At 50.7% G+C, this 71170-nt stretch overlaps 1 protein-coding gene across 2 annotated transcripts; it reads right to left on the bottom strand.

Moving 5' to 3' along the window:
- Positions 1-16285: 16285 nt before the first annotated feature.
- On the bottom strand, positions 16286-64591 carry ACOX3 (acyl-CoA oxidase 3, pristanoyl). 2 transcript variants are annotated; one of them, XM_063108157.1, is made up of 18 exons: positions 64467-64591; positions 59153-59310; positions 58528-58761; positions 57641-57715; positions 57062-57151; positions 54974-55117; positions 51542-51630; positions 47922-48018; positions 45738-45920; positions 43889-44011; positions 42275-42395; positions 39732-39854; positions 39332-39445; positions 32264-32379; positions 27757-27931; positions 26245-26312; positions 24026-24112; positions 16286-20990 (listed from the first exon to the last, which is right to left on the bottom strand). In XM_063108157.1, the coding sequence occupies exons 2-18, from the start codon at positions 59297-59299 to the stop codon at positions 20871-20873; spliced, it is 2106 nt and encodes a 701-aa protein (XP_062964227.1). In that variant the 5' UTR covers positions 59300-59310; positions 64467-64591; the 3' UTR covers positions 16286-20870. The 2 variants fall into 2 exon arrangements, with proteins under 2 accessions (XP_062964227.1, XP_062964228.1); XM_063108158.1 differs by having other exon boundaries at positions 20902-20990; positions 24031-24112.
- Between the last annotated feature and the right edge of the window lie 6579 nt (positions 64592-71170).

Below are 71170 nucleotides of genomic sequence, written 5' to 3'. Positions count from 1 at the left end.
GAAAGGGATTGGACAGAGAGCAGATGTGGGGTGTGGGCGGCCTGAGGGGTGCACTGATGGAGGCCAGCGTGGAGGAGGGGTGCTGACTTAGCGGGCTCAGGAGGACTCCCTGGAGGAGGCAAGACAGCCGTAGCTGTCACGTTCACAGACCACGGGGTCCGATGATGCGAACTAGCAGGGCCTCGGTCAGGACGGCCCCCTGCTGACGGGGCCTCGCAGAGGCAGGGTCTGCCGATGCCCTGCTGCAATAGACACGTGTGCTGGCCGGTTATCAGCTGGTTAGAACACGGTGCTAATAACACCAAAGTCCAGAGTTCAATCCCTGTACCAGCCAGTCTCTTCCTCCACCCCCAAAAAAGGAAGAAATAGCAAGTGCTGGGCTTGAATACTATATTCAAATCCTGTTTCTACTACTACAAAAAAAATGGACACTTGTCATATACGTGGCTCTAGAGACCCAGAGGAGAACTCCAGAACCATGGCCTGGCCTACATCTGCAAGAGAGCACTTCCATGGTGCAGACGCTGTCCAACCAGGGGCAGAGATGGGTGGGAGGCAGGGACTGGGGGAGTGGGGGAGTGGGGAGCTGGGAATGAGGGCTGGCCTGGGAATACCTCTAGGGGACCATGAGAGGAACAGTATTGGAGGTAGAGGGAACAGTTTGTGCAAAGGCTCTGAGCAGGAGCCCCCCACCCCTGTCCTCCGAGGGCCCGTGGGTTCTGGAAGGACACTGCTCAGCCCTTTGCACAGTGAATTCAAGCCACGGAGGGCCAGGGCTCTTTAAAGCTGAAATGTTCCAGAGCAGCTGTTCATGTTGGTCACGTATCCAACAGTGGCCTGGCAAGTGTGCCGCTGAGGACCGGGGATGACTGGGCGTGTCTGGGTCCTGCTCCTGTTGTTTTGTTTTGGTTTTGGTTTGTGTGTGGGTGTGTGCTTGTGTGTGTGTTTAAAGGCAAAAAAAAAATAGCTGCAAGGCCCAGAAAGAATGCATGTTTTGGAAAAACTTCTGATGTCACAGCCTGCCTTATACACTCAGCACTCCCGCAGGGCTGGCCGCAGCAGTCCCACGCACAGGCTGTGCTAGGGGCAGAGCCTGGACCACGGTGACGACAGCCCTGCTTCTTCCAGCCTCACACTCAGGCCAGCACGTGGTCTTTCCTCCTTCCCCCTTGGTGACAAGCTCTCCCCCTCTAGGTAGAGGAACCCCAGACCAGCTCACTCCATGTCCCCCCATGCTGAGGGGGCCCAGCTCCCCTGGCCAGGCGTCTGCCTGCACAGAGCTGCAGCTGTCCCGCCTGGGATTCCTGCCTCCCTGAGCTGCCGCCGGGAGTGGGCCTGGGCTGTGTGCCCTCAGGACCACTGGACCGCCCCATCCTGCCTTGCCATGACCCCTGCACAGCAGCAGCTGCTGCCATCTACTGACCATCTAACACGAGCCTGCCTGGTTGTCTCGTCCAGTCCTCGCAGGAACCCTGCCTTGGTGATGATGCTGTCCCCATTTTACAGATGAGGAAACTGAGTCTCCACAAGTTTGCATCACCTGCCTGGGCTCTGGAGTGGTGGCCAGGAGCTCTGACACCAATATGTGTGTCCTTTTACCTCCTGGATATCTGGGTTGGGCCTCAAAAAGGGACAGAGGCAGAGGGGTTCAGGAGAAAGGTCTGGACGGGGAGCCCAGGGCAGGATTCCAGGCTGGGTTCGGATGTCCAGGCAGCGATTCAGGGTTGCTGAGCTCCTCCTGTGTGCAGAGCCACAGGGGTGGGCTTGGTGTGAAGGCCCTTCTCCCCCTGCCAGCCCCCACGTGGCCCTAACTGAGGTGAGGCAAAGCAAGGAGGAGTGCACAGCAGGGGCCTGGGGGTGGAGGCAGGGGAAGGTCCCAGAGAGTGTCCAGACTGGAGCAGCTAAAATGAGGGGAGGGCCAGGGTGGCTGGACTGCAGAGGCTGCCGTGTCTGGTGCCAGGCAGGGGGACCCAAGCGAGGTCAGGGAGACCGACTGAGAAGGGCCCTGAATACCAGTCCTCAGAGTTTGCCCCACAAGTGACAGAAGCAGAGTGGGGGTGGGGGCAGCACCATGTCCTGGGCGCTCCCTCTGGCTACAGGCTGAAGTACGCCCCGCCCCACCAGGTGCGCAGGACGCTGGCTTGGAGGGCACCTGTGGGAGGGAGCACCCGGAGCCCCAACAGAACCAGGTGCTTTGGGCTGAGGGTGACCCTGGGCGTGTGGCCAGGCATCCCAGGGATGTGCCCTTCCCTGGATGGCACCAGCTATGGGGAGAAGGGAGAGGGACGTGCTACGGTCCTTTGGGCTCTGATTGCCATTACCTGGTTGGGTGAGACCAGAACCCAGGGCTCTCGGCACCTGCCCAGTGCCCTCTGTCTGTGCTCTGCATCCACACGTGGGACAGGATCTAAGAACCTGCAGGACAAATGGAGAGCGGTCCCAGCTGCCAGGAAACGCAGATGCAGTTGAACCATGGGGTCCTCTTTCCCACCTATTAAATTAAAATGTCCTGAGTGGCAATGCCCAGCACTGGGGGCAGGCTGGCAGAGGTGCCCCTGTGCCTTGCTGTCGACTTAGTAAACTGAGGTATCGAGTTCAAAAAGCAAACGTGTACCAGCCACACACAAAGTTCATGGACCTCAATCCAGGAGTTCTGCTCTTGGGCGTGTGTCCTAAGAAAATAATCCCAAATGTGGAGAAAGGCATGAGACAGGTCCCCTTTCCACCTGCTATGCCGTTTGTCACAGTGAGGGTTAGAAGGTCACGTTGTGCCCAGCAGCAGGGAGGTGGCCGAGGGAGCCCTGCGCTTACTGTCTCAGGGAACATTGTGTGTCGGTTTAGGAAGGTGGGTATGAGCACCTCCTGGCACCAGAGAAAACACTTAACATCGAAGGTTGATGGACAAAACAAAACGGAAATTCACATGAGTGACAGGAGTACAATTATGTTCAGAAAACTCCCCCCAGGAAAAGGTCTGGAATAAAACACCCCAAAACGACAGCATTTCTGGCTTGGGGGTAAGCGGGTAGGGCAGTAGGTGATTCCTTTCCTTGATTTTGGCATTTGATATGAGATACTTATTTTCAAACTCTTTCATTTAGTAGATGGGGAAACTGAGGCAGGGGGGGTTGGTTGCCCAAGGCCCCATGGCAGAGGAGCGTTCAGGTCTCCTGCTGCATGGTGGCGCTGCTCCCTCCACGGGGGCCTCCTTTGTGCTCCCAGCTGGGCCAGGGGCTGCGGGGTTTTCCTGGGAGGGCACAGCTCCCCCACTCCCGGGGAGCCTGACCAGGGCAGGGACGGGGGGGTAGGACACGGGCTTCCCAGCACTGCCCACCCCTCAACACCCTGCCCCGGCCTTCAGGATGTGGGCTGTCCAGGTTGAAACCCATAAGTGAAAGAAGCCAAAGGCCATGATCCGTGTGTTTCCATTTGTGTAAAGGTGGAAACAGGCAACATCGCCTCTGCTGTGAGTGGTCCCGCTGGGGTGGAGCCACAGTGCAGGGCGCAGAGGGGCCGGCATTCTGTTTACATGGCGTGTACACTTCGTGAACACCGGCCGAGCCGAACAGTCAGGCGCACCTTTCTGCACGCATCGTACATGTAAGAGAGTGAGGTGGAGTGAGGGTCCTCGGAGCCGTGCACTGTGGGTCCAGGAGCAAGGAAAGGCTTTTCCTTCGTCCCCTGGGGTCCTTGTCCCCGAGAGAAGCAAGAGCCTTGCTCTCGAGGCAGACACCTGCCGAAAAGGAGAGGCCTCTGTCCTCGGGCCGGGGTCTGCTCAGGTGGACCTGCTGCACTGCCCTGGTCCCTTGGAGCAGCAGAGGTTGGAGGGACTTTGGTGGGTGGTGGGTGGCCGGGAGCAGCCCGTGTTCGAATACCTTGACATTCTTATGTGTCACAGGGTCACAACAGAATTAGCTGGCTTGCACTGTCTGCTAGTGCCCACCCAGCACTGAGGACCGGGGAGAGACCCCAGCAGAGAAGCTGTAGGGCATGGCCCAGGGCAGGAGCATAGGTGGGGGGCGGGAGAGGTCAGCCACAGGCAGAACCCCCTAGGTCAGGGCTGCACAGTGGCGAGTCCTTGCAGGGCGCCCACCCCTCGAAGACACCCCCCACCCCCCGACACACATCCTTTAGAGACATTGCGTTCTGATGCTCGCTGCAGAGAGGGCTCGGAGGGTAACAGTGGAGCTGACCGCAGAAGCAGGGGCAGCCTGCGGGGAGAGGGGCCAGAGCCGCTGGTAAAGCAAGATGTCTCCCCTTCCCTCCACTCCGCTGCACGCAGCCAGCCCTGATGAGGCCCGTGCTGGCTGATCACATCCCCCCATCCACTCCTGGCAGCCAGTCCCAGCTCAAGCTGGCCTGAGCACAGGAGAGGGGGTTTTGCTGGAAAATACATTCATATACTTCTGCCATGGTGGAAAGTTTACGCAAAGCTAATGGGTTCTGAAATTCCAGTTGGCTCTGCGGGAGGCCTAAGGCAGCCAGAGCTTCTGAGACTATGCTGGCGTTGACTGAGCTCCTACCGTGTGCCGTGCACAGTGGCCGAGGCCGGCAGCAGAGGGAACAGCATATGCAAAGGCCAGGGTGGGAAGGCCTGGCACGGTCAGCAGAGGGGCTGCAGAGGGAGCCCCAGGAAGACTCTGTGAGGGACAGAGGAGCTCAGGTCTGTGTTTGGCAAGAGCTAGAGGACGAAGAGGAGGAGAGGGGGAGGAGGTGTGGAGCTGGACAGAGGGACAGTCTGCAGTGAGAAGGGAGAGGGAGGATGACGCCTGGACATCTGCCTTTGGTGAATAGTCACCATTGCTTAATTACCTTCTAAAAGTTTGTTTCAGAAGACCCTGAGTGCCCACCTCAATGAGAAATGGTGCTCCCCACACTTCTGCCTCTCAGGGCTCCCTGGGGGTGACCTGACCACACCTGCCTGCTCGCCACTTTGTCCCCTGCTCGTGCAAGACCTGCCCAGACCTGTGTCCTTCCTCTGCCCTGGTTCCTTCCTGGCTGAGTTCTGACCTGGGCCATGTGGCAGGCTTGGGGAGAAGGGATCCAGGCTCAGGTCTGTGTCCTGTGCCAATGGGCTCTGCACTGTGACCTGCAGTGAGCTGCATAACTTCGAGAACCTCTCACTGCAATCTGAGGGGTGGGGTTCAACAGGAGACAAAGACGAGGGGCCTGGAGCAGACTCAGCATACAGCTGGTGCTCAAAAGGACTCTCCTCATGCAGCCCAGCTCTGGATGCAGAGCATGGGCATCTCCGTGGGAGGCAGTGGAACTGGCCACAGGATTGTGTCATCAGAGTCCTGAACACTCACCTGGGCTCCTGCAGACACTGAGCCCTGCCAGCACCTGCACACACCGCCCTGTGGTAAGGCCTGCCTTGCTGGACGGCCCAGACTTCAGGGGCACCTCAGCACCCCACCCATCTTGGTGATGAGGGATGGAGAGAGTCCGCTCATCTGTGGTGGGCCACACCATGGAGGGGCTGCAGGCCATGCGCACTAAGGCTGAAGGCTGGACAGCTAGCCTGCCAATGGGGACGGCTGTGAGGCCCACGTCGTTGGGGCCCCAGGGACCACTGCAAGGAGTTTAGGAATTGAGCCTGATGAGCTCTGGCACAAGAACCACTTCCCATGCCCCACGAGGTAGTGTTTGGAGGGGTCCTAGACCCTCGGCAGCAGGCAGACCTGACTCCCCCAAGGTCAGCCATGTACTTGTCCTTCTTGCAGGCTATTACAGAGAGCACTTGGCTGGATGGTGGGAGTTGCCGAGTACAGCTGTGCAGGATGGGCACTGCGCAAGCTAAGGGAGCATGCATTTGAGTGACCTCCCGAGCCGTCTTGGCTCACATGCAGCGGCTGTGCAGGATGTGGAAATTGCCACGCCACCGCGGTGGTGACAAGCACGTGGCACAACCTCCATTTGCACTGCCCTGGGTGCCCTTCTGTCCCCCAGAGCTGGTCAGCAGGTGAGGGGTTGCAGCCTCTGCTGGGTAGTTCAAACACATGCACCACGTGGCACCCTTTCTACTCACTGTTCAGACCCGAGCACAGAGCAAACGCTTAGTAGGTACATGCTGGATAAATGAATGGTTATGAAAGGAGCTGGACAGATGTGGGGAAGAGGCCAGGAAGAATGGGGCCCTGGACCAACGTGAGGGTGTTGGGGGGAGGTGGGGGAGGGGCTGGGGAAGGTGGGAGGCTGGAAGCATGGTGTAGTGGATTGAATTGTGTCCCTCCAAAACTCCCTGAAGCTTGAATTGTGTCCCCCAAGTTTTATGTGTTAGAAACTTACCCCCACTGTGACTGTTAAGAGAGTGGGAAATCCTATTATGGTTATTGAAAGGTGGAGCCTTGAAGAGGTGATTGGATTGTAGGACTGTGCAGTAGTGAATGGATTAAAAATGGTGGTCAGGGGAGTGGTTCTGAGGGCTTTAAAAGAGGAGAGTCTGTCTCTCTCTCTGCTCTCTCTGCTTCCACCATCTTGCAACGCGAGACCCCTGGGTCACTGTCGCCACCAACAGATGGACTTTGGACTTCCCACAGAAACTGTAAGCAATAAATTTCATTCTCTTTATAAATCACCCAGTTCCAAGTATTTTGTTATAAGCAACATAAACAGACTAATACAGAAAATTGGTACCGAGGAGTCGAGTGTTACTTATTACAAATACATGAAATGCGGAAACGGCTTTGGAACTGGGTGTTGGGCAAACGTTGGAGAAGTTTGGAGGACTCAGAAGAAAACCAGGGAAAGTTTCAGAGATTGGTTAAATGGTGGTGACCAGAATGCTGATAGAAATACGGACTGTAAAGACCATTCTAAGGAGGTCTCAGTTAGAAATAAGAAGGAATTTTTTGGAAACTGTGGCAAAGATCACCCTTGCTGTGAACTGGCAGTGAACTTGGCTGTGTTCTGTCCATGCCCTAGGAGTTTGTGGAAGCTGGAACTTAGGAGTTGTGAACCAGAACATTTGGTGGAAGAAACTTCTAAGCAGCAAAGCATTAAGGACGATGCATGGCTACTTGCAACAGCCTATGCTGAGTTATGGTGACAAAGGCATGACATAAAGCCAGAATTTAAAAGGGAAGCAGAGTGTAAAAATTTAGAAAATTTGCATCCTGGCCATGTGGTAGAGAAACAGAAAGCATGCAATGGTGCAGCCCAGCAATCATTAGCTAAGACGACTGGTACAGAGGAAAGGGATTATCAAGAGAAGGAGAAAAGGGCCCTGAAGGCACTGCAGAAACCTCTGGGGCCAACCCTTCCATTTCAGGCCCAGAGGTCAAGGGAGACAGAATGGTGTTGGGGAAGAGGCCTGAGGTGCCCTCCATGGGCTCACTGCTCAGGGCCACCTTGGAAAGCTGCTTCCAGGACCAGTACCCCAGCTGCTTTGGCTGTTCCAGCTGTGAGTAAATTGGCCCCAGGTGTGGCTGGACCCACAGCTTTGGAAAATGCAAGCCGGAAGCCTGGCAGCATCCACATGGTGTTAGGTCTGCAGGCTGACAGAATGCTGGAGCTGGGAAGGCCTGGGAGCCTCCACCGTGATTTCAGAGGATGTATTGAAAAGTCTGGGGGCCCAGGAAGAGATCTGTCGCAAGAGTGGATTCACTGCATAGGGCATTCACTAGAGCAATGCTGAGTGGAAGTGTGGGGTCAGAGTTGGAGTAGAGAAACCCCATTAGCACCATGCCTAGTGGAGCTGTAGAAGTGGGATGGCCATGGAGACCCCAGACCTGTGGAGCTACCAGAGTGGAACACCAGCCTGGGAGAGCTGAAGTGTGGCCTGAGACCAGGAAAGCCATAGGAGTGGAGCTGCCAGAGGACTTGGGGACCCAACTCCTACACCAGTGAGCAGAGGATGTCGAACATGGAGTCAAGGTACATGATTCACCAGCTTTGAGATTTAATGCCTGCCCTGCTGGGTTTCAGACTTATTTGGGACCTGTTACATCTTTCTTTTGGCTTATTTCTCCCTTTTGGAATGGGAATATGCAGCCTACGCTTGTCCCACCATTGTATCTTGGAAGCAGGTAACTTGTATTGATTTTGCAGATGGGACTTTGAACTTTGGACTCTTGAGTTGAAACAAGTTAAGGCTTTGGGGGATGAAATGAACATATTTGCATGTGAAAGGACATGAGTTTTGGGGGGCCAGGGGTGGAATGTAGAGGATTGAATTATGTCCCCACAAACTCCCTGAAGCTTGAATTGTGTCCCCCAAGCTTTATGTATTAGAAACTTAGCCCCTCTGTGACTATTAAGAGGGTGGGAAATCCTATTATGGTAACTGAAAGGTGGAGCCTCGAAGAGGTGATTAGATTGTAGGACCCTGCAGTAGTGAATGGATTAAAAATGGTCGTCAGGGATGTGGTTCTGAGGGCTTTAAAAGAAGAGGAGAGACTGTCTTTCTCTCTCTGCTCTCTCTGCTTCCACCATCTTGCAATGTGAGACTCCTGGGTCACTGTCGCCACCACCAGATGGACTTTGGACTTCTCAGCCTCAGAAACTGTAAGCAATAAATGTCGTTTTTCTTTATAAATCACCCGGTTCCGGGGATTTGTTATAAGCAACACAAATGGACTAATATAGAACGGGTGCTGAAGGGTGTGGGTTTCCACAACTCCTCACCCGGAGTTCCAAGGCCGCTTCGGGAAAGCATGGTGCCCAGGTGGGGCGGGGTTTGTTGAAACTGCCCTGGTCTTGGAGCACAGCAGGGAAGGAAATACCTTCCCAGTGCTGGCCTGCAGGGAGCCCGGCCCGTCTGGCCTGGCCTCAGGGGTACAGCGAGCAAACATGGCCAGACGCCACTTGTCCCCTGCTGAGCCGGCATCACCACTTTCTGAGTGGTGCTGTCTGAGCTGCCAACCCTAGGAGGCCAGCCAGGCAGGCCTGGGGTGGGCGCCCTGGCAGGGGGGTGGGGGCTTCACCCACAGAGCTGTCATTATCCTTGTCAGCAGCCTGGCTGCAGGTGGGGAAACCGAGGAAGGGCCTTGAGGTGAGCACCTGCCAAGATGGGATCAGAACCCCTGGCCTCCACCTCCCCACGCAGAAAGTGCCCCTCTGTGGAGCCCGGGTCAGGGTCACCTAACGGCAGAACCAGAGAGGGAGGTCTGAGCACAGGCTGGATGCCGGCATCTCTCCATGGTCCTGGCGAGGCTGAGACCCCCACATTTGTCTTGCGTTCTACCCCATGACGTGGTCCTCAGCTTGAGTCTCCTTTTTTTTTTTTTAAATTCTCTATAAATGATGACCGGTAAGGAGATCTTAACCATTGACTTGTTGTTGTCAGCACCACACTCTCCCAAGTGAGCTAACCGGCCATCCCTACATAGGGATCCGAACCTGTGGCCTTGGTGTTCTCAGCACCACATTCTCCTGAGTGAGCCACGGGCCAGCCCATTCAGCTTGAGTCTTAATACCCTGCCTGCCCCAGATACTCCGGAAAGAATCACCGGGAGGTTCCAGATAGTCCCTGGGTATCCGCATATACGTCAGCCCAGGCTCAGAATCAAGGCTAGAAGTGCCTGAAAAGAGGGTAGAGAGAACATTCTAGAAGGGATAGTTTGGTGCAGAACATCCAGACAGTACACAAGACATGGAGTCTCCTTCTGACCTGTAGAGCACGAGCACTGGGACGGCCCCCCCACCCCCACCCCTATCCAACACCCACCCCCATCCCCAGCCCATGGAAGGTGCTCCCCCAGGGGACCAGCCAAGGCAGCCAGGGCTCCTCTCCTTATGCACTGGGGCTGCAGGCTGGTCGCTTGAGTTCGGCCAGCATCAGCATCCTCACGTGGGATAAGGGGAGTGTTCCTACCTTGTGAAGCACATTAGGTGATCACGTTAGATGCTATGGATGTAGAAGCCCTGTAAGCCACGTCGTGTGCACTTCTTCTGCAGCTGCAGCACAGCGCACTTTGGAGCCAGCTGAGCTGGAGTTTGCATCCTGGTCCCCGACTGTGGGCTGCTCACCCACCACCTCTCAGAGCTGCATCCCTGCTGCAGGTGCAAGAGAAATGGGATGTTGGAACACAGACTGTGCGTGTCTGGCCCCGATGGACCCTGGCTCTCAGGCAGCCTTGTACACGCCTCCCCTCGACTTCCCCTGAGCATTCAAACCGCCTGGCGTTCCCACAGCTTGGGGTTTCCCCAGATACACACACAGCCTTTTTCCTCTGGGCAGTGGCAGCCTGGACAGACTTGACCTCTGGCCTCGGGGTGTGTTGTGCCCCGTGTCAGAGGGAACTTGGACGAGCCATGAAGCCACCCTCTGCCTCAGTTTCCTTATCTGAGATGGGTGGAATTGTCTGGTCCCTGGGTAGGCTCACAAAAATCCCACAAGTGAATTGTTGCATACCAGTCTGCTCGGGCTGTGTGAAGCTTAATTCTAGGTGTCAACTTGGTTAGATGAAGGAATGCTAAGTAACCTGGTAAAGCAATCTTTTCAGGTGTGTCCATAAAGGTGTTTCCAGCAGAGATTAGTATGAGGGTCTGAGTGGCCTGGGTGTGAAAGACCCGCCCTCAGTGTGGGTGGGAACCATCCAATCCACTGGGGGTCCGGAGAGAACAAAAGACAGAGGAAAGAGGTGAATTTCGATCTCTCTCGATCCGCTGGAGATGGGATACACTCTTCTCTCCTGTCTGTGGACATCAGAGCTCGAGACTCTTCAGCTTTTAGATTCCAGAACTTATTACACCAAGGACACCATCAGCTTCCCTGGTTTTGAGGCCTTTGGACTTGGGCTGAGCCACGTTACCGGCATCCAGTTTATAGATGGCTTATTGTTGGACTTTTCTTCATAGCCACGTGAGCTAATTCCCCTAATAAATTCCTCTCATATAATTATAACATATCCCATTGATTCTGTCTCTCTGGAGAACCCTGACTAATACAGGCTGCCACAGCAGTTCCCACAGTCTGGGCAGCTTGAGCCACAGACATTTATTTTCTCACAGTCCTAGTGGCTAGAAGTCCAAGATCAAGGTGTGGGCAGGCTGGTTTCTCCTGAGGCCTCTCTCTTTGGCTTGTAGATGCCATCTTCTCCCTGTGTCCTCACATGGTTGTCCCTCATGCATGTGTTTGTGTCCTGATCTTCTTATAAGGACACCAGTCAGATTGGACTAGGGCCCACCCTAATGACTTTACATGACCTTAATGATCTCCATAAAGGCCCTGTCTCCAAATACAGTCACATTCAAGGTCCTGGGGATTAGGGCTTCAACATGTAAATTTGGGGAGGACATAATTCAGTCCATAATACCTTTTGTGGCTATTACTCCAGGAGAGACATGAAAATGCTGCTGTTTCAGCAGCATTTTGTTCACAGAGGAAGGCCTGGGACCCCCAAGGTCTTTGTTGCCAAACTTCTCTCCTTCCAGAGGGGCCGGGGCCCTGGAGCTGCCTCTTCCACACCGACCTTGCTCAGAGGGGCTGGGAGCAATGGCCTGTGCTGCCTCTGGTTTCCTCGCCTCCAGCTGTCCGCCTCCTGCACATGTCACCGTGGAGGCCAGCAACACCCCAGGGTGGTGAAGGCTGGGGATGAGCTGGCGCCACGTCCTCCGGCAAGTTCAGAGTCTCTGCTCACAAGTCTTTAGCCTGTGTCCTCTTATTTTATACATGAGCTTCTGTACAGAAGTAGAAATGCATGCCTTAAAAGTCCTCGGTCACCATAGCTGGTGGGTGAGTGTCTCTGGAAAGAGCATTTGTTCATTTAATAGGACTGAAAGGGAAGAGCGGCTCTGGTTTTTCTTCCCCTCATGATGGTTTTTAAAGAATTTAAACCACAATGATATTGCAAGATGAAAAATGGGTTTTTCACTGTCCAGTGAACTCCACCTAGTCGCATCGCACTCCAGTGTTGCTCCCATGGCTGTCCACACGTCCTGCCTGCAGTAGACCTGCCTCCATCCATCCTCAGCATGAACAAAACGTCCGCCCCTCCTTTCCCCACTGACCTCCATGGAGCACCTTGTGGGTCGGCCCTGTGAGGGGCCTAGCGAGGAGACACCCCCTCCTTGGTCACGGGGCACAGAGGGGAGGTAGCCCCATCCATAGGTAAAGTGACCACACATAGCCCCTGGCAACTGTCACAGATGCTGACCAGGAACGGAGCAGCTGCAGCCAGCACTGGAACAGGAGGGGCGGGGAGGACGGGGTCAGCACTGGGTCACAGCCACAGAACAAGCCCTGGCTGGTGACAGAAAAGCCCAAGTCATATGGGGACAGGTGAGCAGCCTCACCTGTCAGAGTGATGAGACCACAGCTGTAAATGCTGTCATTGGGGCCCAGCGGCCAAACAGTCCTTCCCTCTGCAACATCGAGACCCACCCAAGTCATTTCATTCATTCATTTACGTCTTCATTCACTCATATGTTCATTCATTCACTCATTCATTGATCCACCCATCCACCCTCCCACCCATCCGTCCATCCTCCTGGGAGCTGGAGACACACAAGGTTCAGACCTGGTCCCTGACCTTCACAAACTTACAGACCATGGGAAGATTTGCCGCAAACCAGGCAGTGCTGTCCAGAGTATCGGGACAATTGTGGCCAATGTGAAGGTGGCTCGCCAAGCAATTCCTCTGACAAACGGGTCATAGCTGGGCAGGGAAAGAGACAGGCCACCATGGTTCTGACACCAGATGGGAGCGAGTCTTCCTGCCAACACCAGACCCACACCCACAGGGGCTGTGGGTGGGCAAGTGGCGATGTGCCACAGAAGCGCACAGAGGGGCCAGGTGCTCAGGCACCCTGCCCCAGTGGCTGTCCTAGGGGCTGGGCAGGCAAGTAGGCAGCAGCCCTGGCCTTGATGGCCTGGTGTGGAGGGAACACTCGCACCGAGACAAAGACTGCATGACCAAGGCTCCCGTGTGGGGCAAGCCTTCTATGCAGGCCCAAGAAGCCCCTCCTGCAGCCACCCTGGATCCTGGAGAAGACCCACCATGGAGGTGGGAGGCCCAGAGGCCAAGAGCAGAGTGGGGGCCCCCTGGGCACACGTGGAGCCGTGCAGGGTGGGATCCATCATTCTGCACCTCAGCATCTTCATGGTGCCACAGCATGGCCCCTCTCCTGTCCCCAGGGCCACTGGCCATCCCCGTTCTCCCCAGAATCCAGGCCCAGAGAATTGGCAGTGGTCCTGAGACTGTGCACAGCAGAACGACCCAAGGAAGCGGAAGGGAGTGCAGATTCCCAGGCCCAGTTCAGTGGCCTGTGTTAGAGACTTTCACATGCACTATTTCATTCATCCTTACAACCCTGGAAGGCAAGTGCCTTTGTAACTTCCGTAAATGAGGAAACAACATATAAAGATCAGGCAATGTTCCCATGGCCTCACCGCAAATGGCTGAGTTAGGACTCAGACCTGGGCCTGCCCAGTGTATACACTGCCTCTCACCCCCAGTGGCCGACAGGCGCATCATCCGACCAGGGTCTTTAAAGATGATAGCATAGGAAAATATTCCTAAAAATCTACTTTGTTTTTATAAGCCTTTGTCTGGAGCATAGACAAAACATTTCAAGAGACGTCAAGAATTTCTGCAAACCAAATGAACGTCCTAAGAACCAACCCCAGGGGACACCGGCTGTGCAGCCGTTCTCAGGTTTTGTCTTCATGCCCCAAGTGTTCGGCCCTTGCAAAACAATGTGCGTGTTCTCTTTTGCAAAGCAAACAGCTCTGCACGATGTGGGCCTCCTAGCTTGAGAGAACTTGAACAGCACTCATGACCAAATAAAAGGTTGAGCAAACTTCCCTCTGAACTCAGTGCCAATGGCCAAGGACTGGGCCACACCAACCAGGGGCGAGACCTCTGGTCTCATGAGTAAGCTTGCAAAGGGGGCGACCGTCCTCACACAGTCGCCTCACAATGTGGGGCCCCCGCTGACCACTGCGGAGCTGGGGATGTCTTCCTTCAAGCATCACAAGCAAATGCAATCACTTTCCGGGTGGCTGCAGTAGCTGAGGTCAGGCCTTGCACTTGGATGGGACAGGATGGTGCAGAGTTCCTGGAAGCCACAGGAACTCTGGGTTCCCATGCAGAGCCACGCTGACCTCCTGGATTTAAGATAAAACCCCAGAGCCTGAGGAGTCTCCTGATGTAAGTTTCAGGCTGCAGAGTGGAATGTGAAAGCAAACCAGAGACTGTCCTGGGACAGCTGGCAGCATCAAGAGGCACAGGAGCTCCCAGCTAGAGCCTGAGGACATCTTACCACACCCCACAGAGAGTGGAGCCTCTGAAACAGTCCCACAGGAGTCACCCAGTGGGGCTCTGCTGCAGTGTGCTAGGCCATGCAGTCCTGACTGGCCGAGGCCGGTCCTGAATTCCACCTGAGCTCAGCCAGGTCCAGCTCACCTGCCTGAACAAGTGGGCAGCTAGTGGCTCACACACCTGGAAAGTTCCTAGGTCTAGTCCACTGAGACGGAGCCTGGCACAAGTTAGGAAAAAGACACTTATTACCCACAGAAAGGCAGCAAGTATGAACAGAACCCTAGGATCGTGGTGAGCCAGTCCCTCAGGGCTCAGGAAAGCTGCCCGGGGTGGGTGGAGACTTGTCTGTTCGTGCCCCACATTGCACTGCAGAGGGACCCCGAAAGCACCTGCCCTGGGAGTTACACCCTAGGTGCCACTGGGATTGCTGAGGGCAAGTGTTGCAGAATATCCTGTTCTGGGAGGAATGAGGACACAGCCTGCATCGTTCCAGACACCTCCTCTTCTCTCAGGATATTGCAGTCTGGGTACTTTCTGCCTGAGAACTGCAGCAAGCATGGGAAGAGCTGGGTGGCCAAGGCCATTGGGGGCCTGTCCCCTACAGCCACGGCCCCTGGTGTCTGACCCCTATGGCTGTGCCCCTGCCACCTCACAGGCTGGCTTCAGCCTCAGGCTCAATCTGGCTCCATGGACAAAGCAGCACAAGGCTCCTTAGCGGCCATGATGACGTCCAGCGGGACCACTTCTGTCCCAGCATCCTATCAGTGCCAAGACTCAACCCAATGGGACCATTGGGCCTGGCCTGTCACTGAGCCAGCAACAGGGGCAAAGGGAATAAACTGAGCCGAGGAGCTTACGCCAAGATGGGCCCAGCCCTGGACCTGGAGGTGGGCAGCTTCCTGAGGCTCAGAGGCTGCCTAAAATGGGAAGGAAGGCTGGACAGAACCGGGGTTCTGCTGAGGAGGAGGAAGGGCTCAGAAATTGGACAGGAAGCCCACAAGGGCCCCATGAGAGGAGGAAAACCACCTGACCTCCAGCGGGCCCGTGGCTGGGGTGCTCTTCTGATGAGGACCACTGTCCTGTGGGACACAGTCCACAGGAAAAGTCAGGGAAGTGTCTACAATGCCATGTGAACCATGTGGGCAGAAAGGAGCCTTCCTGTGACTAGGGGACGGGCTCACGTGTTCATTGTCCTTGCAAGGTGCTGAGTGGTTAGATGCTTGGTAAATGCTGCTTGGACAGGCACTCTCTGCCAGTGGGCTAGAAGCAGCTTAAATCTTTCAGCGGGTGGGAGATACAAAACCTTAGCGGAAAAGTGATGAGAGCTTGGGCTGAGTTGTCAGAAGTGCATCAAAAGTGATAGTCCCCAAATGGCTGCTCCATGTCAATGACACATCCTGCAATGAAAAGGAATACCTGCACCTCCAGTGCCACCAACTGCCTTAGCAACAGCAGCGACGAAGCCTTCAACCCCAAGGCAACAACGGCTCTCACAGACGGCAGTGGGTCACGGCTGATTTTTATCTCCTGCACACTCTTGCAGTTTTCTAAACGTTTTCCACTTGGGTACACCCAAGTTGTGCCCCACACAGCTGCAGGAAGCTCAATCCTCATTTACACCCAGGGTGAGAAGCATCTCTCGTTCTGCAGGCATCTCCCTCAGTGAGTCATGGAGTTTTCCAGCCGTTGGCACAGCCATGGACACACGGGTCTGTCTTTCAGTCTGTCTTTCCAGTACGTCTTCCACGTGGCATCATGCTGACGCAAACTGAAGGCACTTCCTTAAGGTGAGAGGCCATGCAATGGTGTCCACCATCACCAGTGTGGAAGATTGTTCTGGCAGGGCCGGCAGATGTCATTAGACAGGAAATTTAAATGGCTTGTACAAGTTTTGGAAAGGTAAGGGCATACCCATCGCTACTTGTCAATGATGCAGGAAAAAACCCAAAGAGAATCAGTGTAAGACTATAATAATTAAATAAGGTTTTAATAAGGTGACCAGTAACAAAATAAATATATAAAAATCAGATAACATTTTATTAAAAACAATTTGAAGATCTCAGATGAGAAGACTACTTACTACAAAGATATACATTCTCCTGATGTTATTCTATAAGTTAAACAAAATCTCCAAACAAATTCCAAAGAATTTTCTTTCATTTGGGATGGGAGAATGCCCAGACTAGATAAAATACTACCAGTTTATACACCTAAGAAATTTTTGAAAAAGACAGATGAGGCTTTATTTCTGCCAACGGATTAAAAGTATGAGAAACACAACGATGAAAACAATAGAAGCTGATATGAGAAGAGACAATAAAATGGAAAAATGCAGAAACAGACCCAGGCACATACTGATTCTGGCATTGGATACAAGCACATTTCAGGCTGGTGCATTCTTCAGTGGCCTAACCATTGAAATGTCCATCTCACACCATACCTCAAAATAAATTTCCAATCAATTAAACACTGAAATGTACTCAAAGAAAAATCAATGCAAGTGTAAATAATCTTGGTATGGGAGAAGACTTTCCGAACATGACCTCAAAGGCTGGGATATAGAAGATGCTCAGTTTTTTAATTGATATGTTTTCCTAATTTAAAAATTTTAATGTAGCCATGTTAAGTCAAAAAGAGAAAATTTAACACAATTAAAAGGCAAACGACAAATGAGGAAAAACAATTTACAAGGGATACGTCAAAGGTTTACTATTCTCAGTATGTAAGGATATTTTACACATTGACGAGATGTTTTAAAAACTGGATGCTGAGCTGACCTCACTGGGGGAGTGCGGTGGCTCACTGGGGAGTGCGGTGCTGATAACACCAAGGCCGTGGGTTTGGATCTCTATACAGGGATGGCCAGTTAGCTCATTGGGTGAGCGTGGTGCTGACAGCAACAAGGGTTAAGATCCCTTTACCGGTCATCTTTTAAAAAAAAATTAAAAATAAAAATTGGATGCTCCATCAGGCAAAGAACAAGAACAGGTGAGTGTCACAGCAGGACAAACAGACTGGAATACGTGGGAAGACACGTCCGTCCTCAGCGGGAGCGAAAAACCGCGATTCCACACGGGAGATGCCGATTTCCTTCTGCCTGTCAGAGGGTAACAGGCCGCGTAAAGCCGCTGCTGGGAAGACCCTTGCAGAGGGCACGAAGCCTCCGCCTCCCTGGACAGCGGCTGAGGAGGAGCAGGCTCACCAGGCGCCGTCTACCTGCCAGGCTCCACGTGTGTGCTCTCCTGAATTCACCCATTTCAATGCTGACAACCACAGGATGAGGGAGATTTTCTTGTCCTTCCTACTTCATAATGAGGGAAGTCACAACACATCCGGTAAATGGTGCCATCAGATCCAGCAGGAGCCTGCCCCAGACCCTGCACTCTTATCCGCCCCTTGTCCCTTCGCCTGCTCCACGACCTCCCACTCTGGCAATATTGTCCCTAAGTCCCACCGTGCAGAGTGTCTGTCCCGGCAAGCCCATCCAGGAGCTGACCTGGCACACAGATGCTTGTGCAGAAATGGCCACTGCAGAGCGGGTTAAAGCAGAAACTTCTACATCTCTGCCTCTCAGCAGGTTTGTTGATCTTGTACATTCATGTTGCTTGATATGGGAAATGGCTGTAACGTGCCTTTAAGTGGGAAAAAATGTCCTTGAAGAGTGTGATCCCATTTTTAATGGAAAAACCACACACACCCACACATATACACAGAGGAAGAAAGCCTTGGGAGCGGTGTGGCTGACGCGGTACTGGTGGATGAGATGAAACTCTGCACAGGGGCAAGTGGACAGAGGCCCTCCAGGTGGGGCGGGGGCAGGGACAAGCATGGTCGGGGTCTGGCTCCAGGGCTGGATGGAGCCAGTCCGACATAAGCCAAGGATTTCTGTGAATCTAATTGTTTTCCTGTGGCCCACAAGTGAATAAATACAACATACAATGCTTACTTCTGAGGGTGAGGCTGTAAGCGGTGTTTGTTTTCTTCTTTTCTATATTACCAAATAGTACCTGACAACCATGCGTCACTTTTACAATCAGAAAGTGTTAGAAAGCAATGAGATTAAATTTTAAAATTTTATTCCAATTATTCAAGTTTTTTTTTTTTAAAGATGACTGGTAAGGGGATCTTAACCCTCGACTTGGTGTTGTCAGCACCACGCTCAGCCAGTGAGTGAACCGGCCATCCCTATGTGGGATCTGAACCTGGGGCCCCAGTGTTATCAGCACCACACACTTCCGAGTGAGCCACGGGCCAGCCCCAATTATTCAAGTTCTTACTGCAGTGTTTTCAAATGTTCGTTAAAATGGTCTTTACTTAAAACGTAGTTTCTACAATGTTGCCTCTACACCTTAACCTACTCCACTGCTGCGGGTGGCTAAGCCCCCACAGTCCCCTGGGGCAGGACCATGAGTGGGGGGCGTGCCCTGCCATGCACAGCCATGGAATGCGGCCCGGGCCCTCTGCGGCTCACAGCTGTGCTTTCATGCTGACTCGCACGCGTGTCAGCCCCATGCTGCCAGGAAAGCATGCCAGCCCCATACTTCGGGAACAAAGACATTTCTGATAGGTGGGTGTGAAAGTAGAGGGACCTCTGCAGCTACACATCGCCAATCATTCCTGAGTCAAAGAAGCTGGGCCTGTTGACGCCAATAGGAAGATGTGTTTATTTCTCTAGATGCAACATGCTCTTGAAATTGGACAACTTCTATGACCTGCTGGTGGGGGAACAGGAAGTATCAGATCACAGACTAGATGATAAGCCAAAGTGCCAAATGATAAAAAAGGCAAAACAAGACAGCCCTCTGGGATGCCCAGATGAGGCTCAGTCACTCATGGGCTCGGGCCGAGGCTGCTCTGAGTGGTGTGATGGGCAGAGCGTGCTGTGACCCCAGCTAGGGCTGGACACCACCAAGAAACCAGCATCAGAGGACTCCGGAGCCAATTCCCATTGTGTAGAAAGCTATGGATGGAGGTAAAGAAGCCCTGTCCACACAGACAGCCCTGTGGGGGACCTACGGGGGTCACCTGATAGAATCTGCATGACTCCCACTGGCAGGGCCACTCGGGCCTATCCACTTGGGGCAGAGGTCTGGGCCCTGGGGACCCCTTGGCCTCCGTGAGGCATGCGCCCCTCCCTCTGGCACTGGCAGGCACCTCTGGTCTACTAATTGGGTTTGCACTCAGGACCGCCCCACCTAACCTGCCAAGGGTCTGGAACATTTTCTTTTGTTCCTGTTCTCTCTAGAAGCAGGAAGAGCAGAGCACAATGGCCAAAACATCCTTAAAAACACGAAGAGTTCATTTAAATCTAAGGAAGCTGCTGAACTAGAGAGATACTGAATTCAGGTGGGGGCTGCTCCTAGTTAAAGTGATAAAAGACCCTGGCAACTACCTGTGACCTCGACGTTGGGGGCTCACGGGTCCAGCTAGGACACTTCCTGGCTGCTGCCCATGGCCAGCTCTTTAGCCTTTCTGGGGCAGTTTCATTGCCTGTGAAACGGGGCTGACAAGCCACCTCGCACAAGTGTCTGAGGGGATGAGATGACGAACAGAAAGCACCAAGCCCGGTGCCGGTGTGCTGTACCCCCACTTGCCCCTCAGATGCCCCCTGAGCACTGTGGCAGGGGGCGGGGGGGAGGAAGGGGCCTGTCTCTTTTCTAGGCATGAAAACTGAGCCTTGAGAAGTTAACTAGCTTCCAGAGCTGGAAATTCAGTCTTCAAAAACAGATTCTTGACCATGCCCTCCAGGCACTCAGAAGCTCTCTGGGCTCTTTTGAAGAGGAAGAGCTGGTCCTCTTTGGTGCAGCACCACCCAAGGGAACCTGGGTCACATCTGTTGCACAGTGACAAAGGGCATCCAAGGTGACAGAGGGCATAGATGGCCACAGAGATGGGGAGGACACTGGGGCTCCCCACAGCCAATGACAAAGGCCCTGTGACCTCCTGGGTTGATGAGAGGTCAAGAAGCATAATTAGGAGCCAAGGCAAACCTGAAACAGAGACCAACAGTGAGGATGAAGAACCAGTGAACCAAAGCCCTCGGCCCGACGGCGGAAGCCCGGGCACCTCATGTGGATGCCTGTCCACGTCCTCAGTGGCATTTGCAGCCACAGACCGGGCCAGCGCTGTGGGAATACGCCACAAGCAGGAAAGGGTTTGCTGAACAAGCGCTCAGTGGGGACAAACAGCACGGAGCATTTTACCTACTTCAGGGACAAACTGATTACACTTAAAGTCATTTATGTGCAGCTGGGAGGTTGAAGGCTAAATTGTCCAGACATTCAAATCATTATGCATTTTTTCTCTGGAAACATTTCCTCAATGGAAACTTCTAGTTCCACAAAAGAAAGTAATAAAATGAATTTTTTTCCCCCTTAAAAATCTTAAACTATGTCATTCATACAGTCTATGGTGCAAATTAATAGGTTATAATTACATGGTAAAGTCAAACTAGAATTCAAAAGATCATGTGACAAGAAAATCCCTAATTATGAGCAGTCTGCTTTATGTTCAGTATCTGTATCTGAAAATAGAATGTGCAAATTCGAATTATCAGAAAGCCCATAGCCCACCAGGAAGCCATGACGATGTAAGTTTTCTATTCACTATGACTCCTGATGAGCTCAGCACGTGGTTACCCCTCCTGGCAGGCCCTCCGGGCCGCAACTATAGCTTCGACCTCAGGCGGCCCACGGCAGGCTTGTTGGCAGAGAACTCCGGCCACCATGATGGCCTGGCCAGCACGTTGCTGCCCTGCAGGACAGTGGTCCAGAGGTTTTTATAGAGCTGCAAAAACAAGTGCGTACATAAATGAGTGGCAAATGATAAAAAAAAGACCCGTCAGAGGCCAAATGTGCAAAGGCAGCTTCTCATAAGCTTTTGTTAAAAACACAGGAAATTCTCTGTCACTTTGCGAAAAAGTTTCAAATAATTTAATTTATATAAACCTTTTATTTCTTAAGTAGAAAGCAATTAGGAAAATTCAATTATAAAGTACCATAAAATGCATTTATGATGAAGAACATCCCACTCTTCCTTTCCTTTGGAAATTACTGTAGAAAGTGGACATTCTGCTTCTTCACAATGTGGCCACCACGGAATGCTACAAGTCCACATTTCCCATTTGCTCTGAGATCTGTCCTCCCGTGCCCCATGCGGCTGCTGGCTGGCATGGGCTAGATGTGGCCGAGCAGCAGGACGATGGCCTGTCGAGCACACTGTCCAGGGCACGCCAGCCCAGCACATGGTCCCTCTCTCCTCCAGCAGCCTCTTTCAGGACTTTCAAACCCAACTGCCCTCAGCCTACACTGCCTCACTGGAGACATGGGGAGGGCAGTTCGTATCTCGGAGGAAGGTCCTGAGGATCACACGTACCTGATAACTGACACTTCACCTGCTCAAGACCGAAGGGACAGAGCTGGGGCTGGGCGTGGCTGGGGGAGACTCAGAATGAACCGGTCTGTCCTGATGCAGGAAAATGGCCTACTTTGCCTCTGGCTGACATTGACCACTTTTACTTTTAAGAAACTATTCTGCCTGCACCTGCTAAATGCATTCACCAACTCCTTCAACACTCTGCTCTTCTTGGCTCCCAAAGAGACGCTGCCTCAGGCTGCATGTCCACGGGTCACAAATCCCAGGTCTCTTTCACCATCTGGTGCACTGCATCTTATTTAATGACAGTCTCTTCATTTAATGATGATCTCCTACGACTGTGTTCATTCATTTAAAGTAAACTTCCTACCTGGCAGCACCTGGTTAAAACACCAGTTCTTTAAACCTGGGATAAATACACGTTTATAAACCATCCCGCCAGGCGGTGGTGCCTCTGGTTGGCTCTGGTTTTAACTGCAGAGCCCAGAGCTGGAGGGCCCTCTCCATTGTGGAGATGAGCTTTCCTCCCTCCTTTAGAGCAGGGCGCAGCACTCAGATGCCCAAGCACACTCTGGTTCTTTCTGCATGGGACACACAGTCCCATGTGCTTGGGGGTCCTCTGTGGCAGGCCCTGCTTGTGGTCATCTCCTCCTTGTAAGCCAACTAAGCCCTCCACTGTGGGCAGGGCAAGCTCCTCTCCTCCACGTTCCCCCAGGACCTAAGGTCTCCTCACTTATCTTCTCTCCCAGCCGCAGGACACAGATTTCTACCCAAGTCCTGGTTCTGCTGCTTCCTGGATGGGCAACTCTGGGCGACCCACCAGGCTTCTCTGGATCTCAGCCGCTCCTCAGCAGAGTGGACGTGATACACACCCCGTGTGGGACTCAGGGGGTGTCTGGCTGTGAGCACTACAGCTAGAGTCCACAGGCCCTTTGTAGATACTGCTGTCCCTGCCCCTTCTTGATCCGACAAGGGCTTCCCCATTCTGTCCTGCCCAGCCCAGTATACCTCACGGGTGTGGCCTGGGCCGTGCTGAGGCCAGGCACCTGCTACATAAGTCCTTTGTGGCCTTATAAGGTACTGATTTCAGTGTCCCCTGAAGATAGATGGGGGCTCCTGTCCACTGACGTTCAGTCTCCATTTAAGCAGGGCCCCACACAGGCAGCAGGTTCCTCAGCAGAAACATGGTCTTGGGGGCTGGGGTTGGGGTTAAATCCCACTCACAGCTCACAACCATGAGAGTCTCAGGCACAGGACTTACACACTCTGAAATACCAGGCCCTGAGGTAAGAAAGGGACAAGAGCCCCATACATAGTGAGGTGCTGGGAAACACCATGTGGACCTGTGAGCATCACCACACGGTGGGGACTCATGCAGGGAGATGTGAGGGCCACACAGCAGGACACCAGGGGTGCGTGCCTGGGAGGCAGCACCTCAGTTGGAGGCCAGAGATGGCTTCTCCGAGGAGTCGCATTCACCTTAGATGAACAAACAGAAGAGGGCTCCCAGCAATGGGAACCACATGTGCAAAGGCCCTGGGGTGGGAATGCACACAGCACGTTAGGAGAGAGGGAGGATGGTGAGGCTGGAGCATGGAGGCAGGAGCAGTGGTGGCATGGCAGTGCTGGAGAGCCAGCAGAGGTCAGCTGTGCAGGGCAGGGTGCGTGGGAGAGTCTCGGCTCTATTTCAGGTGAAGGGTGCAATCAGAGGAATGACCTGACCTGATTCGCTTTTAAAGAAATTATTCTGGAACACAGGGCAAGACAGATCAGGGAGCCACGCAATGGTTGCCAGGGAAGTGCAGGTGGCGGGGGAGGGGAGAGTGGCCTCAACGACAGCCGTGGATGAGTCAGAGGGGACAGATGGTGTGGGGGCTGGGGTCAGGGGTGGGGGAAAGAGGACATGAAGATGACACCTAAGGCTTTAATCTAGGCCAGGTGGACTGTGACACCCCTGGCCAGGAGGAGGACCAGGGAAGCAGGGAGTGGGTGAGAGTGGGTGTCACGTTAGGCATGAGGTGCCAGTCCTTTGTGTGTGGAATTCAGGGGGGCAGGAGCCAGCGCTGTGAGATGGGGCAAGACCCAGGACTGGGGTGGGCATGGGGAAGCAAAAGGGGGATACAGCGCCCAGGCCTCACGCCGGCGTGTGCCACCGCCACTGTCACAGCTTGACCTACGATGGGGCCACCCTGCCACCCCACTCAGAGGAAGTGGCAGGCGGGATGGGCAAGTCAGGAGACCACAGGCCAGTGTGGCAAAGAACCAGAGTGAGACCGCCCACCTTCTCCTGGACCCTCCCTCTCTGGAAGCTCCCCCGAATGTGATGCTTTTCAGGAGGCACCCAGGACTCCTGCCCCGCATCATCCTGTCAGGCTCTGCAGAAACTCCCACCAGTCCCCACAGCTCCAGCCCCAGCCACCCGCAACAAAGGGGAGGCCTCCCTTTACCTCACCGTCGGCTCTGCCAATTGGGGAGTCCAGGACAAAGTCCGGAGGAGCAATCACGTCTACCAGGGTGACTGCATCATCTTTCAGCTGTTGGAAAACAAAGTCCATGCACTTGGCAACTGCCAGAAATTTCCATGGTGACCACTGAGCAACAGAGCCCCGGCCCAAGGGTTGCTGTGACCCACTAGCAACTGGTAACCCGAGCAGGCACACACCACGCTGTTATTAGTGTGCTATCTTTTCCCTGGCTGGGTCGCAGGTTCCTTTGGTGTGTATTTGAATACTTTCACCATGTTGTATTCACTCAATACTTCTGATGTCCGTGTTTTTCTCAACAAAGTAGGGACTGCTCATAAAGGTGGGCGCCCCACAGCTCATTAATCAGCAACTGTCTTCAGAGGTTTGTCACTAGTCCCTGACTGATCTGGGCAACTGCTGTTCCCACATAGGAAAATATGTCCAGAAAACATGTCATAAAGCACTTATGAGCACCTGGGAAAGTCATAATACTACGAAGGCTGTTCAGTTTGTAGGAGTTTTATTACTCTTCCATTCCATTATACAAATTATTATTCAATATGACAACGAGATTTATAGAAGAAGGCTCCCCCAAATTTTCTTGAAATGCAAATTTTTTCTTAAATTAACTATTATTAGATGCACGCTGTACTGCACAGAATGCTGAAATGGGAATGTGATACTATGACACGTATACTTTGCTTTTCACCCACAGTTCCCAGCTTCTTCTAACCTTCCCCTTGCTTTCTGTCTTGGAGCTGGCCATAAAGAAATTCTCTGACCCATCTTAACTGATTGTAGGTCATAAGACCCCTATTTGAGAAGGAATGCCCCATGCCCAGGTGGAAGGAATGCTGCACAGAGAGGCTGAGAAGAACCTGAGCAGACAGGCCTAACTGGGCTTCCCCACCCAGGCTATTAGGGTTGTTCAGACACTTTTTGTCCAATCACACGTCCACGTGGCTGTCCATGTTTGAATCATGCCTACGTCATGAAGCTTCCACAACCCAAGAGCACAGGGTTTGGGGAGCTTCTGGATAGCTGAACACCTGGAGGTTTCTGGAGGGTGGTGCACCTGGGGAGGGCCTGGAAGTTCCACACCCCTTCCCTATACCTTGCCCCGTGCATCTCTTCATCTGTATTCTTTGTAATAAACCAGCAAATGTAAGTATTTCCCTGAGTTCTGTGAGCTGCTCAGCAAATTAATCGAACTCAAGGAGGGGGCTGTGGGAACCCTGATTTGTAGACAGTTGGTCAGCACGGGTAAAACAACCTGGGGCTTGCCACTGGCATCAGAAGTAGGAGGGACAGTCTTGGGGTCTGATCCCTCAACTGGTGGGATCTGACGCTGTCTCTAGGTGGACAGTGTCGGAACTGAATTGGAGGTCACCAGCTAGTGTCCGTGGGAGAACTACTGGCTTGCTTGCCATTGGGGAGAAATCCTCACACATCTGGTCACAGAAGTCAGAGGTCTGTCAGCAAAGGCTTTCTGTAAAGGGCCAGGCAGTACATGCTTTCGGCGTTGCAAGCCGTGGTCTCTGGCAACCACTCATTCTGCTGTGGACGCATGAAAACATACACGTATAACACTCAAGTGGACAGCAGGATCTGGCTGAGGTTGTTACCCGGGTCCAGAGGATGGGGTGGAGCCTCTCCAACTGGTGACCAGGTCTCCCTAGAGAGGAGGAGGACTGGGCTCTGGCAGGTGGCAAGTGAAGACGCACTGTGCATGGGCACATACTGAGTAGCACACGATGCCTGCCTGCCCTAGCCGCAGCACCAGCCCCATGGCACCAAAGGGTACTGCCCCAGCGGGCATTTGAGAGCAGGGAAGCAGCTGATGCATTTTCTACAGATGGCAACGCACCACCAGGGAATGCGCACGGGAAACCCCTGCCTGTCCCGGGTTTTACCATGAAGTGAACTTAAACTGGAGGCTGAGTAACCCGAAATGCCTGAGACAAAAATTACCAACGCAGCTGTAAGAAGTGCGTGAGTGGCTTTGCTGAACATGCAGATTGCAAGACAGCCCCTAAAAGGTACTGTGCTGACATTTCTGACACATGCCTCTTTTCTTGTCATTTTCCTGTTTTTCCTAAATGCTGATGCTCACAAACGTGTGGGAAGCAAAAGTGGCATGTGTGGGCATGTGGGTGACTGTAACAGAGACTATATGACAACAGAATGGTGATCCCACTCACCTGTGAACACAGGGCCAGGATGGCGCTCTCCAGCAGTTTACCCGCTTGCTCCCCAGAGAAGTAGCCACCTGTAAGGACAGCCCTGGTTAAACTGGGTCTGTATCCTCAGTTTAGAAACACCCCCAAACAGCAACATATCCTGAAAACAGCTTTCTAAATCAGTCCTACAGGAGGCCTAACTTGTGAAAATGTCAGCATGTCCTTACTACTGCCCCCAGCCCAGCTTTGACCCCTGAAAGGAGCATGCTGGCTTGGAGCCAGGGTCTGAGACCTTTTCCCACTCAGTTCACTGGGCAGCTCATAGGCCAGGGGCTGGGAACCAGGACTCGGGCCTGGCCTCGAGGCAGGCCAAGCTCTGAGGGCTGCGAGGAGGGGTGGGCTCCAGGACTTAGGGAGACGCAGCAGGGCTGGGGAGAAAGGGTTTCCAGGCAGAGCAAAGCACACGGCACTTGGGACCATCACAGGTGAGGGTGGGGCTGGGGGCCAAGCAGGTCCACAGCACAGAGCTGTGGCATGTGGGGCACATGGGGCCCTCTAGAGCAACTGGGGGCTGGGTGGGAGACACACCCTTCAGTGTCACCACCAGCCTCCATGGCTTTCCTCGGGGGTCTTCAGAGGTCCAGGATGGTGGCCTTTTGCATGCAGGAATGCATTTGTGGCAAAACCTACCTTTGTGATGGTTTTCACTGAAAAATACTAGCCATTTACACTTTTTCTCAGACAGCCAGTCAACTTCTGCCCTGCCCTCCTCCCCCCCGGCCCCCCGTCTGCCTGGACACTCTCGTGTCTTCCTGTGTTAACCTGTGGACTCTCGAGTGTGCCTGCGTGGGGGCAACACCACCCACAAGGGAACAAAAGTTGGTTCTTGGGTGGATCTTACTCTTCACAAGCCCAGACATACACACAGTATATGGATGGATACACAGTATACCTGCAGCAGTAAAATTTCATGGAGGGTGAGGAGTGGATTAAGAAAAACATTTTTAAAATCTGCTGGTGGGGGGAGGGTAGCGATAATGAAAAAAAGGTTGAGAGACACTGGTTACCACATTCCCACCAGTCTTCCAGGAATCAGCCCAGCGCCTGCTCCTCCAGGAAGCCTTCAAAGGTTCCCAGTCTGGGCATTTCTGGGGTACAGCCCTAGCAGTCTGGGCTTGTGTCTGTCTCTGCCCCATGGAGCCCAGAGGTGTGGGCTCAGCTCTCTATAGAGCCCAGCACACTGCCTGGCAAGAGTGGGCCTTTGGGAAGTCTCTGACTTGAACTGGAAACTGACTTCACAGAGACCCCGAATGAAGGGAAACCACATCTGTGCAGTGCACCCCAGTGCTCCTCTGCCCTCTGCCCCGTGCTTGTGCTGTGGAGCTGGGCTCTTATTCATCACAGCTGCCCTCGCTGTGTTACATGCTCAGTAAGTCCCGGGGAGTGAAGCCACACAGTGCACACCAGAGCTGCAGAGATACAGCAAGAGGCCCCGACTGCTGGGGAGGTCCTGGGGAGGGCAGAGAGCCTCACCTCGGTAGAGCAAGGCTGCGTGCCGGCTGAGGGACCACAGGGCGTACAGGGCACTGAGCCGCCCGAGCACGGCCCGCAGCGAGGGTGGCACGCTGGGGTGGTGCACATGCTGGTGGAACCTCTGCACCGCGGTGAGCTCAATGAACGCCAGAGCCAGGGACCGGCAATGGTACACCTAGAAAACAAAGCACAGGGCCACTGCTGACCAGGAGAAGGCAGAGGAGTCTCAGCCATGACTCAGATCTTGCAGTGGAAGACATTATGATGAAATACGGCACACGTCCTGGGAGCACAGTGATGAGAAGTGGAGCTAAGTCCAGACAGAAAGCATCCCGAAAACACAAAGGCAAGGCCTGCAAAGGAAAGATAAACCCAGGCTGCAGTAGGCCTCGGCATCACACAATTCCAGGCCCCAGGAAACCCCATGGCCGCTCTAGGCTCAGTGCTGTCTGGAATGCAGGGTGGTACTGGCATCAAATGCCTGGGGACCTGGGGCTGCAGTGTGTGGGCATCCACCAGGAGGTGGGTCCCAGAAGACCTATGCTCCCCTGCACCTGGGAGGAAGGCCCGAGGAACAGAAGGTGCTTGGTGAGCTCCTTATGGGAACTCAGTCGATTGATTTCCACTTCTCAAGTGGCCTGGAAAGGCAGCCCTATGTATAACCTTGCTGCTGTCACAAAATGCATCCTGAGACCCACTGGACGCAGTAGCTAACAACCTGGCCCTGGAGGCCAGTAGAGCCAGCTTCCAGATCCACTTGGCTTTAATGAGTTGTGCATTGCGGGCAGCCAGCTTCATGTCCCCAAGCCCTAGTGCCTTCTTCTGTTAAGTAGGAACCTCCCAGCATTGCTGAGGGCTAGGTCAAATCTCTTGTGGGAAGCACCCGTGACAGTGGCTCTGCTATGCTCCCCCAAGAGTCGGCATACATGATGCTGCTTTGTGTGCTTCTGGGAAACGTCCAGAAAAGACCAGTCACCTGTGGGACACAGGCTCTGGGACAGACCCCCTGAACGACGTTGTCCTTGTAATCAGCAGATCTGATGACAATATTCATCAGGGTGGGCTGGGGCCCATGAAATGCCCCGCATGGTGCTGACTCTGGGGGTAGGGGAGGGGGGACAGTAGCACCTCAAATGTGGTCCTATCCCCATGGTCAAAGCTTCCCCACTGGTGCACTTGAGCTGAGAGTGCTCATGGCACCCACAGACCAGTGTGGGAGCCCCGAAGTCCCCAGAAGTTGCCCCAGTTATGGACAGGGCAGTGGGTTAGGGTTCTGCTCCAGGGCAATCTCTTGGGACAGTCTCAGCTGCCCCTCCAGGTTACTTAACTGTGCCCAGTTAGGACTGGAATGAAGCTCTTCCAGCACTGCATATAGCTAAGGATCAGCTGTCACTTTACACAGTAAGCCTAGGAACGCAACAGAAGAAAGCACACACTAGGAGTCACGGCTGGCTGGTGGGGCCAAGTCAGGAGGGGATGGCCCCAACTCCCAGCCTCCATTCTCTAAATACTGGCCCCCAAGGCCAGACTTCCCTCTCCCATGACCTCTGCCCTAGGAAAGGAGGTGAGAGGCCAGTGCCTGGTATGCTCTAATTTCTGAGAATATTTACATTTTAACAGGTAAGGGATACTCTAGGCAAAAGATGAACCCCAAATTGTCCAAGTCCAGACAGCAGTCATGCACTACAGGGGAAGAGGCAGGGCTCCAGGTCCAATCCTGGCCTGGCATAGCTGAGCCGGGAGACCTGGGGGGAAGCATTTCTGTTGGCCTCGATTTCCCTAACTCCCAAAGACAGGATGTGAAATGACACATGTATAGAGCCTAGCGCGTGGCTAGAGAAAGAAAAAACATCCTTATCTGCCTTTTGATGCACAAAAATCTCTGGAGGAATCCAAGGAACCAGAAATGGGGTTGGTCCCAGGGAGGGGCAGGGGTAGGAACTGCAAGGCTGGAGGCAGGGGTGGGAGCTGTCACCGCCCACCTCTTTATATTTACTGGTTTTTGAACACGTGAAGATGTCACCCAGCTGAAAAACTACAGAAATGCATTTTTTTTTAAAGCACCCACTATGTGTGTCTGGCTTATAGTAGGTAAAAAATAAATGGCAGTTATTACCAGCAGGAGTGAGTAGATAAAACACAAGTTAGCAGGGCCGGCCCGTGGCTCACTCAGGAGAGTGTGGTGCTGATAACACCAAGGCCACGGGTTCAGATCCCATATAGGGATGGCCGGTTGCTCACTTGGGAGAACCTGGTGCTGACAATACCAAGCCAAGGGTTAAAATCCCCTTACTGGTCATCTTTAAAAAAAAAAAAAAAAAAAAGTTAACAAATCCCTCTGACTACGTCAAAGAGTCTGCACACTTTAACAAAAACGGCCAGTAACGTCCCCCAAAAGACACAGCTGTTCACACCCTCCACTGACAGCACTGCCCACCCCAGCTGATGCTTGTCCACATGGCTTCCTCCCGGTTGTCCTGGGCCCCTGGTTCTGGGTCAGTGGCCGCCCAGCTAGCTCAGGCCGGGCTGATCATCCATGTGTAGGAAGCAACTCCTGCCTGCTGGGATGCTCTCTGTACATTACATGCTGCATGGGCTTCCAGCCTGCTGTTGTCTTCTGATTTTGTTTACAGCATCTTTTGCTAGTCAGAAGTGTAGAACTTTTATGCAGTCAAATCAGATGGTTTTCTTTTCTTTTAAAGCTTCTGAGTTTCCTGTCTTACTTAAGAAGGCTGGTCCTAAGCTGATGTCATACAAATACTCTCTGAGGTTTTCTTCACATGCCATGTTGCTGTTAGATCACCACGTGGGAAGGATCGCGCCTTCCTCAGTCCCCCTTGGTGTCCAGCCAGTGCCGAGAGAGAGCCCTGGGCTGTTGAAAACACCCCTGCAATGCTGAGCAGGCCTGGAACATGAAGCCCCCTCCAGTCATGACCTTCCCTTGAGGCCTCATGGCCGCCCTCCGTCCAGGTCCCATGCTCAGGTAGCTGTGCCTCAGCCTGTGTCTATCAGCTCCACAGCTGGACCCAGAACCTAGGGCTGCTCCTGTCCTCCTCTGCCACGGCACTCACTGAAATGCTGTGACCAAGTTCTTCAAGGCAGATCTAAAGGTGAATCATTGCTCAGACGACTGAGCTACACACTCAGGTGCTGTGAGGTCACATGCACGTGTCCAGCATGGACCAGGGCTGGAGGGGCGCTGAAGGACAGCCAGGAGGATCTATAGGGGCCTGGAGGGCAGTTCTAGGGATTTGGAAGTTGCTGGGAATGGGCCCTCCTGTGCCCACCATCGCAATGGGGGTCTTGCTTTGTCACTCAGGTGAGCCCACCTATCTCCAATTTAGAGTGACGAGTTGACAAGCAGAGGAGGAAGCACTGGCAGCTAATGGGCACCCATCAGTTTCCAAATGACCAAACCTGCGGCATTCCAGGCCAAGGTGGGTGCAGAAAGCAGCCCACGCCAGAAGGGTCACTTCAAGCTTCCTATTTTTGGTTACTATAGCCCTGAGCTAAAAGTTTTACTAAACTTTGCAATCTGCCAAATTCATCTCTTTTAAGCCATAATCCAATCCTGGTTCATTCAAGCTCTGCGGAAGCCTCTGAAAGCAGCAGCATGTCCTTCTTTCCTCATCCCCTCCTCCGGGGCAGGCGTGTCCAGCAGGTTCCCAGAGACACCAGCTTGAGCCCCCAGCAGCAACCAGTGTGGGGTCTGGAGCCTTCCAGGAGATGGGCAGATATGGGCCCAGGTTGTCAGGGGTGGCTTTGTTACTGAATATGACACAGACCTCACTCACCGATGCAGAGGAGAAAGACCAGCACCAGCCCTGAAGCTTCCCCACACTTCCTCCCCTGCAGCCTCACTGACTCCTGTCCCTACAGACATGTGGAACAGAACTGGATGCACGGCACAATCAGAGCCCTGACAAAACGAGTGTTTTTTAATGGGGTGCTTTTGCACTGTGGATTCTCAGGACACGAGACAGCCCTGTCCAAGTGTGAGAACCAAGGCACTTTCCAAAGCCAAGTATAAGCTACGCTTGGCCCATTCGCACCAAGGCCCCTTGGTGAGGGCGCCAAGACCTGAGGAAGACCAAACACAGAGCGACGATGTGGCCTTACATGAGTCACCGCCTTGCCATGCAGTGGTCAGTGGGGAGCTTTCTAGTCCCCAGGACACTGGTGTCCTGGCCACACTACATTTCCAAAGCTCTCACAACCCATTGTTCCAACTCGAATGATCACAGCTCTGGTTTATGGGTCAGATACTGCCAGGCATGGTAAATACAATATCCTCAACTTATTCCACAGCCTGCCAAGGTAGGTGTCACCATCCCTGTTTTATGGAGGAGCAAACCAAGGGGCAAAGGGGTCGAGCAATCTGCCCAAGGTCTTGAGAGCTAGAGCGTAGGGGCCTGCATCCACTAGGATGTCCAACCTCCTGAGAACACAGCAGAAGAGGAATTAGAAGCAAATAACACAAAAAGCCATGTTTAAAACAAATGCATACCTGGCAGTCATTCCTTGCTTGAAAGTCATTGCTTCCTGATCTTTTCTCTTGAGTTAATTTTTGGTAACTCTCTCGGAGCAGGTAACACACCAACCACCTGTACGCTGCCAGGGGGACTTCAGCGTGAGAAAGAGAAGGAAAAGAGAGTAACAATGGAGCATCTGACATTGCCACAAACTTACCTGGGACAGACAGCACTGCAAGTAGACTGCCTGACAAGTGAGTGTGTGAGGTGGGTCCGTCCAGCTTCACAATTAGGGAAACTGAGGCATGAGGAGGGATGGTGGCAAGGCAGGGTGGGCATGGGTGATGGCGTTTCCTGGAGGGGCTGTGAAGCTGTCCCGAACTCCACGCTGTTCTTGCAGCCACAAAGCCACCAATGGAGCCAGCACCTCTATCTACGAGCTACACATTCCTGCTCCTGCTCTCGCTTAGTCTGTGTAGAACAAGGGTGTCGCTCCCCCAGTGTCACCCAGGGTTTACATGGGCATCAGGACAACCGCCCAGCAGATGGCAGCCAAGTGGCGAGAGGAAGGGGGACTTATGCTCACTTCCCGGGCCAGGCCTCGGACCTCACAGCCTGCTGTTGAGCTGTGGAGCTGGGAGTGAACACTGGTGTCCCAGGCCTCGCCCCACACCTCTCCTCCCCACAGGTTCTAAAGGTCAGGAGGGAGAAAAGGCTGCAGACAGGGACAGGCTGCAGCAGGACGGCAGGCAGAGCAGGCAGAAGGGGCTGCAGCCCCCTTCCCTCCCCGCTTCCCCAGATGGCGGAGCCCTTCTGTGCCCAGCCCTTCCTCGTCACCACACTCAGCCAGAGCTAACTTCCCCGGCACTCCCTAGGGACTGGGCATGTCCAGCAGTGCTGCAAACAATCCCCATGAGGACACATGGGCACAGGAGACACCTGGGGCACAAGACGACAGAGTGGAGGTGGGGCCTGGGCCAGCCACGTGCTCCGAGACCACACTTTCACCCACCCGCCACCAGGCACAGAGGGTACGGCGCTGGACATAAGGGACCTGCAGGTTGCGGGGAGCAGGGAGCTCCTTTTGCTTGGCACCTACTTGTGGCTCAGAGCTCCTAAGAGGGAAGATCAGGATCTGGCCACACTAGGTCTGGGCCGAAAGACAGTCTTGAGGTTTCCTCCTAAGTCACAACGCTCAGTTCTCTGGGAAGAAGAAACCACATTTGTGGGCTCCTGTTTCCCGCTGTTATATCCATTAACCCTCACAGCACAATGGAGAAGCCCATTAAAAACCAAACAAAATTGTTTCACAGGCTCAGAGATGTCAAGCAGCTTGCCCAAGGTCACACAGCTACCAGGAAGGAGAGCTGGGATGGAAGTCAGGCTCCCCTGGCTCACCAGGCAGGGATGAAACCCGAAGCTTCCTCTGCACAGCTGTTCTCAGGGAGCCAAGTGAGGCAGGCGGAGGGGACCTGGGATGAGGCCTCCCTGTCACCCCAAGTCCTGCCAGGTATAATGTATTGTAATGGTGGCCCCTATAAGATCTGCCCGTATTCTTATCCCCAGAACCTGTGAATGTAACCTTATTTGGGAAAAGGTCTTTACGGATGTGATTAACTTAAGGGTATCAAGGTAAGGGCATCCTGGATTAATGAAGGTCCTGGGCCCTAAACCCAATGACAAGTGTCCTTACAAAAGAAAAGGAGAAGACACAGAGGAGAAGGCCATGTGACAACAGAGGCAGACACTGGAGCAATGTGGCCACCAGCCAAGGAGTCACTAGGAGATGGAAGAGGCAGGAACCCTCCCCTCGAAGTTCAGGAGGGAGCACGACCCTGTGATGCCTTGATTTTGGATTTCCGCCTCCCAACTGTGAGAGAACACGTGTCTGTTGTTTTTAGCACCCCACGTAAGCTACTGTGTTATGGCAGCCCGGGGATGCTGATATCCCAGATGGCCCAGTGGTCATTCTTGAGCCTTAAATGCTGCCCTTCAGGATGTCACCTGAAAAAGCCAGGCCGACTTTTCAAAACCAGTGCTGACAGCAAGGGGCTGTGTGACCACTGCCTATCCTGGGAGTCTCTGCAACTCTGCTGCTTTCTAAACTCTTCCCAGCAGGATCGATCATCATGAACGTAATGAGAGGTGGACGGTGCAGAGAGACATATTTTCCATGATTTATTTATACAGTAACAAAACCCCAGGAAATAGCCCAGGCCAGTATTGCCTGTGCTAATTCCTTTTAACCACACGGGCCCCTGCAGTCCAACAACACATCAGCGCCAGCTCGACTTCCCTCCTGGCCCGAGCAGGGCCGTTCTCAAATACTGTCCTAGGAGGTGTCCCGCTGCTGTGGACGCTTCTCAGCAATCTTAACAGAGTTTTCCAAGCTATTTCCACACCCGGATTTAACCCACGATGCTTCATGCCAATGACTAGTTTAGATTTTGCTTTGTTTTTCAAATGAGAAACATGCTTGATAAATGAGTTATGACTACGCAGCATTTTTCTTTAGAAACTCCACTTTTAGCTCTTAATTTCTCATGAGAAAATAGTATCATGTCATTTTGGTGTGTTCACATGGAGGGAAGATTCCCACAAGTATGTGAAAGCACACGCGAGAAACAATGAGAGGTTAGTTTCATGTGTGTAATCTCGAGTTCATTTGAAAGTGAAAAATTACCAACGAAACAATTTGTGTGGGAAAATTGTCACCATCTGATAGTAAATTCTGTTGTGAGAAACGAGGTTGCTAAGGGCCCAAGAATAAACACACGCTATTTCAACAAATTTGCCAAGACTTTGCCGGAATCCTGGGTCTCAAATGGCCCTTTGACGTATCACACCAGAGGATGCCCGGGGGCTCCCTGTCTGCAGCCCATGGTCCTGTGTCTGGCTCTTTCCTGTTCACTCCAGCTGCTGCTGTCACTGCCCTCCGTCACTTCAGTGCTTCTGCCCTGCCAGGCCTCTGATTCTAGAGGCTTCTGCACACCTCAACTCGACAGATCCAAACCTGAACTCCTGTATCACCAGCACCTCCCACCCATTCAGTTGGGCTCCCTGCACCTCCCTACCACCTCGCCTCCCACACTGGCTCTGCCTGACCTGAGGCTTGCTCTGTGATCTCCAAGTTCAGTCTCCCTCTGCATCGGCCCTCCTAAAGCAGGGCTCCGACTGAGGCACACCCTGGACAGCACAGCCTGAATGACCAACCCCAACTCCTCAGCCAGCACACAGGCCCCAGCTCCACACCCTGCCTACTTCTCCAACCACACACCTCCCCATACTCCGGTGCTCCCCAATGCACCACATGGACCCTCTGAGACCCACCAGGGCAGACCTCTCCTGTGTCTCTGGGGCCCAAAGGAATGCTCATGGGGGGACCTCACCACACGGCAGCCAGCCCCACTGAGGTTGCACCATGGGCCAGGCCCCTATCAGGCACAGCACAAGGGTGACGGCATTTCTTCCCCTCTATTGTGCAGAAGGGAGACTGAGGCTCAGAGAAATTAAAGCATGGCCAAGGGTCATGTTGTTTGGGGAGGTGCTGACCTAGAAGCCTGAGCTCCCAACCTCTGGGAACACTGTCTGTATGATCTCACATGACCCCCTGCCCACACATGGCCCATGTGACCTCATGTCTGCATCTCGTGACCTTGCTGCCCCATGCATATACACATCTGCCCAAGCAATAAACCCTGCAATTACTTATTAGTGAGAATGAGCCAACAAAAGATAAGAACAGCCCTGGCATTATTAAGCAACAGTGCAGACCCTCACGTGCATGGAACCATTTGTGAAACACATCTCCACACACACGTCTCCCCCAAAATCAGAGGAACTAAGTAGAAAGCAACGCCTGCCCCTCCTCTCTCCAAATAAGCATGTTATTCCCTCAAGGATTAGGATCATGGGCTTGTGCTCCTGGCCTCCCAAACAGGCAGGTGCAATCCTGCAATAGGCTGCCTCTCTCCAGTCCTGCAGGATGTGACGGACATAAGTCATTTGTGTAATTTTTACCAAAGATCCAGAAAACAGGGAGGCTGTACCATCAGCCCCAAGATCCAGGATGTGGTGACCACATGCCCTCAAGATTCAGGGGCTGCCAGGCTGTGAGCCCTCCTGTGCATGAACAGTGCCAGTCAGTACTCAGTGCCACGCCACTTTCACCCAGTAAGTGTCACTTGCGTGTTTTCCTCCAGAAAATGATTTCACTTTGGTGGATCTTGAGAAATGAGGGCACCCTCAGGAAAACCAGATGGCACTGTCTGGGAGCTCTTCCTGATGCTGGCACATGAGGCTGCTTCTGTACTCGCTGTCTCAGAGAGGGAAGGCAGCAGAGTGTGGGGCTGCACGAAGACGCTGAGGAACACTGGAGTCCTCATTGTGATTTTACGATCAGTGACGATTTTAGGGAAAAGCTGTGGCTGAGTCGAAGTTATTACAATGATCAGGTCATTTTCTAGTACTTTCTGTAGCAATGGTCGGGAAGCTCAGAAATCGAAGAGCAACCACCAGACACAGATCTTCAAGTGTGTCCCCAATTCCTAGTCACATTTCAAAAAGGCAGATAGGGAACGGTAAGGTTAGGTGTTGTTAGGAAAACTAACAGCGTGGTGACTAAGGAGAAATCCAGCATCTCCTGGGTGGTGGAGGTGATGGAGGAAGGGAGGCTGGGAGCTCAGCCAGCCTGGGTTTGCTCTTGCCTCAGCCACTGCTCCTGTTCTCTGCTGAGGTTTCCTCTCCCATAAAACATGCATGAGGACACAGCTGTAATGACAGCACACACTCAGAGCAGTGGCTGCTCCTGCAATGGTGACATGGTGCCTGAGGCCCAGAACACACCTTCCCACTTGCTCTTGTGCTCCACATAAGGAAACCCCGCCCCCCAGCAGATGCTCACGCTCTGGTCTCCTGAATGCAAATCCAGTGCCATCCTCCACCTCCAGTTCTGCTAAATGGCATTCGGTAGGATATAAGGCACATGGAAGGCGATTCCTGTCTAAACCCTAAAGCCACACGATGGCTGTGTGTTTAAATTAACCAATCGTCTGTAGTTACTAAGCACTTGTTTGGTGCCAAGCGCTGGGCTGAGTGCTTTATATGCATTAACTCATCCACCTGCACGAAACCTCATGAGGTAGATACTATTACTGTCCCCATGCTGCAGACAAGGAAACTGAGGCAGGAGGTGTAAATGACTTGCCCAAAGTCCCACAGCTGCCAGGTGGAGAGGCAGGATCAAGTGAAGGTGGCCTGGTGGGAAGCCTGACACCTCACTCCCAGGGGAGGTGGGCTACTTTTCCATTTCTTGGGTGTCTTGCTGGAACAGTCAGTTTCTTCCTGGGCCACCAGGGCACAGGCATCAGGACCATCTCCAGCCTTTCTCATGCATAAACCCACAAGAATAAGTCCTAAGACCCTTGGAAATAGGTGTTTTGCTGGCAAAGTGAAGAATGCTCACTAAATACAAATGAACAAGGTAGTGATGATACTGACTGATGTTTCTCCTGTCCCTTAAAGCTTTGACCACAGAGAGAGCATGATGGCTGTGGGAGGAGGGCATCTCCTTTAGAAGCTGTTAAAGCCAGGGTGGGCGTGGAGGTGGAGCGGCAGCTCTAACCGTGCTCTTTGTCACGTCTCATCCAATTCCTTCCCAGGATGTGTAGGGAGTTGTAATGGAAGGTCCTGGGCTTTGCAGTCCGACAGGCTCGGGTCTGAATCTTGGCCCAGCGGTTAGCCCCTAGATCTCCCTGGGCCTGAGCGGCCAGAGCCTGCAGTGACTTAGAGCACACGGGAGGCAGCCCCTCACGGCAGCTCCTCCCCTGGCCCCCAGTCACTCGGCCTCCCAATCACATCCCATCTGTCCCCTCTCCATCCACTGCTAGCACCCTGTCCCAGCCACCATCTTTCATCTTGAACTATTTCCCACTGAGCAGCCAGAATAGCCATTTTTCTTCCAGAGTAACATTTTAAAAACATGACTCATCAGAACACGGAGCAAATGCAGACCAGGGCAGCTGCTCTCTGCTTATCATCCAGCAGCTTTGTGTGGCACTGGAACGAAATCCAAGCTCCTGCCAGAGCTCAGGCTCTCGCTCGGCCTGGCTGCCTCCTCCTGAACACCCTTTCCTCAGCCTCCCCATGGCTACCCCGTTCCTTCCACTGAGACCACAGCTGAAAGGCCACTTCCAGAGAAAGGAAGGCTCTCCCTGGCCACACTCCACGACACCAGGCTGGGCTGCATCTCTGCAGAGTCCTGCTCCCCTACAACGCAGGTCCATGATGTACTTGTGTGTTCCTCATGTGTTCCCGTCTCCCCTCTAGGGTGTACCACAGGCACATGGGTCTGTCACCACTGCCTCCTCAGCACATGGCACTGCAGACTGAGAGCTTATGAGCATTTGGGGAGTTAACAAGTCAACAACCTGAGAGCAATGACTCTCTGTAGAAAGAACCCGAGGCCCAAGACCAAGGATAGTGTGCAAAAAAGCAGGCTTTGCTTTTGATGCTGCTGCCCGGGCCAGCATCCCATCCCACCCCACCTCCCCGAGGACAGAGCTTGTGTCCGCGGCCCCCTGGCATGCACTGCAGGAGCTTCTCTGGAGGCCAGCTCTGTGCTGGGTCCTGGGACGTGGGTCCCAAACAGATAATCATACCAAAGGGAGATGAGCATGGAGACCAGGGTGTGGACCACAGCTGAGCCTGGGCCACAGGGGCTGAGAGGAGGCTGTATGGGAGGGCGTGGAGGGGGGGATGTAACCTAATTGTGAAGTTTGAAGAGTGGGCAGGGGGCATGGCAAGTTTTCCACTGTAAGGGCCCCACACCAGGGAGGTTTCAGGATAGGGAGTAGGCACCTACCACCTCAGCTCTGGAGCCAGGCACAGAGAGGTGCTCGCAGAATGAGTAGCACATGGATGTGCAAATAGACAAGCTGTACTCAGGGGCCTCCACTGCCACGGCCTCCACTGCTACGGTCACCCCAGCTGTAACCCACAAAGCCCCGCCCCATGGCACAGTACATTTCCTGGTGGTAGTGACGAGAAAGTGAAAAAGCCGGGGAGACCCTCTGCCTACGCGACCAAGGGGAAGGCATATTTACCTGCAGATTCCAAGCAGTCTGCAACACTGGAGCCCATGAACCTCTGGCCGAGGATGTCAGGATAGGCTTCCAGAAAGTCCACAGTCTTCAGGGGGCTTTCAAAGCACGCTCCATCTAGGATGCACGTTCCAGTGACTTTGGAGTCATATAGGGGAACCCAAAACCACGGAGGGTCCCAGAGGGCAGGGCCAGCCCGCAAGCCTGGGTCTATCTTTGCACACCACCCCCTCACCTTAGCCCATTCCTGGAAGTTAGTCAGTCACTATCTCATAACATTTTTCCCTTCCTGCAAACATAGGGTACATCCTAATGGAAGAGTGAAATCAGTGGGGGACAAGAAAATCCACTCACCCTAGCTGAGTCTAGGGGCTGCCCGCTGAGCATGCAGAGGGAGCCTCACCTTGGACCCGGCGTGCCAGGAGGCCCAGCAAATAGTTGCTGGTCTGCTGCAGCAGGACATTGTTGTCACCTTCGTATGTGCAGTTTGGATCGTTGTCATTTCTGAGGTCACCCAACCGGTTCACTGCAATGAAGCCACGGCATCATCACCATTTAAGATGCGTATTTGAGAAATACCCTACCTCTATGTGAGAGGTTAGAGTCCCACGACCAGAGATGAAGCACGTACAAAAGAAAAATGGGAGATGTCTTCAGACATTTGAAATTTCTTTGTAAAAAGAACTTGTTAAGTTGCAGAAGGAAGAAGGGCAGCCCCTGAAGCATCGGCTCCCCTGGAAACCTCCCCATCTCTGTCAGGGACCCGAGGAATCCCAACGCCACCCCTTCACTAGCAGGGTGCCCTCTTAACTCTACATCCCAGTTTTTCCATCTTTGACATAAGAATATCACAGGGACCACCACGAGTTGTGGGCAAGGTAAACAGGAGGCTCCCGAGACCCTCGGCCCTGCACCGGCCAGCAGTGAGAGCTCAGGAAACGTTCCTGCCACTCCTCCTCACTGTTACCATCACGCCCTGCAGGGTTGTCTGGCACAGCCTTCCCAATGTGGGGTCCCTGACAGAGATGGGCAGGTTTCCAGGGGAGTCTACGGCCTCAGGGTCTGCCCCTCCTCCTTCTGCAACTTAACGAGCTCTTTTTACACAAGAAATTTCAAGTACCTGGGGATAACTTCCATTTTTCTTTTGTCACTCTTGCCAATTAAATAACCCAATTCCTTCATATATTTTATGTGAAGCTTTGTGGAACCTCAACCACTCGGATCTTCCTCCTCTGAAGGAACATGCTCTCTGAATGTAAAGCTGGGGCGATAGGAGCCCGCAGGGAAGCAGGGGCATGTCCACATGCACGTGCTGCTGCCGACGGAGACCAAGAGGGTGCAGGACGCCCTGCTGCAGCCACACTGCCAGTGGCCTGTGATCACCTCGAATCTGATCACTTCCCCCAACTTGCTGCCAAATCACATCGCCCCCATGCCGTAATTAAGCCACTGAACATGAAGAGCTGGGAGAGGCCTTAGAAGAAAAATCTTCAATTGATATTTTAAACCTAGATAAAGGCCTTTACTTTTTTTTTTTTTTTTTTTTTAATTTGCAGCTGGCTGGTACAGGGATCCAAACCCTTGACCCTGCTGTTACAAGACTGTGCTCTAAACAGCGGCCACTAACCATCCAGCCAAGGCCTTTACATTTTTCCCTGCTGACTTCAGTCTTAATCTCAGCCCAACGTCTGTACACACAGTGAATCCTGACTCAGTCATTTCTGCTGTCTGCAGTGCTGCAAGATTCAATTTCCTTGTTCCACTTAAAGCCAGAACAAAGCTAAACTACATACAGCATCTCCATGGGGTATAACAACACATACAAACTACCAAGAGCATCGCACTGAGGACAAAACACGTAAGAGTAACGTATGTACAGCCATGGCTACCCACATGTCAGTAAGCAACAAAGAAACAGTGTGGAGGGGGATGAGCAGAGTGTACACACCATTCACCCCATGCCGGCGCAGGCACGTGCCAGAACAGCTTCTGGGACAGATGGTCACCAAGAGCACACAACTACCTAGATTGTCACCAGAACGTTCACAAACCCGGTGAAAGGCTCTTGTAAGTCAGTAAGGTTTTTGCCAATTCTTGTGGCTGTTTTGAGTGTGTATATGGCCTTCTTACAACAGCCAGTTTTTACCAGTCAATTATTTAAAAGTAGCACAGGGAAGTTTTGCTGGTAAGCTGCAAATAATGATGATGATGATAATAATTCTAACAACAATAGCAGATAAAATGTATTGTTCATGTGCTACATGTCACATCCTGTGCTAACGCTCCATATGCATTGATCTGCAAACACCTCCATTGTGGTCATACTATTATTACCTCCATTTTAAAGATAAGGAAATTGAGGCACAGTTACAATGCTGGAGACAGAGCCAGGATTTGGTCCTGGGCTGCGGGTTGCACCCTTTCTTAAACAACAGTCAATGTCAATAAAAGTAACTCTTTTTTTCCCTAAACTTAAGAATTTTCTGTCAGAATAAAATGTGGTGCTAGTTTACTACCAAGTCATTAACTAGAAAGTGACAGTGACAAGTGATAACCTACTTTCTGTTCTGGTTTTTAGTGGACTCATTCAAACAGTTTCTCCATACTTCATCATTGTGCCCAAATTTTTACAGAGAAACATCAGGCATCAGAAAGCAATGGGATCTGTCTAGGGCAGGGGTTGGCAAACTTGTTCTGTAAAGGGCCAGAGGGTAAATATTTTAGGCTTTGCAAGCCACATGGTCTCTGTTGTGACTACTCAACTCCACTGCTGCACTACAGAAACAGCCAGAGAAAATGTGTGAATGAATGGGCATAGCTGTGTTCCAATAAGACTTTATTTACAAAAACAAGTGGTGGGCTGGATTTGGCCCACAGCTGCAGTGTGCCATCCCCTGGTCTAGAGTCAAACGGCAGGAGACTGCCCCACATTTCTCCAAAACCTACTGGCCAGGTAGCCGTGTCCTCCACACGCCTCCCGGCACTCCTGGATTCCTTGCTGGGCGGTCCACGAGGCCAGGGGCTTGCCAGCCGATGCCAGGGCATGGATTTCACGTCCGAGCTCTGCCTTTGGGTGAAGGAATACGACAAGAACAGGTGAAAAGAGAATTCCCACACCAAAGGTCAGGGGCCAGGTTCAGCACCAGCATCTAAGGACTACGGCCCCTCCAGTCTAATCCAAGATACCCAACGATTACAGAATAAGAAAACACAGTTCTAATTTTTTTTACAAAAAGGGATATATCGGAGGGGACACCCTGTGGTACCCTCAGACAATTTAACAGCAATGAAAACAAATGGGCCACAGCTCTGTAGAGTAAATCAATCTCAGGCAGCCAGCATGGATCACAGAAACAGCCATCAGAAGAATATGCACCGTGACTCGCTTTGCATGAAGTTCACAATGTAGAAGTGAACGATATGCTGCTGAAGGTTGCAGTCATTTGTGGCAATACTACAAAGCAAGGCAAGGGAATGAGAATCAGTACTGGAGACGGTGCTTCCCTCTAACGAGAGAGGGAGGGCTGGGATCAGCCAGTTCACGGAAGTTGTGAGAGGTGACAGTCCTCTGCCTGGGTGCTCACCTCACCTTCCCTTGAGCCTTACACACGCTTTATAACTATTCTTTCGCTCCTACTTGATATCTAATAAAAACAATTAAAAGAAAGAGACACACACACTTGCTAAATACAAGGACCCATTTTACCGTGTTTTTAACTTCAAATAAGGGGCTGCATTTTGGTCCTACTGTGCTTGGGTAGAACTGCTGAGTTTCAGAAGAACAAAGCATGATTGCGCCTTGTATTGTTATTAGCAGGAGAACAATGCAGATGCCAGCTGACAGAGGCTATAGTGACTCAGGCCCAGGGAAAGACATGTTTAACCCTTCATCTCTCAGAAACACTCCCTCAGTGGACCTCATTAGACCTCTGTCTTAGCCTGTAACAGATCCTGTCAGTCATTCCTATGTCATCCTTGCCTCTGGACTCCTGAATGTTTATGAGAATATCCCAAACCAGGCTAATTTGACATGCGCTTTTTAGGATCTTGTACATAACCCCAATCTGTAGCATTTCTAATCTGTTTTCTTTTGATTCACGTTTTACTCCCACTCAGGGGGCAGCACAAGGGGGTTATGGAAAAACAACCTGTAAACCATCTACAAAGAAATTAGCAACAGACTTTGGTCTGTGGAGCGGTGGATCTCAGAGGACTTGCACGCTCATTTCTGGCACAAAGCCTTAACTGTCAACTCAAATCCCTTCAGCGGGACTCAGACCTTTGTACAGTTGTTTATGAAAGAATCAGAACCATGAAATCTACTGACAGGCTGGTAATGTGGATTTTGCAAAACCGTCATGTTCTAAGAGGGAGAACAATGGCTGGGCTCACAGACTGGAATTAGGAGTCATGTCAGCACATCCTTGAGAAACGGGAACATGGCCACATGCCCAAACCCTTCTGATCACTGTGCGAGCCAAGAGCGCCAGGGGTGGGAAGAGCCCAAGGGATGGGTGAAATTTAAACAAAATGCTGCGGACAAAGTGAATGACACCTCACCTGTCTGGCACCATGGCCTCCCCCCAGAAGGCCCTGCTGAAGCTCCACCAGGTCCAGGAAGAGTGATTTGGAGAAGTGGTCTAAGGCGTACGCAGCCGCCAGATAAGGAAGCAAGCGCCACTGCTGGAATGAACAAGACACCTGCGTGAACACATCCCCGTGGTGACATGAGAGTAAGGAGGAGGAGGAATGGTGTCCAGGCCATGCGTTCCACACATGCTCAAGATCCTCCATGCGTCTTCCGGCATGGTGAGAACCTTCACCCTGACGTGCTGTCCCATCATGACTTTCACCCGCTGCCCAGATGGATGAGCTCAGCACAGCTCCCTGAACATCCTCCTCCACAGCTGTCCCATCCAAGCAGTCACAGGAACAGACTGCAAATAAGAACAATGACCTGATGGGCCAACTCTGCCCGGCTCACGACTGACTGGTAGACAGCACGCAGTTCCCGGGCCCATAAGGGACGGGCAAGCAGCCCTGAGCCAGATGGGGATACTGAGGTGCACATAGACCTAGGAGCTCCTCAGAGAGCAGGGAACGTGTCTTTTTCTCCTTTGCATACCCAGCAGCTGGCATGGGACAGGGCACATCGACTGTTGGATGGACGGGTGGGGTGTGGGGGGGATAAGCCTGAAAGGAACCTGGGGAACCATGCCACCAACACGTCCAACATTACTGAGTGCTGAGTGTGAGACGCTGTGCCAGCTACTTTCATGTACTGACCTATGCAGTCCCTACAACCCCCCTAGGAAGAAGTCCAATTTACAAACAAGAAAATCAGAGCACAGAGAGGTTAAGAACATTGCCCAAGGGCACAGAGCCAGTCGGGGTGGACCTGGAGTTCTGAGCCTGAGCATTGTGGCTCCAGTGGGCTCTCTTAACCAAAGAGCTACCCTAGGCGCCCAGAGCAGAGAGATGCACTGTGACCACACAGAACACAGGAACAGTGGGGGACCTGGTAGGGAGGGTGCTTCACAGGTGTAAACCAGGACACTTTCTCCCAGCGTACTTACTTATTAAAACAGGTTCACAGCCATAGTAAAAGAAATGTTCAAAGGAACAACTGCGATTCTGTTACAACTTGCACAACCTTTTTTCACTCTAACGTGTCTTTGTTTATGCACAGCTTGGCCCCAAATCGGGGCCAGACTTAACACCTGAACAGCGACTGGAGTCTCGTACCTGATCCTCAGCTCCCCATCTGTGAACCAGGAATAATAATCCCAAACCACCTGTCTGCGAAGACCAAACACGTAGCATGGACAGGAGGGCTCGACCACACAAAAGCACTACAGGAACGTCTGCTGTGATAGCAATGTATCCCCTTTCTGTGCAGTAATGCTCATGCATTTCTGTGTTGCTGTTGGGCTGCATCCTGGCCACACCCATGGCTGCCCAACTCTGAGAACAAGCATCCCTCCTACTGTCCTAAGTGCCATTACAATGAACAGGGCTGCACACTCAGCTGCTGCTTCTTAAAAATGATTTCCTTGGAATCATTTCTTAGTGATGGGATGAATGAGTCAGAGAACATACCCTGGACATGCAACACCACCACCTGCCAAAGCCTGGACCTGTACCTGTGGCAGGTGCACACACCTGCCTTTCCAGAGCCTCACCAGATTTGCTTCTGTCTATTTTCCTTACTTTGGCTACTTCATATATACTCTTTTTTAATTAAAAACCATTTACTCTCTCTGCCTGAGATGCTGCACTCCTGCTAACTGTCCTGTTAACTGCCTTAAGAGCTTTGATCAACTCCCAGTAACCAAACTGCAACTATTTAAAAGAACTATATTTGCACTATAATAAAAAGGAAATGAAATAATACTTGAAAAACCTGTACCTGCATTTGATACTCAAGCACCGGTATCTCCTCCTTGTCTGTGGGTCCAAACTGGCGCCGAGTGGCTGAGAAACGCAGCGCTATGGATACGGCCAGTTTTAAGTTAACGATGGACATGCCCATGATGGAGACCCGCCCAAAGGACAAGTTGCTCAGGGAAGCTCCGAAGCGCTGCCTGGCATCCTAGGGAAGACAAGCAGAGGATGAGCACAGCCAGAGCACCAGGACTGCCTCAGAGGAAGTGGCATCAAGATGAAGGCACACTCCTTTACTCATTCAGTGTGGCCAGGTGCCACCTGCCCAGGCCCAGCCCCAGACACCCAGACCTCCAGGTACAACACGGTGTGGCAGGGCTAAGCTGAAGGCAGGTACAGTTGTCATTAGTGAATCGTGGATGGGATCGGTGGGCACCCAGAGGAGGGGACACCCAACCATCCAAGGAAGGGGTGCCCCAAGCAAAGGGAATGGCAGGACACAGCACCATGCAAGAGAGCACCCTCTTTGAGGACCTGCAAACTGGCCTCCTGGAGGTGCCCAGGCCCTGCCTTTAACCTTGGCGCGAGCCAGAAACTGCTTGTACAGCCAGGTGGGGAAGTCTGAGGACTAAGATTCCATTTGCGGCTCCAACACTCAATTGATAAAATGCATTCCCTTTATCCTCATTCCCCTGTGAAATCCTCTGTCCCTATCAAAGGTGGCCATTCTCAGGGGTTTGCTAGAGATCTTTCGTTCTCTGTGTTCCTTCGTGCGCATCTAGTTTTCACCTTCTGTTCTGTCCCTCACCACAGGCGTCACCATTTCCACAGCGGCTTGTCTCTAAGGTCCGTCACTGATGCTGTGCGAACATCTAATCCACAAGTCTTACCCAACTGTCTGACCATCCTCACCTCCCATACCTGTAGCTGCTCCTCCCAGGTTCGTTTCTTTTATTATTTGAGCCCTTCTTCCAAAACACTGGTATGTGCATAGCAGCCTTCCAAAACTGGGGATGCCTAGAACATTCATCACGCCCTCACACAGGGATGGCAGCTTTGTTGGATTTAATAATGTATGTTTGGGGCTGGCTGGTTAGCTCAGTTGTTTAGAGGTGATGCTGACAACACCAAGGTCCAGCCACCAAAAAGAAAAATATTAATTAAAAATACATGTTTCAAGTTATTTTTCCTCAGTAGTGTAAAATATTTCACTGTGTTCTTGTGTTCAGTGCTGTGCTTGTGAAATCTGAAGTTAAAGTGATTTTTATTCCACTGGACTCAGATCTGGAAAATTTCATAACTTTCTCTTTGAAATTCTTAAATTTCTCTAATGCGTCCGTCCGGGTATATAAGCTTTCCCTGATTTTCCCTCTCTGGCACTCCTGGGTCCCTCCATTGAAGGTCTTCCTCCTCTAACATAGAGACACTACTCTCCGTTGTTTTCTACACTGTCTCTTCCTCACTTTCTTTAGTCCTTTTCTGCCTTCCGAGGGCCACGTCCAGTCTCTAGCTTGTCCTCCCGTGATGTTCACCCCCTCTGCTGTGTCCTTTCCTTCAGCTATTGCACTTGTGCATTAGTTAATTCCTTTTGCATGGACATGACCTCATTTTAGGTGCCTTCTTATTTCACGTTGCTCATTTCTCCCTTTCCTCCTTACATGTATTTGTGGCACTCATTTTAAGTGCCTGCTCTCTGCTGCCATCAGGTGACCTACGCTGTCTGGGGAGCATTCTTCCCAAGGGCACATCCTTGGACACAGCCATCCTGGCTGTAAGTTCGTGACTGTGAGTTCACCTGGGCCATCTCTGCCAGGGCCACACCGTCATCTCCCCAGTACCCTCTGTGAATTGAACGGGGAGTGAGTCCTGGACACCAGAGAACCCTGTTTGTCACTCCCATTTGTGGACAGTTCACCAGGTGACCCCTCCCTTTCAAGCCCTCAGGGAAACAGCACCAAAAGGGGGCAGTCTCCTCACTGGAACCCTGAGGGCAGGTGGTTGCCCATGGGCAGCTAGCCAGCTGCATCAGTTCTCAGGCCCAGCCCCTGGACAACAGCACCGGGGATGTGGCTGACCCAAGAGTCCCCTTCCTAGTCGGGGGCATCGGAACCTGACCCAAGACAAGGGTGCCACAGCCAAGCCCGCTCGTGTGGCAAGGAAGGTGTCTAGGATGCCCTGCACACAAACATCCCTGCCAGAAATGCCATACCTTAAAGGGGGTGACGTAGGTGCCCTCAGGGGTGACATCTCCAGTTCGGTTCAGGAGGTTCTGGCGAGGAATTCGAACCTTGTGGAACATGGCGAATCTGAGCAGGAGAAGTGCAGGGCTTCCGTTAAACAGAGATTTCTGCCCTGGGCTTTTCTCCCCTCCCCCAAGGGCAGCTTAAAAGGTGACATAGTCCCCAAAGACAAAGAAAATAGCAGCGAGCACACAACTGGACATGGAAGTTTGACAAATTTTTTCCATCCAAAAAATAGGTTAGAAATAAAAGAGGTGCATGTGTGGTAGGTCATATGTGACATGAAGTTGGCCATATGTGGACGATTATTGAAGTCAAGTTCCCCATTTCCACTGGCCACAACGTGCACTCCTTAAGGACATGCTGGGGAGAATGGCCTTGGCAGGGCTGAGTGTTCACTGCCGTGTCAACAGAAAAGACGGGAGCCGTGTTGCTAAGGACTGGAATCTCTGACTCCCATACCTCCATCTCAAACCACAATCTACAACATGATGTGGTGAAAGCTGAAAACTAAGGTTTTCAAACATTCAAGTCAGACAAGAGACCTGAGTTATGATATAGTGCTCCAAAGGTCAGCAAATTCATTTCTTTTGAACAGCAGAGAATAGGATTATATACACATCATTATGGATCATTATGTATTAATAATCAAAGATATTTTTTATGGTTGTCAAGTCAGGATACCTTACTTCACAATAGTCTAGTGAGCAAGGTTATACAAAGTTATAAATGTTACATAAACTGTGCAAAAATAAAAACCCTTAAAAATATCAATATATCAATAGTTCCTATAGTAACTTATCTGATTACTAAGATCACTTGCAATGCCACAGAGAAGATTCTTTTACCAAATCACGGAGGCATCATTTTTTAAGAACAGCCACACGAGCTGGCGAAAGAGGAACCCCTGCCAGAAAAGGGAAGGGGCTCTGCCTCCACTGCATCTGCTCTTCCTTTAATCCCAGCTTGTGGATGGCACCCCCGGTCACCCATCCTGAGTCACCTCTGCCCTGTGCTGCATCTTGACTCAGTCTCCCCCTCCCCTTCCCCACCCAGCCCTCATCTATTCTCATCTGATTTACATCAACAATTACCTTACTGGCTGCTTCCAGACTCCACCTCTTTGGCTCGCCCTCCACACGGGAGCAGAGGTCTTCCCAAACTGCCATGCCCTGCCTGAGACTGTTCAACCCTCACAACCACGGAATCTAAACCCTGCAGGAAAACACGCGTGTCCCCCTCCTGTCCTCTGCCCACTCCTCCAACAGCTGCTCCCCTGCAGCCTGCAGCTGGGTCCCCTCTGCTTCTGGTGCTATAAATTGGCCAGGCTCTGTCCTGGCCTCCACCACCCTGCATCTTCACTATTAACACCCAGGCGGTCCTCGGAGTGCTGCTCAGCTGCCACCTCCTCTGGGAGGCCCCTCACGATTCTCCACCCCACCCTGAATGGGTACAAGTTGGACCTACCCCAAGGCACTGCTAGAGGGTGATCCTGTTCTGTGGCAACAACTCAACTGTCAGTGTCCCTCAATGAGCCAGCTTCTTGTCAGTAGTTTCCTGGGGCTTATTCACCTTTTTATAATGGGGCCGCAGTGCCTGGAACCTGCTAGATGCTCTAAGTGGTGTGGAACGAATAAAGAGAGAGGGGTGCTGGTGCCATCCACAAAACCCCAAGTGCCAGGGACAGCCTTGAGGGAGGGTCAGAGCAGCACCTTCCCGCACCCCCAGGGAATGGCAAAGACCCTGGGCTGGGTGGAGGGCAGGATTGGGGGAGGCCCCTTCCCAAATTCCTCCAGAATGTCCAGGAGGTCTGGCAAGTGAGGAATTCTAGGCCAGCCCCCCGTGGCATTTAGGCAAGGGGCCAACCTCGGTGGGTCATCCCCTCTCATCAGCTGCAGATGAGTTCCTCAGTAGTGCCCTAAACACGGAGTGTTCAGAGCCTGGCTGACCAGAATACGCTGCCTCCTGGGCATCTGTGCAGGCTGCACGTTTGCCACCGAGGGGGCGGCTTTGTCCACGCAGGCTACACGTGCAGCATATCCACTTTTTAAGAAAACCTGGCCTTGGTACCAATGCCCCTGCGTGCCCCAGCTTGTTACTTGAAAGCCAAGGAATACTTTTCCAAGTATGATTCTGTAAGCAGAAAGTGCCGTTTTTAAGGAGTGGAAAATCTTCACCCCTCCTTGTCAAACAGAAATGGAACAAATACGAATACATTTATACTTGCAAAAGTATTCACTTGAGTTTAACTGAAAACAAAATTTCAAATAGTCTCTTTTGATCACTTCTGTACCACAAAAGCTGTTCCAGAAACAGTCAGATGGTGGCCAACCTGAAAGCCACAATTCATGTCCAGTGGGAATGGGGCATATATGCGTAGCACAAGGCATGTCTGTGTCTGGCGTGGGGTGTGTGTCGTGGGGCATGTGTGGCATAGAAGGCGTGTGTGGCACGGAAGGTGCATGTGTGTGGCATGGGATGTGTGTCGCAGGGCATGTGTGGCGTGGGACAAGTGTGTGGTGTGCAGGGTGTGGAAGGTGTGGGGGGGGGCGGGCTGTGCAGCACAGAAGGTTCTACTGCTGCAGCTTGCAGGCGCTAGGCCCTGCTCCCAGGCTCTGTGCCTCCTACTCCAAGTCCCAGCAATTCCCTTCCTCCCATGGCCACCAGCAACCCAACCCCACCTGGAGCAGACCACCTCACCTTGTGGGACTTCCAGCCACTTCCAGCTGGACCCCCAAGGCCCAGAGGCTGTGCCTCCCTCTGAGCCAGTGCATGAAAAAGTACCTGTGGCCCACCTAAGGGTCTGGCTGAAAATATCGCTTGAAAAGATCTTTATTATTTCGCTTTTAGAACTATTTGGCTAAAATTAATCCACACAATTTATGTTTGCCTCCAAGTTGTAGTCAGTAACCCACATAACTTGGAAATTCTTGTGAGGTGACAAAATCTATTCTACAAAATGTTACCACTTTTTCAAAATAAATGATTTCAAAATTAGGAGAAAAAAACAAAACACTAAATGATAATACTGACATTTGAATGATATGGAGGACTCAGGCAGGATCTGAGCAGAGAAGCCCTGTTGGGCCAGGGGCACGTTCCTCGCACCATCAGAGCCCAGAACCACGGCGCCCTCTGCTGGGCATGCCTCCTCACCCGTGCCCAGAGCCCTCTTTCTCCAACAGACCAAACCATGTCACTTGCTTGAGTAGGTTCTGCAGGGCTTCGCTGCTGCCCTGGGGACAAGAGGTCAGAACAGCGAACCTCCACACATGTCACACAGGCACTGTCCACATCAGGGCCTCCCACACACCCCTAGAAAGCACTGATGTAAGGGAGTTTACAGCCCGAGGGGCAGCCCTCTCCTCCCTGCCAGCTCCAGTACTGACTAGCGGGTTCCTTGTGTAAGTCAGTGAGTGAGATGTTCAGAATTCTGCATAGTCAGGGAACAGCACTGATGGTCTGGTGAGACCAGACATGAGCAGCAACACAGCCTGGGACCTGGTAGGAGTCTCAGTGCAGAGCAGTTCCAAGTGAGGACCCCACAGAAGAGGGCACTGCCACCGTCAAGCTCAACACAAGCACTCACCCATTATCCAAGCCGTTCTGCCCAAGCTTCTTCCCTATGTCGCCAACCATCACCCCTGGCATGGCAAGAAGGGTCTTTGGGTCCCGAATCTGTACAGCGCCACAGAAAGCAAAAAATGCCAACTGTAATGACTGCAGGAAAATCAGTGTGTTCAAAAGCCTCAGTGGCTGAGCCATGGGCTCACTGTGAGTAGCTGCGGGTTAAATTCTGTCCAGAAATGATATGTCCAAGTCCTAACCCCAGGATCTAGGAACATGACCTTATATGGAAATAGGATCTTTGCAAATGTAATTTATTTAAGGATCTTGAGATGAGATTATCCTGGATTACCCAGGTGGGCCCTAAATCCAATGACAGTGTCCTATAAGAAGAGAAGAGAGGACATGGGGAAGAAGAAGAACCATGTGAAGACAGAGGCAAAGACTGGAGTAGTGCTGTGGCCACAAAACATGGAAGGCCTGGGGCTACCAGCAGCCTTCAGAGGGAGTGCAGCCCTGCAGATGGCTTGATTTCAGACCTCCAGCCTTCAGAACTGAGAGAGAGTACTTTTCAGTCGTTTTAAGCCCCCAGCTCATGGTGCTTTGTTATGGCAGCCACAGGATGCAAATCCAGGAGCCAACTAGTACCTGCTGCCTAGGGGATATTGGGAATTCATATTCACATTTTATACATAGGACTTTCTGCTGGATTTTAATAAAATGACAAAGTGGCTGTGCACACATGTACTGTGGAAGAAACAGCCACTATTATTTTGGTAAATCTCTACTCCCCAAAATGAGTTTCCAATAAATATATTTATCTAAAAAAATACCCACAGATATATACAATAAACTACGTTCCAATTAAAAAAAAAAAAATACAGACCTAGCTATCTGACAGTCCCTTGCTATGGGAGCTCTATGGAAAGAGCATGGAGTTTCATTCTTGTATATCTTCAAAGCAGAGATTCCCAACCAAGGGGAAGGATCCAACGCCCTCCCCTTCCCCACCAGGGGACTTTGGGCAACGTCTGGAAATATTTTAGGTTGTCGTAACTAAGGGGCATGACTGGCATCCAGTGAATGGAGGCCAGGGAAGCTGCTAAACATGCTGGAGTGCACGGGACAGCGCACAGCAGAGAATTACCCAGCCCAAAATGTCAACAGTGCTGAGGTGGAGAAGCGCTCCTTTAAAGAAATACTGAATTTGTACTACATGGAATTTAGCTATTTGTATGAATTTGTAACTTTTGTTTATTTCCATAAAACAACAATCTAACTTAAACGAACTTCAAAATAAAGATATTTAAAAATTTTTAAACGGGCTAAAACCCAAATATAAAGCATCTTTTCCTTTTTCTAAAGATTCAGACACAAAATTTTAAAAATCTTTTGAAATAAATACCATAAATAGGTTTTTAAAAAGTAGAGATGAAGGAGAGACACACATACAAAAAAAGTTGGTAATTTTCAAGTATTCAAACATAAAAACACTGCTAATACAAGTTTTCGGTTCATCTAGAAATAAATGATAATGTAGTAATTATAAATGTCATTATACCTCTTGAATTAACAAAAAGAATCCTAAAGTCAAAAGCAGAAATAGTTACTGTTATACTTACCTCAAAAATACTTAACTTTGCCAATTTAGACACAACATGGCCCACGATATTTAGACCGATGATCTGATATGATACAACAAGCCTGCAAAAGATTACAGCTCCCTCCAGATTATCGGCTAGGGATCCGGAGCGTGTGTCCCAAGTCTAAACACTCTTGCGATTCCCTGTCTCCATCTCTCTTTCTCTAGTAGACTGTCCCTTCCAGGAGGGCAGGACTCATGGTGTCTTGAGTGCTGTGCCTAATCCACACCAGGCACACAGTAGTGCTTTGTCAGATGGAGGGACAACAGAATCCTACTGACTATTTTCAGCATCAGTCAGAAGAGTCTGAAACATCGCAGCTCTGTGGTCTAGAGCTCAGACACACTAAAAGAAGCTGAATTCTAATCCAGGCAACTTCCTTAAGACGTTCACCCCAGGTACAAATCTATACACACAGAAACAAGTGTTGACAAGGATGTGGAGAAATTGGATCCTCGGACATTGCTAGTGGGAATGTAAGATGGTGCAGCCGCTGTGGAAAACAGTGGGCGGCCCCTCAAAAAGTTAAACACAGAACTACCATATGATCCCGCAATTCCACTCCTGGGTACATAGCCAAAAGAATTGAAAATAGGTACTCAAAAAGATACCTGTTCACGAATGTTCACAGCAGCACTAGCCACACCAGCCAAAAGGTGAAAACAATCCAAATGTCCATCAATGGACTGATGGATAAACAAATTGTGATCTATCCATACAGTGCAGTAACATTAAGTCATAAAAAGGAATGAAGTACTGATTCATGCTACAGCATGGATGAACTGTGAAATCATTACTCTAAATGACAGAAACTGGACACCACAGGTCACATATTGCATGATTCCTTTTATATGAAAAGCCCAGAAAAACCAAATCCACAGAAACAAAAAGTAGATTAGTGGCTGCCAGGGGCTGTGGGAGCAGGAACAGGGAGTGACTGCTCTGTGGGAACAGGGTGTCTTTCTAGAGAGCTGAAAGCATCTGGAACTAGACAGAGGTGGTGGTTGCTCGACATTTTGAATGCACTAAAAGCCACTGAGCTGCTCACTTCTAAGTGGCTCACAGCATAATGATGTAAATTTCAGCTCAATTAGAGAAAAAGCCACAGTGGTTTCTTCTCACATGAGAGCCCTTCCCCGCCCTGCCCCCCCACACCAGAAAAGTATTACAGAATAAAAATGTCAGATTGAAGTGGCAGAGGAGCTTAACTCAGTATCAAGTCAGCCGAGACAGGAAGGTCCTGGACAAGTTTCTGGAAGCTCTGGGTTCAAGACACAGCAGTCCCACAGCGGGGCAAGAGGCCCGAGCCAAGTCCTGGCCCAGCCACCCCATCGACCGCAGCCTCCCATTTGTGGGGGCTACATCAGGGGTCCCCAAGCCAGGCTTCACATCAGAACTCCTGAAGCCGTCCTCAGACCTCCTGAATAGGAACCTTGGGAGGGTGGAGGCAGGAAGTCCAGGTTTGTGACGAGTGTCTGAGGCGACGCAGACACAGCCACTGGGAGGACAGGGAGATTCTCAACGAGGTGTCTTGGAAGGCCTGCCAGCTCGTGAAGCCACAGGGCTGGTCAGGCTCTGTCAACTGTGGCACTGTGACATTGTGTGCTGGATAATTCTTTCTTGGGGAGGGGCTGTCCTGCACAGTGCAGGATGCTGAGCAGTACCCCTGGAATCCACCCACTAGATGCTGGGAGCATCCCCCCCACCCCTAGATGTGACAAAAGTGATTCCAGACATCACCAAATGCCCCCTGGGGTAAAAACTGCCCCCACTGGGCACACGCTCCAGCCTACCGCACATGGGCACCCTACCTGCACGACAAAGGAGTGCAGCCCGTGATGCTGGCCCCCGGGTGTGTGCAGCTGAGCAAACACCACAGCGTGGGTAGCTGTCTTGCCCATGTTGCCAACCCAGAATTTGGCAGCTTCGAAATCAGGGGAGTGTATGATGAATTCCTGCACAAGTAAAAAAGAAGTTAAAGTTACAATTAGCAACTGAAACACAAGTAGAATTGCTTTTTCCTTTTCAATAGATCCAATTTTCTATGTTCAAAATCTTTCAGGCCAGGGTCAAAATTGACTGAACATTCTATTTCCCATATGGCACAGGCAGACCTTATTTTTTAAACACAGCATATTCCCAGGTCTTATGACTTAAAGAACCTTCCTACAGAAAACGATGACCAACATTTCAAACAATAAAACATACTCAAAACATTCGGTAGGCTGGCAAACGCCCCAGATAGTATTCACCCTCACATCGCCTCAGAGAGGCCGTCCCTGTCCACATGCTTTAACTGGAATCCCCGGTCCTGTTCTACATCCACCACATCCCTAACTGACTTCAAATTAACGATAGACCAGTTTTCTTGTGCTCTGTCTCACCCGCTTACAAGCTCCATGAATGAGGGCTGTACCCCAAATGCCTGGAGCAAAAGGTGGACACCTGGAGCGTTGGAGTGCATGAATGAACGAGCGAATGGACATGTCCCCAAGGAACACAGCGGGTGCTCAGTGAGGCAGGAGAGAGAAGACGGGGGACAGGAGAATGGTGAGGAGTTGGGGCTCTTGTGCCCACCCTAGGGGTGTCCACCAGAGCCTATGAGTAAGGGGGGGGGGGTGAAAGGATGTGGACACTCAAGGTTGATTGAACTGCTTATGAAGCCTGTCGGCAGCTGCACAAGATGAGCGTCTGCGGGTGGAGAGACAGCAAGCTGCTGCGCAGAGCTCTAGGCCACCTCAGCGTGTGCTGACTGTCAGGCCTCCACACTCAGCTGTCCAGGGGCTGCAGCAGGTAAGCTCTGATCTGGTTTGCATCTTCCCGCAAGGTGAGAGGCTGCAAAACCATGTACCTGGGGAGAATTTCCTTCTACAACCCAGCAGCAACTGTGACTTTATAAACTGCATATGCACTGAACAACTATCTCATAGATGATGACACTTCACTGAAGAAAAGGTGGGGGTGGAGGGAGCGTGGGTGGCCAGTGTGCCTTCTGTTCTCTTCTCTGAGGGGCCACTGGTTCTTCACCCATCCAGGGAGAGTGGGGGCTGTCCAGCCTCAGCTAGGCCTCCCCTGCCCACTCTTAGAGCATAGTCAGCAGCTCTGATCCCTCCACTGCTCCCTGTCCCCTGCAGATGCAGGTGTGTGGGCTCGGAGCACCATCCCCAGCTCACTCCCTCAGGCCTTGCACTGCCACGAAATCCATGCGCATCTTCAAAGAGGCCACTCCAGCCTCAGTGGTCTCAACCTGTCACCTCGGCAGCTGCCCTCCCCGTGCCCCATCACTATATCCTCACCCCAGAGGGCTTCCGGACACTCAGCACACACACACAGTTCCTTGTTCCTGTCTGTGTCTCCCCTAGCACACAACTTCCACAACGGCAGAGCCTCATCGGCTGTGCTCACCGCTGTCTGCCCAGCCTCTGGAGGCTGTGCCTGGCACACAGTAGGTGCTCACTGGATGCACCAGGCAGGGGCCAATGGTGCAGGTGCCACAGAGAAGTCAAGAAGATGGTGAGGACCAGAGGAGAGCATGGTGGGCAAGAACAGAGAGGACAACCTGCCCGAGAGCCTGGCACTGGTAGGGCAGGCAAGGGGCAGCCAGAGAGGGAGGGCACTGCCTATACGGCTCACTTTATAAAGCACAAGCAATTGCAACCATCTACCGATCCAACACCAACAGCTGCCCAAGAAACAAAGCAACAAAGTAGACAAAATGATGGCTTCCTCACCACATTCAAATGACACGCAAATCCACACCACTTTTAACCTAGGTGACTCTAAGCGTGTATTTTATAACCACACTTGTATAAGGATGGGTGTTTTGATTTAACTACTTTTTTATTCAGGACAATTTCATGTGCTCTGAACCCAGATACCAATGGGAAGATGAAACCTACCTCGGTAGCGGGATCGTAGTGAGCGGTCGTTCGAATGGCCTTGGTATTACTCCCATGACTTACTTCGGTCAGAGCAAAACATCCAAAAATCTAAATGTTGAAGCACACTCGATGTAAGGCAGGAATTCCTTGTGCACATTCCTGGAGGGTCCTACCACCATCTTTCTTTTAAGGACTAAATCACAGATCGAGGCCCCTAAATCTCAATTTACCTATTTAACCAACTACTGATCTGACTGAATCACTCTGTCCTGTGCGTGCCACCCCTTCCCAGCTTGTGAGGACAGCCAGGTAAACTGAGCTGGCAGCAGTCTCTCTCAGTCACCAAGTGGCAAGCCCTGCTCCAGCCAGTGAAGGAAAATGAAGGGCTTTGGCTTGGACAGAAAAAGCTAAATTCATTCAGTGCTAGGAATTCAACATACCCTGTTTGGTAAAGAATAATGTTAGCTGTTTGATAAGAAGCCTAAGAACACCATTAAATAAGATGAGCATAACTCCTGTGGGGACCCTCTTTCACAAATCGGTAAGGAGAACAGGTAAGAGAGCTGGGCTCACAAGACACCATGAACCTGAACTTACTTCCATATTGAAGATCTTCTGAATATATTTGAAATGTCTTTCTGAACCAGAGCTGTAAATTGCTGATCCAAATGTCTGAAAATATAACATCACCATATAAGCAGATGGAAGAAGAATACTGTTATTCTGAATGTCACAATCGACAAGGCACTTGAACGTCCAGCCCATGTGGTTCCTCACACCATGCCATCTCATGCAGAAGGAGGACGAAGCTCCCAGAGGCTAACCCACAGTGCTAGCATCCTAGGCCCCGGGGCACCCCGGCACTCAGCTTCCCTGAGGACTTCAGTGCATAGATTGGTAAGACCCGAGTCCTGGGCCATGCAGTTTACCTAGGTTGCACGTAATCATCTCGGTCTTAAGATGCCTGAAAGAAATCCTGAAGTTCTGAGAGTGGCACAGAGACAGGAAAGGAGGGCTGGGGGATAGGGTGTGTGAGTAGCTGAGGATGGAATGCGGGAGCTCACCATTCCATCCAACAGCACATGCATGGATAAGGGCCACCTGCCTTCCCCAAGTTCACCTCCGAAAGCACAGGTTTCTCCCTCTGACCTACTTTCCCTTTTTCATTTGAGTTTCTTCTTTTGTTTTTTATATAAAGCAAAAAAAAAAAAAAAAAAAGTCCCAAAGCTGCTCTTCTTGTGGGACTTTATGTTTTCCCACACTGTGTTTTATTTGAGGACGTACAAATGCAAATTTGCACATACAGCTAAAAGAACTGGACTTCTTTCTAAATCTTGCATGCTGCATTTATTTATTTTACATAAACGAGTCTTTGAAGTTTTACGCTCTTGGGCTCCTGCTCGGCCCTGGGACAGAGCCATCTCAACAGCGAACAGGGAAGTGTGAAGGCATACGTCCTCCACTTTGCTGTGCCGCATACTCACCAATATGTGCAGGAGGTATTTGGCGGCCAGGGACCAGTCATACATTCCCAAGCAGTGAATCAGCACTGACACTTTCAGGGGGCTCTTGAGCATTTCTTCTGCGGTGAGGAAATCATACTCGAAGATCCGCTTGCATCGAAGGAAGTTCAGCTCGCGGTACTTTTCCATGGACAGGTCGGCTCCATGGGAACGGGCGAAGAGAGGGTCGTTCTCCAAAGCTGTGAAAATGGCTTTCTGAAAACACAGGAGACGGGATTGCAGATGCGGAGGCAGAGAACAGAATTTCCTCTGTTCTTCCATATACAGTTGTACTCAGCCACTGGGCTCCACGGGACACACAGTCTGACCGAGTAACACCCAGACAGAGATGAGCGTCACCCCAACTGAAAGAGCAGGGGCACGAGGCTTAGGAAGCTCAAACAGTCGTGTCTGTCCCTGTACTCCTCGTTGATCCCTGAAGCCCTTCCTGGGGCCCAAACAGGACAAAGCCCATGCTGGCCCACGATGGGCCCTCCTCCTACAAAGATGAGCTATAAGCTCCATCTCTGCCAGTGAACTAGGACGCTGTCTGGACTTCACTGGGGACCAGTAAGATAAACGCTGCACACCCCTCCCTCCATCTCACCTTGAAGCGGAGCATGTCCTCGCCCTCCAGGAACAGCAGCAGCTCCTTCCAGCTGAAGGACGCTCTTGCACGGTAGGCCTGGAGGGGCCCTCTGGGGAAGTCTGGCAGCAGAATGTCATCGCTGCCTCCCAAAGTGGGTGCCATCATTTGACATCAACCTACACAAAATATACAACCTGAATCAGTGTGTTTTGTTCTATCAATTCATGCCACCCACAAACAACTGCATAACCCGGAAGGTGCTACAAATAAGAGAAAAATGAACTCTAACTCCAAAGCGACAGCAAGAGAGTCACAACATGAATAGCTAGTAGCCACTTTCCCCAAAGAGGAGGCAGATGAACTGTCCTCGTTTTCACCCTGAACAAAAGACGATGTGGAGACCGGAGAGGCCAGAAAAGTCCTGCGGCCAGACCTGTGACATGCCAAGGTAAACAGGCGGTGGCAAAACCAGGGCCACTGGGGGAAGAATCCCGAGGTTTTGTTTCCTGTTACCACAGCCTTGCCTGAGAACAGCTCAGCCTCTTGGGTCACCCAGGCCACCCAGATCCAGCCCTCAAGGCTCATGAACCTTGGGGACAGGGAACTTCCCTCTAAAGTTCAGCCAGGGCTGGCCGTCCACTCTGGCCACACACAACAGTATCTAATGTCCCTGTCCACCCAGACACAGAAATCCACAACAGAGCCTTTAGTCACGGGCTTTTGTCCTGGTCTCTAATCGACATATAGACATCTGGATTCCCACTAACAAAGCAGGCTTCCTCCAACCCAGCACTCACAATCAAGGAATTGTTCTGGAATTTTCTGAATAGACTGGGTTCTTCGCTACAGTGCCTTGGCTACTCAATGCATTGGACAGGAGTGGCTTGTGAATGCAGACCTAGAGGAACACAGGAAAGCTGAGACCCAGTTGTGGAACACCTCTCCCTCCTCCCCACTTAACTCTTTAAGGCCCAGGGCAACTTTTAAATCCTTTTAGTCGAATGTCGAAATAGCCTAGGCTGTTGGACTCAGTGTGATTGGTCCACTGAGGTGGAAAGGGGAGGATGGGAAGAGGTGTGTCGGAGCACCATTTCAGGTACCAGGGACCCTGCCCTCTACAGACCTCCCAATAACTGAGAGCCAAGAACCACTGTCCCTACTGAAAGATGGAAAGATTAAAGTTCGGAGAGGCTGTCTTGGAAACCCCCTCAGCAGAGAAGCCGGGAGAAGGGATCTGAACCCAGCAATGTCTGACCACAAAGTCATGTTCTTCAAGTGCTACCTTTAAACACTGGAAAAAGAAGCACAAACCAAACCTAAGGCTAACAGAAGGAAGAAAACAATAAAATATTAGAGCAAAAATTAATGAAATGGAAAAAACAATAAAGAAAAAATCAACAAAAATAAAAGCTGGTTCTTTGAAAAGACTAATATTGACAAACTTTTAGCTAGACCAACCAAGTAAAAAAGAGAAAAAACAAAAAATTCCTAATCAGGAATCAAAGAGGGGACATTACTACTAACTTTAAAGAAATGAAAAGGATTATAAGGGAGTATTATGAACCATGTTATGACAACAAATTAGATAATTAGGTGAAAAGAACAAATTCTTAGAAAGACACAATCTATCAAAACTGATTCATGGGCAACAGAAAATCTAAAAAGATCTATAATAATTAAAGAGATTGAATTAGCTATCAAGAAACTACCCACAAAGAAAAACCAGAGGGTTTTAATTGTGTATCATGCCAAACATTTAAAGAAGAATATCAATTATTCACAAACTCTTCCAAACTCTTCCAAGGAGAGAACAATTCCCAACGCATTCTGTTGGCCAGAATTACCTCGATACCAAAACCATAGATGTCACAAAATAAGAAAACTACAGACTGACATCTCTTGTGATACAGATGCAAAAATCTTCAACCAAATTTTGCAAACCAAATCTGGAAACATTTAAAAAGAGATTATATATCATGACCAAGTGGGTTTTATCCTGGGAATGCATGTTGATTCAACATTTGACAATTAATGTAACATATTATACCAACAGAAAAAAAAGACAAAAAAAAGAAAAAAAAGAAAAACATGATCATTTCAACAGATGTAGAAAAAACATAGGACAAAATCCAACACCCTTTCATGATTAAAAGCTCTTGATAAACTAGGAAGAGAAGGTGTTTTAGTCTGTTTTGTGTTGCTATGACAGAAATACATGAAACTGGGTAATTTATAAGGAAAAGAGGTTTATTTCACTTATGATTCTGGGACAGCTTCATCTGGCACAGGCCTCAGGTTGCTTCTACTCATGGCAAAAGGCAGGGAAGGCAGCCAGCGGGTACAAGCAGATCACATGGCAAGAGGAAGCAAGACAGAGAGAGAGAAGGTACCAGGGTCTTTTTAAACAACCAGCTCTTTCAGAAACTAATAGGGCGAGAACTCACTCATTAATCTCCCCTCCCTCAGGGAGAGCATTAATCCATTCATGAGGGATCCGCCCCCATGACTCAATCAGTTTCCAACACTGCCACACTGGGGATCAAATTTCCACATGAGTTTTGGAGGGGACAACACATCCAAACTCCACCAGAAGGGAACTTCATCACCCTGATAAACGGCATCTACAAAAACCATAGTGGTCATCATATCTAAATGTAAAAGACTGAATATCTTTCCCCTTAGATCAGGAACAAGACAAGGATGTCCACTCTACCTCTTCTATTCAACACTATGCTAGAGGTTCTAGCCAGTGCAATTAGGCAAGAAAAAGAAATAAAAGACATCCAGATTGGAAAACTATTTCTATTTGCAGATGACATGATCTTGTATAAGAAAATCCTAAGGAATCCACTGAAAAAATATTAGAACTAATAATGAGTTCACAATGTACAAGATCAATATACAAAATTCAATTGTATTTCTATATACTAGCAATGAAAAATTCAAAAATGAAATTAAGAAAACAATTCCATTTACAACATTATCAAAAATATTTAGAAATAGGGCTTGGCTGGTTAGCACCATAAAATTCAACAAGTGTAAAACTAATACTCTGAAAACCAAAAAAAAAAAAAAAAAAAAAAAAAAAAAAATTTTTTAAAGAACTTAAGATCAAAATAAATAAAAAGACTTCCATATTCACAAATCAAAAGACAATATTACTGAAATAGCAACACTCACCACTTGATCTACAGATTCAGTATAATCCCAATCACAATCCTACCTGGCTTTTTTTGCAGAAATTGAAAAACTGATTCTAAAATTCATATGAAAATGTAAGGAACCCACAATAGAAAAAATATTGAAAGAGAACAATCTGGAAGTCACACTTCCTCATTTCAAAACTCACTACAAAGTTACGGTAATCAAGACACTGTGGTACTGGCATAAGGGCAGACAAATTTAGAGCAATGAAATAGAGTCGAGAGTACAGCAATAAACCTTCACACATATACTTCAGTTGCTTTTTGACAAAGGTGCCAAGACAATGCAATGGAGAAAGAACAGTCTTTTCAACACATGGTGTTGGGGCAACTGGATATCCACATGCAAATGAACGAAGTCGAACTGCTTCCACACACATACACAAAAATTAATTCAAAATGGATCACAGACCTAAATGTAAAAGCTAATTCTATAAACTCTTAGAAAAAAATACAGGAGTAAATCTTTATAGTCTTAGGTTAAGCAAAGCCTCCTAGATAGGACATCAAAAGAACAAACAATGAAAGAAAAAGTAGATAAACTGTTCCATCAAAATTAAAACTTTGGCTGCAAAGGACACAACCAATATTCTTGAAACTCAATAATAAAAAGACAAATAACCCAATTAAAAAATGGGTAAAAGAGCTCGAGTGGACATTTCTCCAAAGATATATAAGTGTCCAACAAGCACATGAAAAAATGTTCAACATCATTAGCCATAAGGGAAACGCAAACCCAAATCACAATGAGACACCAATTCATATCCACGAGGACGGCCACAATCAAAAACATAATATCAAGCATTGATGAGGAGGTAGAGAAATCAGACCCTCACGCACTGCTGCTGGGAATGCAAAATGGCACAGCCACTTTGGAAAACAGCCTGGCAGTTCCTCAAATGGTTAAATATAGAGTGATCACCTGATCCAGCAATTCCACTCCTAGATACATACTCAAGAAAAATGAATACATATGTCCACACAAAAACTTATACACGAATAGCCAGCAAGTGGAAACAACCCAAATGTCCATCAATGAATGAATGGATAACCAAAATGTGGTTGATCCATACAACGGAATATCATCCAGCCATAAAAAGGAATGAAGTTCTGATGCATGCTACAACATGGATAAACCTTGAAGACATCAAGCTAAGTGAAAGAAACCAGACACGAAAAGTCCCATATTGCAAGATTCCAGTTATGGGAAATGCACAGATTAGGAAAATATGTAGAGACAGAAAATAGATTAGCAGCTGCCAAGTGTTGGGGGTAGGGGGAAATAAAGAGTGATTCCTAATGGGTCCAGGGTTTCATTTTAGGGGTAATGAAAATCGACTGGACACCCTCCCCTCTCATGTGCTGAAGGTGCCCAAACTCTGAAAGTTGAACCCTGAATTCACTCTCTCCCCGTCCCTCAGCCTCTCCTCCCGGAACCGGGAGGCCCAGTCACATTGCCCGTGGCCCGAGGCTTCCTCAAACTATGAAGGCGAGTGTCACCCTGGGATTCCCTCTCCCTCCCGCCCCTGACCCCATTCATTGCCACGCCCCCCGCTGCACCCCTCTAATGCCTGCAGAACCGTTTCATTTCCGCCCCACTGAAGCTATGGTAACGTCCTACTGCTGAGCACGGAGAGCGCACAGCAGCCGGACAGCCTCGGTGGTCCTGGCAGACCCAGGGCCATCAGCGCCCCTTCCCAGGTGCGGGGTCTGCAGCTCTTCAGTGAAGTAAACGTCCGCGCAGGCCACAGCGCTGCATCCGGCACGGCGGCTCCGCACCCGCATCCTAACCAGCCGCTGCGGGACGGCCCCGCCGCCCGCGGTCACCGCCCGGGCCCGGACACCACAGGTCCCGAGCGGGGGCCTCGCCCGCGGCCTCGCCGCGCCGGCACCTGGAAGGTCTCCCGGCGCCGGGGGGCGGGGCTTCGACGGCACTGTCTCGCCTCCAGTCGCCTCCTCTCCGAGGTGCAGACGTGACTAAACTGCAGGTCTGCTCCGAGTCCCTTCGGCGAGGGGCGCCCGGTGACCTCCGGGACAACGTCCACATCCTCAGACGCGCGCCACGTTCGCCCGGCACCTCAGGCCCGCCCCCGCCGGCTGCCCCTCCCCGCGCCCCCGGGTCTCCGTACCGTCCAGCGCACACAGCAAGCTCTCAATGGATGTCTCCCGGAGCCGCGACCGACTCCCGAACAGCGAGGACTAGCCGCCCGCGCGGCCAAGCAGGCACCAGCCCCGGCCGCACGCCGGCGCCCTCTCGGCCTCCGTATGCCCAGTGGGCGTGGCCGGGCCGCGCCGCCTGACGTCATCGTGCCGCGCCGTCCCCGTCGCCTGGGAAACGCGGACGCGTCCGCCGCAGGGGCTACTGGGGGGCCACGCCCACGAACGAGGGAGCTTTACCCCGGAAGCTCCAGGGCGTCATTCGCCTTTCCCTTGAGGCCTGGCTGCGTGAGTCAGCGCGAGTCGCTACCCTTCTCTGAGCGTCACGTTCTGAGATTTGTTTTACACCAGAGCTTCTCAAAGTGTGCCCTGTGCACCACCCTGCATAAGAATCCCTGGCGTGTTTGTTTGACATGCAGATTCCTGGGACGGACAGATTCCTGAGCTACTGAAGCAGATTCTCTGTGCTGAGGCCTGGGCATTTTCAAATTAATAAGCATGCCCAAGCGCTCACAAAAGTTTGAGAACCATGTTTCTACACAATTCCTCAGAGGGCCATCCCTGGAAGTCTGGGGAGGCCCAGTTGGCGGCCTCAACCCACCCCGTCCTCCCCCTGGTTCTTGATTCCGCCACAGGAAGGAGCTCAAGAGCAGAGTCACAGTAGACAGTGAAAACAGGTTTAATACAGAGCATAAGAAATACAGACTTCACAGGGAAATTGCAGCCCAGCTCCAGAGACTGAGCAGAAGCTGCAGCAACTGTAATACAAGCGTAAAAAATACATGCTTCACAAAGTCCGGGCTGGCTCAAGAGTTACCACAGGCTGTTAAAGGCAAGTTTAACACAAAAAGTAAGATATACACACCCAAAAGGCGAAGTACAGGCTGGCTCCAGTAGAGCGAGCAACAGCCCCACCTTCTTCCTGGATTCAACTTTTATAGTTTGGCTATCTATACATATTCATGATATCTATTAATATTTAACTAAGGGGCGGGGTCCCTGGTTATGTAACCTGGTCTCACACATGCTCAGCTGGCATCTTTGGAGAATGCTCACTGGCCAAATTCCATGACAGTCACTGAATTCATTTAGAATATTCTAGGTACTCTGTAGCTCCTCCAGTGGGAATCCTTCAAGGGATAAACTCCTTTTTACCAAGCATGCTCAGCCACCGAGATTACACAAATTGGCTTCCTGTGGTCTTAATCTCCACTTGCTGGTACTGAGAATAGGTGCTATAAGCAACAGGAGCTCAGGACACAGAGAAGGGGTGTGAGTCCTAGGGGAGTGGCTTGAGACCCAGGGGTGTGGCCTGAAACCCAACCCCAGGACAGCTGAGCACCTCCTATCTCAAAAGTGAGTACTGGTTGCCCATAGCAGTAAGCAACTCAATATTCCATCCTTCACTTGCTTTTCTTTGTTTCTGTCTCACACTTTCCACTTCCTCACTCCTACATTTTGAAGTACTAAATAGCAAGCTGACAAAGTCCTTGCTGTTCTAGGGAAGCCAGCAAGGCTGGCATCCCTTTTGCCTACTTGCCCCTTCTCCCTCCCCTTGAGGTCCGACCTCTGATTGAACCCAGGACTCTGGAAGCTTTGTAAATGAGAAACTTAAGTTCTTATTTTGTTGATAAGCAGTTAGCTATGACTCTTCAAGCACTATGGCAGGTGAAGATGTTCTATAAAAAGCTTGGTACCAGACATAACTGATTTAATCAGTACCATTTGTTTTTTTCACTGGCTTATAAAAAGGAACCTAAAATAAACTAGGATGCCTTACAGGTCAGCATTCTGTAAGGTCCTCCTGACCCCATAAAGTGTGTTTCTTCATTTCCCACCATCTCCCCTTGGGTACTGGTTGACAACACTACATCTTGGGATCAGCTCCATATTTAATTATCTGCACCCAAATCCTTGGAATCTAAACTAAGACATGTACATTTTATGAAATTTACAGAGACGGAGTCAACAAGACTTGACAATTTACCATATATAGAACAAGAAAGAAGGAAAAGTCAAATGCTTTCCATTTAAAAGGAACTGAAAGATGGAGAGTGCAGTTATAGGGAAGAGAAAGATAAGCTCAGTTTTAGATATGTGGCAGGTCTAAGATGCTGGTAGGACATTGTGTGGGGATGCTCAGCCGATGTTTGAAAATTCTGTCAGGCCAGCCCGTGGCTCACTCGGGAGAGTGTGGTGCTGATAACACCAAGGCCACGGGTTTGGATCCCATATAGGGATGGCCGGTTAGCTCACGGGCTGAGCATGGTGCTGACAACACCAAGTCAAGGGTTAAGATCCCCTTACCGGTCATCTTTTAAAAAAAAAAATTCTGTTTACTCCTGTTCTACTCTGAAACATCTTCTTAATTCTATGACAACGTTTTTCTTCATAGTTATCACTCATTTAAAACAGTCTTATAACTATGGGTATCAGTGGGACCTTCCTGTTGCAAAAGCAGAAGGAAGATATTATCGGACTCAATGGGTCTGCCTTCCAGAGGGTATATTCCAAACTAACTCATGATGTCAGAGGTAGAGTCTGGGAAGCTGGATAGTCGGCTTCGACCCACCCAGTCCTCTTACCAGGTTCTTGCCTCCACCACAGGAAAGAATTCAAGGGCAGAATCACAGCAGAAAGTGAGAACAGGTTTAATATAACAGATAAGAAATACAGGTTCAACAGAGAGAGTACAGCCTAGCACCAGAGACTGAGCCGGGCCCACACCAAGTTTAACACAAAAATAAATTCAATGCTGACATCAAGACTAAAACAAAAGCAAGAAATACATACTGAAAGTTCAGTACAAAATGCTGGCTGGCTCAAGAGAGTGAGCAGCCACTTGCTGAAAATAAGTTCGATATAAAGTAAAGTACACAAACCTCAGCAAGCAAAGTGCAGGTTGCTTCCAGGAAAGTGAGCAGCAACCCTACCTTAGGCTAGGATTCTGCATTTATAGTTTATCTAATGAATATTCAATTAAAGGGTTGGTTCCCAGTTATGAAACATTTAGTCTTGCACATGTTCAGTTGGTCTCTTCTTGGAGCATGTTCATTGGTCAAATCCCATCACATGAACCAGGCATATTCCAGAATATTCTGTGTTCTCTATGGAGCATGCCCAGCCACTAGGTTTGCATAAACCAGCCCCATGTGGTCTCATTTTCCCCTGTATTGGTGCTAAAAATAGGTCTAACTGGCAACAGTAACTTTCCTTCAGGGGAGAGCCCAGAGGAAGGGGACTGAGACCTCAGGGAGTAGCTGGAAACCCAGAGGCATGTCCTGAAACTTGAACCTAGGGAAACTGAGCATCTCCTATATCACTACCAAGATCAGATAGGAGAAAGAAAAACTATTATTTGCAACAAGTGAGGAGAACACCAGGGATAGTTCTTAAAGCCGTGTCTTCCCATAGAGAAAGTTACAGCCTCTTTTATTTAGTACAAACATGGATATGCAAAGATCTTGTTTAGATTACCACATGTAGAGATGGAATTTTGGCACATGCTCAGTTTCACATCATGCCTGTTCCTTCATACAACCATGTTATGTTAATGAAGCTCAAGCTCCTCCTTGGATGGAGAATTCAGCATTATAATGAGCAAAGTTTACCCAAATTCAGCTCTTCAGCCCCTGAACCTTGAACCTCAACTGATCTGGTTTTGTTTTGTTGTTTTTGTTTGTTTTGTTGTATGATTTTTCTTGGCTGTTAAGGTGATCCAAACCTTTGACCTTGGTGTTACAACACCATGCTCTAACTAACTGAGCTAACCACCCAGCTGTGATCTGGTTTTAGCCAGTCCTGTTTGCTAGGGGGTTGTTACTTGTTTCCTGGAGTAGGCTATTCTGAAAAACAAGCTGGAACATAAACAGCTATCAGTGATCATTAATTACATGGTCTTTACAGTCTTTTCTCCCCTTCTCTCTGGCTACAAAGAGACTGAGGGACAACCTAGGGCCCTGCAGGTGCCCTGCTAAGTAGTCAAAACTGATCATCAGACTAGGCAAGCGTTTCCAGCCAGGGGTCTGTGGCATTGTTGCAAGGGGTCCTTGTGTCCGTAACTAAGACATCAAAATTTGTTTCTTACTCAGTTTGCTCTTTGCCTTCCAAGGAAAGTTCCATTAAGAAGCCATTCTCATGAAACTGTTGATCCTGGCATAGTTGGCATAGTTGAGTCAAGACCGTAAGACCTTTCTTCTTGCCCTGTTTCTTAAGATAACATCTCTGATGGCAATGTTGCCAGTTGTTTGTCTAAGATGCTTTTCAGGACACTTGGAGTCAAGCCAGTCTGAACTGACTGTGCCCACAGACCTCTCTTCTGAGCCTGTGTGAATGTCTAATGGGTGACCTTTTGGCATCAGCGGGCTGAAAACTCCACCTCCAGATCATGCTTGTTAGGCAATTATGTTTTAGCCGATGTCTAAGACAGCAGCGGGTTGTCAGGAGGAACACCCAAAATGGCTGTGGAGAGTTTGAGGTCCCTAGAACAGCACGTTTTCTGAGAATCACAAAAAACCCCTCCCCCTTTTTCACCACCACATCCCCTTCCCACGTGCACGAATTTCTCCACCTATAGAAAATCCCCAACTCAGCTTAAACCCTCCTCGCTTCCCTCCCCTTCCTTCTTAGCCAATAGGAACAGTCCAGCTCAGCCTAACTGGATATAAAAGGCCCAGCCGGACTCTCGCGGCTGGTGCTCCCACTTTCAAGAGGGCAGCTCACTTATTCATTTTGCCTGCTTAATACACTTTGGTTGAGCCCCTGTATCCTGGTGTGTTTCTTTTGCGCTCAGGCCAGGGTTTTTTCCTTTCAATGCTAATGCCACCATTTTTGACCCACGAAGAAGTGTGCAAATAGCTTGCACCTGCACAGATAGTTGAAGAACTTCCTCAAACCCTTTATTCAACACTGTCCTACACAACTCTCACCACCTGTTACCTACTCCCCATAAATGTCTCTAGCTCCCTGCCATTGAGGAGGCAGATTTAAGAGTATTCTCCTGTCTACTTGCTTGGCAGCCTCTCAAATAAACCTTTTTCTCTGCTGCAAAAATTAGTGTCTCAGCCTAATGGCTTGCTATGCATTGAGCAACAAACCATATGCAGTTACAGCTGTGTAACTATCTAAAACTAGCTGTAACCATCTAAAACTAGCTGAAACAGGTTTTATTTTACTATCTCACATTATTTCAAAGGTATCTTGTAGGGCGTAAACTGAGCATGCACCCAAAGAGAGCCTTGCCCTCCAGGTGGCCTCAGGAACCTGAAAATTCTCTACTGAGGTGCTGAATCCAGATTAGACCAGTCAGAGGACTGGATTCAGCATTGACCAATCAGTCAAGGATTTGGAGCCCTGAACCAGCCAGCCATCACAGAAACAAACAAGCAAGCAATAATCAACCAATCAACTCCTGATCTCATCAGCCAATAAGGCCTTTTCTGTCCCAATCAATCAGCTCCTGACTTTATCAGCCTATCATCCTTTGCTGTGTCATCTGGCCTAATTCAGATTTAACCTATCAGGGATCCCAAATACCCCTTAAAAGTGCATTCAGCCCCTGGTTTGGAGAGACAGATTTGAGAGCTGTACCTCCTGTCTCCACACCAGTCGACACTGCCAAAAAAAAAAAGCCTTTCTTGCAAAAGCAGGTGCAATGGTATTGGCTTCTGCAGGCATCGAGGAGGAGCACCCAGAATTGCCTGCAGCCTAAATTAATTGTGGTCTACCAGAAATACATGCTACTGTTTTTCAAATGTTTAGAGATACTGTTGGAGGAATAAAATACCCATTCATTACAGAATTCATACCTTGTGTAGGTCATGATTTCTGCCAAGATTAAAACTACTACTAAGTTGGGTTCATATGTTTTACTGACATAAGAAAAACATTTTTCCACTGGGAAGTCATTTGGATTCCTTGCAGAAATAAGAGGGAGAGTGGACATTTTGAAGCAGATATTGGAGGCATGGCTAAAGGGAAAGGCCTTGGAGCAACTGGAAGACTAGGGTGGGTGAGAGATGAGGAGGCCTCGGAGTTGGAGGGTGGAGGAGAGAGTTGAGTGACTTTCTATTGTCGGTTCTATCTAAGACAGGGTGTCATCACAAAATGTGCCTGGAGAAAACATAAAAAGCACATGCTCTGAGCCGTGGGAATGTCACTGGGCCCCCCTCCCCTCTCTGTCTCTCCTTTCCACCCTCCTCCTCACATTTGTCTACCTCCACATCCTGGCTCGTCAGGGCTGCCTCATAACAAGTTTTGGCCTCATTACTTCACTCTCTTCATCTAGTTTCCTGGATTGGTGACTGGGTTTAAGACTGCTGTTCCCAGCTCGGGTCCCAGCTGTACTTCAGGACCACCTTCTGGTGTTTGCTTGTCTATCCTCCAGCACCTGTCCATGACCTGTGGTCCCCTCTCAGGCCTTAGGACACTGCCTGACCTGTGTCTGACAGGGAACCTCATTGGGCGTCTCCACGTGGAATCGGGTAGACATTGACACTTGTGGGATGGTGGAGAGGTTGGAAGAGAGGAAGAGCTTGTGCTGTGCTCTGGGTTGTGTCGCTGGGACCCGGGTGGATGGAGGTGCCACTGAGACTGGCTTAACGAGAGCAAAATTGGGGAGAAGAATGGGAGTTTGGGTTTGTGCATGTTTTGCTAGTGACTTCGTGGCATAACTGCC

This window comes from Cynocephalus volans, chromosome 9 (assembly GCF_027409185.1).
Source record: "Cynocephalus volans isolate mCynVol1 chromosome 9, mCynVol1.pri, whole genome shotgun sequence".
Lineage (NCBI taxonomy): Eukaryota > Metazoa > Chordata > Mammalia > Dermoptera > Cynocephalidae > Cynocephalus > Cynocephalus volans.
This window is presented reverse-complemented; position numbering and strand designations above follow the sequence as displayed.

Bases quoted from the DNA above. Each gene is read 5' to 3' on its own strand.
- ACOX3 (XM_063108157.1), bottom strand. From the start codon at position 59,299: ATGATGGCACCCACTTTGGGAGGCAGCGATGACATTCTGCTGCCAGAC. The intron at 58,762-59,152 runs GTGAGATGGAGG...CTGTGTTTTCAG, and splicing joins AGGACATGCTCCGCTTCAAG to AAAGCCATTTTCACAGCTTT. The intron at 24,113-26,244 runs GTGAGTGGGATC...GTTTTCCAACAG, and splicing joins TCCTGGCCCTGTGTTCACAG to CTGAAAGATGATGCAGTCAC.